At 39.4% G+C, this 72,089-nt stretch overlaps 1 protein-coding gene across 1 annotated transcript; it reads left to right on the top strand.

Annotated features, from left to right (window-relative positions):
- Window positions 1–13,365: 13,365 nt before the first annotated feature.
- LOC134203647 (monocarboxylate transporter 12-like) lies at window positions 13,366–56,669 on the top strand. The gene is made up of 8 exons (XM_062678530.1): window positions 13,366–13,535; window positions 23,278–23,437; window positions 24,553–24,694; window positions 27,627–27,767; window positions 36,372–36,539; window positions 36,612–36,973; window positions 45,523–45,987; window positions 54,296–56,669. The coding sequence occupies exons 1-8, from the start codon at window positions 13,388–13,390 to the stop codon at window positions 54,570–54,572; spliced, it is 1,863 nt and encodes a 620-aa protein (XP_062534514.1). The 5' UTR covers window positions 13,366–13,387; the 3' UTR covers window positions 54,573–56,669.
- Window positions 56,670–72,089: the final 15,420 nt, after the last annotated feature.

The raw sequence follows: 72,089 nt of genomic DNA, 5'->3' as shown, positions 1-72,089 counted from the left end.
TGCAATAACATCAAATTCAATCTTCTAAAAAACCTCCCAGATATCGCAAAAAAAAGATTACTTGACCTGTACAACTGTTTCATGGAGTACAACTTTGTGCCACCATAATGGAGACAGGTCAAAGTAATAGCTATTCAAAAGCCTGGGAAACCAGCGTCTAATCACAATTCATACCGACCGATTGCCATGCTATCATGCATGAGAAAATTATTGGAAAAAATGATCCTTTCAAGAGTCGACCATTGGGTCGAACAAAATGCATTACTCTCAAATACTCAGTTTGGTTTTCGAAAAGGTAAAGGAACAAACGGTTGTCTAGCGTTGCTCTCTTCAGATATTCAGCTGGCCTTTGCGCACAAGGAGCAATTGGCTTCAGTATTCTTGGATATTAAGGGCGCTTTTGATTCAGTTTTCATAGAAGTACCGTCAGACAATCTGCACAGTAGTGGATTACCCGTTATTTTGAATAATTTCTTGCATAATTGATGCACAATGCACAATGACAATTGTTTGGAAGAACAATGCACGCTCAGACAACTTGCAGATACAGTGGTCTCTCTAAGAGGTCCATGTGCAAGGTCTTGCAAGGACCATTGCAAAATACCCTAGATAATCTGACTGTTTGGGCCAGACATTTAGGGATCGAGTTTCGCCGCAAAAAGCTCAGTTGGTTGTGTTTACTAGGAAGCGGTACCCAGCTCAACTGAAACTAAAACTGTTGAATGATGACATCAACCAATCTTTATCTTCTAAATACATTGGGGTCATGTTTGATTTTAAATGTACTTGGAAACTCCGTTTTGAGGATTTGATACAAAAATTCCGGAGAAGGATCCATTTTCTACGTTCTATCTCCGGAACATGGTGGGGTGCTCACCCGGAAGACCTCATCAAACTCTATAGAAAAACAATTCTCTCCAGTGGCGTAGCCAGAAAATTGGTCTGGGGGGGGTTTTCCGAACATTTTTTTTTCGAAAAAAAAAATTTCTTCCGAAAATGTTGTCTCTGGGGGGGTTTTATACCCAAAACCACCCCCGTGGCTACGCCACTGATTCTCTCTGTTATAGAATATGGCTCTTTCTTATTTTGGAAACCAAAGTTCTTCTTTTGTTAAATATCCTGGCTGTGCATATGCACAGCACATGTTTCGAAATGGGAATTGATATGAAATTTGCGAAAAGAATCCACGCAAATTGTACATCACTTTGTCCATTTCGAAACATGTGCTATGTGCACCGTCAAGATATTTATCAAAAAAATGATTTTCGTACGGCCGAGTTGCCAAATAATATGTAATTAATTGTTTATTAGAATTAATTGTTGATGAAAAAACAAATAATCGTTGAATTGGACAAATGATTTAGAAATCTAAACATGTATCTGTGAATTTCCAATCAGAGGTTGGAATAAAATAAAATAATACAAACTTGTATCTTGACATGAGAAAAATATCGAAAAACCTTTTATGAGAAAATTGATTTTTGTGGATATTTTCATGAAATTCATAGATTTATTGTAGCTGAAGGGCTTAATCGGCTTAAAGCGAACCACGTAAAAAACTAGGATGCATAGTCATACACAATCAAGAGTCAAGTATCGAGATGCTAAGTGTAACAAAGGCCTCTTGATACGGGGTAGACCAAACCCGTTCTCTGTTACTTAAACGTTGTATCTACTTTTCGACTTACTCTTCTTCGGGCGAAGCGTACCACTCAGCAGCAGCATAGGAAAAGGCTCTAGAGAAATCAGTCAACGAAAAGTTTTCTACTGCAACCAATCCTATTCATCGCTGCGAAAGCAGCAAAAAAAAAGTATGCAGCATTGTAAATGTCAATGCGGATGTAGTTTATTTTTCACTGGGAAGTAATTTCATGGTTATAGCGTAGCGTGCCAAAGTTAAAAATGTTCCGTTTGAATTTAATTCGTACAAGTGTCGATGCCAGTGAAACTATTGTACAGCTTGTATCACAATGGAAAAAATCGCCTCGAAGGGATTTGATATAGTAGAGAGCTTTATGGAGGGATCCAAGTATCAACAAAGTTAAATGAATTCAGCTCATCCATTCTTACATGTGACTTTAATGATTTTCCAAATAACATAACTATATACTATATACGGTGTAAGATGACTTCATGTAATCATCCTTTAGGAAATTAGAATTCGAATTAACGCGATTTTTTTAAATCATGGAATTAATGCAATGGCTTTCATTTTTCTTATGTTATTTGTTTCATATTTCGATAGATCATGATCATCTAAAAAAAACATAGATATAAATACATACAACAAATAACGATTTAGCTGGCTAATGGTCGTTGGTTGCACGGTTCACATTTTTGTCTTTATTCTATTTATCTTGGGACATGTGTTACATTGTGATTGACTATTTGCATGGAAGATTCTCATGATAGCTCGGAAAAAGGCCGGGTACGTTCGCTAGTTCATAATAAAAAGCAGCTCCATTTCCGGATTGTTGACGACCTAGGGCTTGTCTTCGAAAACTTGGAAACGCTTCCTTCTGATGAAGATGGAGCACAATAATTAAACTTGCTGCAAAAATTCCTCTTCATGCAACAGAGCACAGCCAGCGGTGTGGAATTAAGGCATATTCCTGGCTGGCTGATGTGTCGAGATAAGCAAGCTATCCCGAAATGGATTTGAAAATAAATTATGCTTCATATTTGGAATGGGGCTTCAATGGCTGAGCTGATGCGTAGCATCGAACAATATCAGGATGTAGGTGGCTGAACTCGAATCATGGTCCGGACCAGGAGATTTTTGAATTGAAAATTTCTTTGACTTCTTTGATATACAAATGCAGAAATAATGGTTTGGTTTTTAAACGCAGTCAGTACATGTTGGGGTGTTTAATACATACTAACCTGCATTGTCGCAATGTCATCAATATGTAATGTCCATCCAGTAGGGGAACGGTTCGCCACTTCATCTCATAGCTCCTATTTCCATCCCATCAAAAACAAAGCAATGGTAAGGAATTTGGTTTGTTTATTATTTTTGTGATTTTTTTCAGCAGTGAGTACGCATGTTGACAAAAAGAAGCGTCAAATTTGGTGCCGTATTTCTTTGTTTAGCGATGAGATGGATATATGTACAGTGAGATGGAGATCGGAACATTTCCCCTACATCTTTTCCATTCCAAGAAAAGTCCAAATCCACACACTTGACTCATTTAACCGAAATCTCAACAGCAGAACTGTTCGGTAATTGTTTCACCAATTTTCTGTAATTTTTTACTTTGTTCTGTTAAAACTGTAAGAACCATCTTAAAATTAGCCAAACCATCTGTAAAATTATTTTACCAACAAGTCGTTTGTTGCAATCTGTGATCTATTTTAAGTGTGAAGAAGTTATTACATTCCTTGTCAAAATATTGATTAAATCGAATATATCCTATTTGTCGGGAAGCAATTGTTAGCTTCTCGAAATAAGAACTTCTGGATAGCACAAGCAGTAAAAATGAAGCAGTGAGATTCGCTCGGTTACTGTGGATTTGTGCTGAAAGACACAAAAAAAAGTATGAGGTAAAAGAGGCCCGCGGCCTGCGAAGAAAAGTTTGCTAATGATATACTTAACTCGATTAAATATTTCCCAGTTTCCCAGTGTCGCAATCTAATGAGATTTTCTGTTTGTTGTCCTTGATGTAAGGACAACGGTCATTAAACACAGTCAATAAATCCTAATTCACTTGTTATGGGAAACACTCCCCACTTACTCACCATCACGTTTGAGAATATCAGACATTCAGCATGAATAAAATACGAGGAAATTCTACCACTCATATTGCTATCTTGATGTACGTTCGTAGTTGAGTCTGCAACAGTAGGACCGCCGCGAAAATTAAAAAAAGTAGGCAAATATTTTTTATGTTGCAAATCCGGAGTTGGAGGATTGCTGCATAAAACATTAATATATCCAAAGCATACTCCACTTCACCGAGCTGAGCTGAACAGTGCCAGTGGTGGTAAAAAAATGCTGCACAAAGTGCGACATTATATGTTTTCATCGTCGTTCGTTGCGCTTGAGGCAATTTTGTATTATGATTCTCATACAAAGGAGAACCTTATATGAAATTAACCTTTCGGTACATGTCTTATACATAGGGACCCCAAATTAAATTCGTGCATTTTATGGATGTAAAGCGGATTCAGGGACATGAGCTCGAAGACTGTACGCAAAAAGTGAAACGCACAAAAATGTCCGATTTTCTGGGGTCAAAAGGCACCAGGGAATAAAATATACAAGGAATAAAATACAACATACTCCAATGCCCGCAACTTGCCCCCGCCCGTTTTTTTTTATATTTCATATTCTCATTGACGGTTTTCTCGGAACGAGTTAGTTTTTCATAACCTTCTCGATGAATAAATCGTTTTCATTTTACTGTATTTTTGCTTCTCACGAATTTTCCACGAACAACTGTGGGGTCTTGATTTTCATATCGTCGTTACGTGACACCATAAAAAAAAGTACATCGTAAACAAATTTTTGCTTCGGTACCTATTTTCTTAAGCATTTTAAAATGCATCTAAAGTCACATTTTTAGGATTTCTTCTTATTTTAACGAATATGTCTTCTTAGTACATAAATTCTTCCCTCCCCTCGGATATGTGATCTTGATGCGATGGGTGGGTTTACGCCATTAGCACTGAGATGGCAACCAAATACATATCCTGTCGTGGTGGTATCACAGGTTGACTATTTTTGTTTGGTGTCGCGTTACATATTTGGCATTGACGCACTAATTTAACGCAAGTGCATGTGATCCAACGGACATCGTGTCTTGGAGCCTTGAATGGTAGTGCAGTCAGGCAGAGGCGAGAAAGAGTGAATGAGCAAAATTGAGCGAGTTATTCAGATTTGACGAGTGAGTAAAAGTGGATTACTGAGTAAGAATGGTTGAGTGAGTAAGAATGGGCGAATGAATAAGAGTGGGTGAATGAGTAATAATTAGTGAGTGAGTGAGAGAGAGAGAGAGAGAGATCTTGTCTGTTTTCGGGAAATTGTGTTGACCTAAAGAAGACGTCATCTCTGTTCACCTTGTGCCGTGCAGACGCGTTACTTTTAAAAAGGCATTATTTTTTTTTGTGCCTTATCCCGGTATAAGCACGTTCATTTGAAGAAGGTATCATCTCCTCGGTCTGCCGGGCAAACGCGTTCAGTTAGAGAAGGCTTTATTTCCTCTGTGTGCCTTTTAGCGAGCAAACGCGTTCATCTAAAGAAGGTAATATTTACCCTGTGTGCCTTATACCGGTCAAACTCGTTTATTTAAAGATTGAAGGCATCATCTCCTCCGTTCGCTTTATACCGGGAAAACGCGTTCTATTGAACAAAAAGGCTCTCTTACTCCATTTCGTAGAATAGTACTTTTCCAGGTCAGGAATGACAGTTAAAGTTAATTAGAAGAAAAATCAAACTGTTGGTTAAACAGAATCTGTAATGCATTTATCTAAGTATCTCTATTTTTTTATTCTTTGCAAAGATTGTCATTTTGCGATTCATCGATATCTGTTGGTGTTAAACATAATAATAGAGTACTACAGATTCGAAACATTTTCGGGGTAATTGCCTTTCGGGGTAATGAATTTCGGAGTAGTGTCCCATTCAGAGTGATGGTTTTCGGGGTACTGACCCATTCGGGGAGGAGCCGTCTTGTATACAACCCCAATTTTTTCAAGCCCTGATATCTTTTATTTTGATACATTTTGACGTTGGACAACGTCTTAACCGGAGGTACTGGGTGTCAAATCAGAATCCAAAATTGGGGACGAAATCATGTAAGATTTTGAACGTTAATAGAGCCTTTATCTTTCGATGGATTTTCGAGATTTATGCATCAATCGACTCTGAAACTCTCTAGCAATTTGTCAGTTTCATTGATTCATGTTTATTTTTGATGAACTATTGAAAATTCAAGGGGCTCTCCTTACCCGTGCGGTAAGACGTGCAGCTACAAAGCAAGACCATGCTGAGGGTGATTGGGTTCGATTCCCATTGCCGGTCTATGCAATTTTCGGATTGGAAATTGTCTCGACTTCCCTGGGCATGAAAGTATCATCGTGTTAGCCTCATGATATACGAATGTAAAAATGTTAACTAGGCTTAGAAACCTCGCAGTTAATAACAGTGGAAGAGCTGAATGAACACTAAGCTGCGAGGCGGCTCTGTCCCAGTGTAGGGATGTAATGCTAGTAAGGAGAAGAAGGAGAAGAAGAAGAAAAACAACATCCTTGTCACACCCAGTAAAAATATCAGAACCAACCAATTCAGTTCATGTATCCCTAACACGGGCATCATAATGATGTAAGTTACGGGCCTTGTGACCCAACGATTCATCTTCTCTGAGGCCCATGTTTCATGCTCGCGCTTCGTTTCTGTACGATGATCCAAGTACAAAAAAAATCCGACAAGCAGGAAGGAAGGTTTTGCCCTTCGATAACCATAGGTCGTCCGGTAGTGCTGGCTGAAACATTGATTTCTTGCATATGTTTTGAACAATCAACTATCGTTTTTTGTAGATCTTCCAGCTACGTACCTTCTTCGGCAGAGTCTTTCGGCATCTTCCAGACTATATGCTAACGTATTGAGTCACGTGATTGATGATAAATTGAAGCCGCTAATTGCAAAAATGTAAAAAAGTACGTTTTCCCATACTATAATATCCATGTAAATTTAAAACGCAATGCGGCATGCGATGTGGTAACCAATCGAGCCCATATTTTTCACAGTTGATTGGGTTGACTCAGTTGACTCAGAAAAACTATGATCTCACTTGGTCGGACGAAGTTTGGGTTTTTCCATACAACTGCGTCCCACTCTAGTGCACAGTGTTACCACATTCACAGATTTATCTTAATTTCAAAGATTTTTCGACATTTTTTATCGAAGATATCTTTGAAAAAAGATCAAAGATTTTTGGAAACATCAAGGATTTTTCTAAAAATTTCTAAAGATTTTTTTTGTTTCACTATGCAGTTTCATTGTTCTAAATGAAGTTATTCTATGATGAAGTTATTCTATCAGTATACTCTGAACACAATCTTCACAGTTGCGAAACCAACATATTAACCTGTTAAACTATCAAACCATCAAAACAACATATGTTTTCACTTGTCATAACATTCCACTAAAAAGCTCAAAATAATTGTCTTAACATATGTTTGTTAGTATTATGAAATTATTACAATGATATTGAATATGGCAAATTGAAATGCAATTTATGAGTTTTGTTTATGAAATTGCTAACAAAAATACTACCATATACTTTTCAAAAAATTACATAGCACCAAAATGCGCAATTTGTATTCATTTGGAAATCAGATTTAAAAGCTTAGGTAGTTAACACTGAATACTTACATGCATTCTTCAGATGAGTTGTTTAAATATACAGATTTTCAAAATACTAAATGAACTAGCTTTTAAAGCAAATTGACTTGGTTTGAAGCTGTTTCCAATTAAGAAAAGTTGAGGGAGGGATGATTACCCTTCCAATCAGGGCATAAGTACTTTATGCTTGCATGCACAGCAAATATACTACAACATTGGAATTTAATACTAATGCTTGATTTTCATAATATTACTAAAAGTTATTGTTGATCATATATATTTGCACTTTGAAAGGATTCACTGATTTAATCCAAGATGTTTTATGCAGATCAAAGATTTTTAAGATTTTTTGTCCCAAAAACACAAATGGATTTAAAAAAATAGAACGATGGCGTCGGTAGCGGCAAACTATCGAGTGGCTATCGTCGGCATCAGCGTCACTGCAGTGAAATTTTCTTGTATGGTTCTGGGTCTGGTTTTGTTGCAGGACCAATAAATTGGTTCTTTTCAGGACCACCATTTTATGCAAGAGAAGGTTGTTGTGTGAAGAAAAATGTTTGAAGTGCAAACTAACCGCTTTGCGACGCCAGAAAGATTCCGTCCGTAGCAGAATCACGAACGCGCGTTGGAGGGAGATGCTACAAGTTTTTATTCGCATAGATGGCATCAGTGGCAGCCAAGTGAAAATTTTTCAAGATTCTGATTTTGTATTGTTACTGTTTGTGACTGGGAAGGTGAAATATTGAAAATCAATCGGTTATTTTAAGTATCACAATCAGTACTGCAATAGGTCGTGATCGTCATAAGGCAGAAAGCAGAGCGCCTTTTTCTATCTCAGGTGACCAAATAAAAGTATCATGAAATTCTATGTTAAATTTCGCATATAAAGTAGTCATGAAAGGATGTTCTGCTTTGTTTAAAAATTGAAATTTCTAACTTATTTTAATAGATTTATGCAAAGAATAATGACAAGTCGATAAATAAATCACATTCATTCTATCCAACGAATTGAAAGTGATGATAAACAATGTGAGTAACACAAAAACAAAGCAGATATTGCACACTTTCATGCCCTATCACGGAATAATTATTTTTTTAGATTTTTGTAGCATATGCCTTTCATCCATCGCGTTTCTATAGAGATTGAAAAGGGCAGGTATGTAAACATCGCGTGACATCTCTCATTGAAAATAAGTGGGTTGGGTTGTTTAGGGGTATATATGTTTTTACATATTCTGAATCTGCTTAAAAAACTGAGCCTAACCCCAATTTTTCAGAATTTTTGGAGCCCCGGAACTATTTTTAATTTCCATTTTAAATTTATATGGGACTAAAAATTTGTTCTTATGCTGCATGGGCCAACTGTCATTCTATGAATGTTAGTGTCATTCTATCTATATAAATGGCTTATTGTTTGCTGTATAAGAATGTAAATAAAAGGATTACAAACAAAATAAAAATATGTTGGAGATCAGCAAAGCATGCTCTTGTGTGTGTGTGAGTCATCCTCTACCCCTCACCCAGCTGGGGGTGTTGGTCAAGTAGTACTACGAATAATTTGATCAGATCTTATGCTCCGTTATGGTGCCCTTTTTGTTACAAAGGCTAGTATTACAAAAAGGAGCCACTTCTGAAGCAAGAAAGGTTTCTTCAGAAAGTGTAGGGAATATGATGTACTAGTTGTTCATAACAGGAACAGCAAAACTTCACAAGGACGCCCTTATTCGTAATAGCTACTCAGGGAATAGAAGGCCGAGAAGAGCCACCGTTGCCAACTAAAGCGTGAACCGGATACCTGGGACTCCCACAATATCCGCGGCAATAGCAGCAACGATGCCCTGTACGTATTTATTGTTAAATTTGATGAATTTATATATTTTAAAAGCAATGAAAGGAAGCAAAATAAAGAACTGGAACGTGCTCACCCGATTAGTTCGTCCACTATCAAAAAAGCTCCAGTAGTGCACCATATCCAGGAAGACAACATAATTTGCATGAATTTAGCACGTCTTGCCCTCTTTTGCTTATATCTGAACTGTAGCCGCAATGCTCGATTCTGGTTGGTATGGCGTCTGCAAAGATCCTCATGAGGTTTATATTTGTGGAAAATTCAAGGCTGCTGTTGTCGTCGACGCAGTTGAATTGGTTCATTTCAGCAAAGATTTTAGTGCCTTCACATCGAGTCTGACTGACGAAAGTCTCTAGAAGAAAATAAAAATTAAAGTTTATCGGTGATTTTAAGATATGCATTACTTTTCAAAAACCTCTAGTACACACTACAAAACCTTTAGGTTCTTCCAGTATTCTATTAATAAATAAAGGTTCTGGTGTTTTTTATGATCAAAATCCTAAATTAATCAAAAAGCATAACATGAACCATTGCTAATGTTACATTAGTAACGTAAATTCAAGAAATCGTGAGGAAATTTCATTCAAACTATATTCTCCCCAGAATTATTTTCTTTTTTATCATTTACGCTTACTCCACTTACTTAGTAACGAGGAAAAATATAGAAGAAAAAGTGATGAAATTAAATAGTAGGAGAAAACACAAACAATTGAATTAAAATGATACTTAATGGATCCAACAGATTAAGGAAGGTCTTGACGAATTGATCATCCAAAATACGCCGAACACCAACTGCCCAGTCAAGTCATTTGATACAGCTTTCTCACTGCGTTCACCTGGTCTTTGTTACCGATGAGAGGCTTCAATTTGCCGGCATCTGATTGCATCTCTATCAGCGGATTGCCAGCTAGTTCAACTTCACACACTTCACGCTTGGTATGACTACGACCGATAACCTAGGTCTTTTGATTTCACTCCGGGAGTTTAAAAAAAGGGATCAGCCGATTTTCATCCGAATATAGATAGAGAAGTCATATTTTTTCAAACCACCAAAAAAGACGTCAACTGCGTGGCACCTCCGCTTATGCTACGTGTTTTAGATTAGAAATTTAGCTAAATTATATGTCAGGAATACGTCGCAAGAGACTTACGATTGTGAGGTTTTATTTCATTGAATAAAATCTACCGAATCTACCAAAATACTACAAAATACAAATTAATAGTGAGAACCCTGAAAATGCAACAAAACACACCAAATATCGAACATTTCCACCGCTTCCACCTTCTCCCCATAGCATTCATTGACCATTCATACATGGATTTATTAGAATATGGAAAAATACTCCCTTTTGTATTCCGCGATATGAAATTTCACTCTTGTTAGCTTCTATTGCACTACTTGTCACTAAAACATGAATGTATTTAAAATCAAATCGAATGTCCTATTAACAAGGCACCAGCCGAAACTACGAAAAACCGCCGATTGTCCCCGAACTGAGAAAAAAAAAAAACACGGGAGCGAAAAATTGAACGTCATTTTTCGCGCGCGGCACACTCAGTTTTTTTCTGGAGATCAGCAAAGCATGCTCTTTATGTTAAACAACGGAAAACCTAATATTTTTCCTTGCTAAACAACTCAATTGCAGTACTGATCACATTTTTTTGGAAGCCAAGGTTTTGTCTTAACGAATTTTGTTTAAAGTGCAAATCATAGTCGCTTGGCGACAGCAGAAAGTTGCCGTCGGCAGTAGAATCATGAGTGCGCGTCAGTAGTAGAAGCTGCAAAAATGTATTCGCATGGATGAAACAAACCTGAAACAAGTAGCAGACTATCTACTAAATTTATAAGGTTAAAAAACTATTATTCTTCCATTTACTTCCACTATTCACTGGAAATGGAAGAATAATAGTTTTTTAACCTTGTAACATTTCTAAGACGCTCTAAAATAATTAATCATACTAAATTTATAATCTTGAAGGGAAATTCCCCTTGACTTTGTGACACTGGTGAGTGTTACGGTTACACAATATTTGCACTCATACCGATCAACAAAGAGGCAGTACTAATGGGGCTCCTTTATTAATTATAAGAAAACTGCTTTCCTGCTACTATACTCAAATTCGTTCATTTTTTTATTTTGTTTGTTGCATTATTTTCATCATTTCAAGTGGGTGACCGCTTGGCCCCTTCAATAGCAATGGTTGGAATTCAAATGTAATTCATAAAGTTTATCTAATAGTTTATCAGAATAGCCAAAATAATAATACTTTAGTTAACACTAAAATTAAAGCTATAATAAACTACAATGCATATTGTGTTACAATAATGTCCTTACGTTGTCCAAAGTCTACCTTGCGGTCGTGTCTTATACACAACCCTTCTAATTTTTTTTTTATCTATCTAACGCACTTTCAGACTTAGTTTTTCACCTCCATAATATGAATATGATTTACCTACCCAAAATACATTTTGTGCCGAGGGTGTTATGGGGCTTCTTCTCCTGTAGAATGTGCTTACTTATGGTTCGTATACACCCCGAGTGGTGTAAATTGCCAACTTGAAAGATCTCCATTCTGAGCGATGTTTAGCTATCACCTTAACCTGTTGTGAGATGTGGCCACCCCAGCCCACTTCCGTTTCCAAATTTCATTTGCTATCGGCCTCTGGTGACGAATTAAACACGTACCGCAGGCATCTCGTCATGAACACCTGTAGCCATTAAGTGTTCTCCACTGATATAGACCATATTTCACTAGCGTAGAGCAGTACAGATTTCACGTTGAAGTTGAATATTCGGATTTTCGAATTCAGCCAGAAAACGGCTATTTGCAGGTCCCTAAGATGTACAAAAACGTTGGTTTTGTTACATAAAGTTTCGTGCGGCCCGGGTTTCATGAGTCCACCATTTGTCGGGTTGTTCTTGTTGGGTCGGTTTGCAATGCAACCACTTCCTCTTCCAGCACTTCTATCACGTCGTTCTCCGAGACTTCAACGTTTGGCTGTTCTGCTACTGTTCTTTCGAATCCAATTACAACTCCGGAATAACTTTTCTTTCCGTTTTTCCGGTGTCCGGTGGAAATTTCTCCCTGGTAATTGTGGAGTTTATTCTGACTGTAGGCAAGCGGGAGCCACTTGCACTTCGGACACCTTATGCCAATTGTGGTTCGCATTGGGCCTACTTCGTTAGTTTCGAAGACATTTGTTTCATATAAATAGTAAACGGCAAGTGCTGTTTTACTGCCACACAATAATACTTTCTACTTTCTTGTATTCTGCACAACGTTCTTTCAACTAGTCCTCCGATAGCAGGGTGGCAGATCAAATACTCGAATGTATTGTACGTTGCTGCCACCATCTTCACTTCCACGGAATTCGCACTAGAATAGTGGAACTTGCGGGACTCCTTGTTCCTGACCAACAAATTTTTCATGGCATCTAATGAAACGAATTAAACAAACAGCGATCTATCCAATGCTGTCCTGTGCGCATTTGAAATCTTCTGGTCTGAGCCAAAACACTTTCACTTCTAGCAGGATCAATATTTAGAAACACTAGCCCATGGTGATCACACTATTCGTTTGTGTATTGCTAGTAGTTAGAAGAATTTAAAAATTTCTGTTTTTGTATATATTTTTCTATTTCCCTTTCCGCTAGTCTGTAAATTCACACCACGCCTCAAACCTCGAAAAAATTTTGCGCCGAATTTTGGGCCCATATCCATGTCCAATTCCCGAAAACATCATATATGTAAAAATACATGGGGAAAAATCCGCGGACCAAATTCCCGAGGTGTGAGCCTGCATTAAACCGGACAAATAATGGAAGCTCTAACCGCACGATAAGAGATTTTCGATGATCAACTTCAAATTTATTGGGGATTTAAATGTAAAGTTGAGTTTATTGTTTACTGGTACCGATATTCAATACCTAACAGCATTCTCCAAGCTCTTGAATAAAGATGTAATAAAATATACTGATCCTGCTGAGTATTTGAGATACCATATAAGTCTTATAGTCAATTCCAATACAATGTAGATAGATTATTTCTCTTCATCATGTCACACAACATTCCTGAAGCAATTTCTCCCCCATCTGAAAATTGATTAAAACTTCTTTTCCCATTTATTTTCCTTTCATTTCATCTGCCTTCAATAACTCGTGTATAGGATGGCTAGGAGCAGCCAGTTGGGCGATGTCACTTTTTGCAGCAACCATTGTGGTGGCATTATGCCGTCGGAAGTCAACACGCTTGACGGCCGTTCTCGGTGGGCTGGTGTGTGCGCTGGGCATACTGTTCACCTCGTTTGCCACCCAGATGCACCAGGTGGCGTTCAGTTATGGTAAGTTGACGTTTGTGTGAAAACAATTTCTGGATGGTAGGTTATAAATGGTGTATAAACAGGACAACAAATAGCACAAACCAATTGTGTTCAGACGATTTCAGACTTTGGGACCTCGGAATAATAACAAGGAAGAGGCTCCATTGAGGGAGGGTGTCTTTCAAAGAGTTATGATAAAAGTAAGAAGTTGGTGTCCTACCAGAGCACAATTTACGCTTTTCAAGTGAGAGCCAACAAATGAAGGAACAATAAATTGATGTCAGATGCACAACATGTGCACAAAGCCTAAAGTAAGTGAGGCTAGGGTTAAGGCTGGCATTTCCGTCTTTTCGCCATAGTCTTGAAAACCAATAAAAGAGGCACTTTTTTTTAAAACTTATCCATACCAAATCATAAGCTCAGGAAAAACGTTTTGCTGTAGGAGAGCTCTAGCAAACACACGTTGCTTTCATTGGTTTTAGGCCTTACGACGATGGATGCAAATACCTGCCGTGTCCCTACTCGCTCTGGTTTCTGGATCCGTAATTATACTCAATTCAACCCACTTATCATTCAATTGGCATCGTATAACAAGGTCTTACAGTTTTTCAATTTGTGTTATGTTTTTTTTTCTGGGTTATTAGACAGGTTTCCTCTGAATATCGCATTCCATGGCAGACTGAAGCAAACCTAGTGAAATGACCTTTTTGTAACCTCGGAATTGCTTTCGTATCTCAGCTTAGTTTGTCCCTCTCACCATTCAAGTATCTCAGGCAACGGAGTCGACTGGTGCCTTCATATAATTGATTGATTCAAATAAGTTTCTTTCAACCACTTTTCAGTTTGCTATCGTATCGCCATTGAACATCATTGGTATCAGTAATTCAAACGAATATAGCAATATTCCGCACAGTAAACTTTAATAAAAAAAAATCAATTATTAACAGCTTCATCATTAGCATTTAAAATCTGTTGCATTTTCATGAATCATGTAAAATATACGTATCTATTTAAAGAATAATTCTTTATTTAAAGAATAATTCTTTATTTAAAGAATTTATTTAAAAAATAATTTAAAGAATAATTATTCACTATTTAGTGAAGACGAATATCCTCAGTTAAATCGATAGGGGAAGATCCATTAACTACGTAATGCAAAAATTGACCATTTTTAACCTCCCCCCCCTTTGTGTCACATTTTGTATGAAGCATCTGAAAATTGTGTATGGATCGTCTGGATCGTCCTTCAAGCGTTTATGGATGTTTCCTAGGTGAAAATAGAGATAAAAGAATAATTGTATGTAAAAAGATCATTCAACCTTCAGTAAGAGCACATAAAACATGAATCTGTTACCGCATACTAGGTGAATTACTGTGCTCTCACCATCGCGATGAAGTTTCACCGTATGAAGCACAAAGAAACTAGGAAAATGCTAAGGGTAATAGGATTATGGCTTTATTGTTCAATATTTCGAAATATGGTTATTGAAATTGCGAATGAACACCGGCTAGACGGCAGACATAAGCATATAAAAAATGTGGAGGATAAAAGGAAATACAAGGAAGCTACAATCCATGGCTTTTAGTCGTCGTTGGTGAAGTTATCCTGCTTCTGAGGAAATAAAAAAAATGTCCTCATTCACTTCAAGAAAGAGCACAAAGTTTTTCCTACCAAGATGGTGACTTGTGCCATGGAAGCGGCCTGTTGACATGTTACCAGTTACGAAGTATGATTCCAGCATCTTTGAAGAATGTATTTTTTATACGTAGATGATTTTGTTTGATGATAATAATTCTCTTCAATGTAGTCATCGTACATGTAAGCTGCTTAGAAAGGATCCATAAATATCGTTGTACATAAGTAAACTGTGTATGAAGCATTTGCTGTGGGATTATTATGAATATTTTATTCGAGCGAAGGTTAACAAAGAGCATGAAGATATCTCTGTTCTTCAATAAAATTGACAATCTGATCAGTCGCTACCCACAGAAAAAATACGGAAATCCATCTTGTTCCATTGACAAAGACTGGGAATATGGTTCTATCACCAAGTTGATCTCTCTTGGGATACACTCATTCAATTATGTATCTTTAAATTAAACGAGATGGAGCCCTGCGCAACCGTATGAAAAACCAATAAAACTTTCATGGCAGCTGGAAGCAAATGCAATAAATCCCTATAATCTACACAGAGCCAAATTTATGGTTCTGAAAATTCCCCACTCGTAAACGCAGCCACAGATGTCCGGTCTTCTAAAAACATAACAACTCTTATGGGCAGCACAGCCCGCTGACTGTTTATCAAATGCCTACATATATGGCACATCCTAGCATAGCTTTGCCGAGTAGTGCGTGCGACAAACCACAACTAGACAATTTAATCCATAGATAACGTTAGCCGGCAGTAGAACAATGATGAAAGAGGGGCTTAAAACAAAGGTAACAGAATTATGTTTCTGACACATCAATTATTACTCTGCAAGGTTCAATATCGAGCTTATGAGCTCATCGTAATAAAATAGATTTCGAAGCACTCCTTGTCGAGTTAGATATTAAATTTATTAGTTAATTATACATCGAATTGCAAAAGGATGTTTTTCCTTATAAACTATTCCAGATCACGTGCAAATATAAAACGTCAGCATTTAAAAATAGAGTTTATGGACAATCACGGCAAACTAGAAAAATTGCTCGCGTTTTTTATGGTACAAATGTCAACTGATAAACGGAAGCATATCTGAAAATCATTTTTGGTGCATGATTTTCATTTTCGCTGTTGCAGTCGCTTTCTTTTGAATGTTTCGAAATTAGGTTCAAATGCGATTTATCTTAGGTGATTAACTAAATAATAGCTTTATGTTATTCCTATAGAATTGAAACTAACAACCTAGTGACCTTACAAGCGAACTTCAGAATAACATCATAGAGTACAAAAAATAGGTCTGGCTCAGCGGGCATCTAGAAGTGAGAAAGCAGTGTCCATCAAAATTATTTTCATGCGACCATCAAAACGCATTCCTTGGGATTATTGTGTATTCTCATTCGATTATCCATTGTTCACCAGATGTTAATTCAAAGGATCGCGTTAAAAGCTCTACTGTGTATCTAAGGAACATTACAGCAAAAAGCTTAGATCACTTCCTGAAGTAATTTTTTGCACAGCAAACTGAGCATGAATACTAAAATAACAAATTGATATGTACAGGGTGGGGGAAAAATATCAGTGTATACTATTTAAGTCATTACTTTATCATTAGCAAATTAAATAACAAAATATTTATGGACAAGGTAAATACATTACCACAGATTATAATACTCATATCAAAATCACACGCTTTTCAAAGTATAGGAAATTTATCGATTTAGTCCACAGATATAGCACAGCATATACATAATATTTGATAGATTAGTTTTTAAATGCTCCAATAGTGTGTGTATCTTAGTACAGACTCTAGCTTATAAATTGGTCAGACGGAGGAATCTATTTGATTGAGGTCAGTAGAGCTTGTAGACCATTTGGATGAATACCTTTGGAAAAGAGTTCGCAATTGAACGTGTTTTATATCGCACTCGGTTCCGGTTCCGTTCCCTTCTGTATTTGGCGGTCGGAATGTAAATCAGTTAGTTCGGAATCGAAGTCACTTATTCGCTTTCCGCATCGCGTTTCAAATTTGTATGGATATATGTATGGCAAAACGTACTTTTTTATATTTCGACTCTTAGAGGCTTCAATTTATCATCACCCACGTGACTCAACACGTTTTCAAATAGTCTGAAAGATGCCGAAAGACTTTATCAAAGAAGGCATGAAGCTGGAAGCTCCACAAAAAATGTTATAACGCTTCGAAAAGTAAATGCAAGAAATCAATTTTTCTGCCAGCACTACCGAGCAACTATAGGTGTCAGAGGGCAACACCCATCTTCCTTCTTGTCGAAATTTTTACTTTGTGAAATGATTCCAAATAACTCCCATTAACTCGAAAGTCCAATAACTTTGAAATAAAACTTTAACGTAATGTGCCACTTGGATTATGATGAACTGAAACCTCTAGAAATGAAAACACAAAAATACACGATTTCCCATACTAACTTTAAGCGCGATGGGAAAAGCGAGGAAACAACCAATCGTGTCCAAATTCTGCGCAATTGTTTGGTACCCAGAATGGTTAAAAAAAACCCTGATTAATCCACCTAGCGGTGATGGTGCCTTTCTCGTACATTATGAAAATAGTATTTTGGCCATTACTCTTGAGCCCATTGTCCGACCTGGCCAATTTTCAATTGGCAACAATGGCAGAGTATTCTGCGTCGAATGTAACTTGTTGCGAGTAAATCGGTTAAGGATAAGTGCTTGAAAAATGAGTGACATTTTTTTACTAAATTTTTCTATGGAAAAGTGGTATTTTGGCCATAACTTCCGAGCCCATAGTCCGATCTGACCAATTTTCAATAGGAAACAATGGTAGAGCATCTTGCGTCGAATGCAACTTGTTGCGAGTAAATTGGTTAAGGATAAGTGCCTGAAAAATGAGTGACATTTTTTTACTCATTTTTTCTATAAAAAAGTGGTATTTTTGCCATAACTTCCGAGCCCATGGTCCGATCTGACCAATTTTCAATAGAAAACAATGGTAGAATAGCCTGCGTCGAATGCAACCTGTTGCGAGTAAATCGGTTGAGGATAAGTACCTGAAAAATGAGTGACATTTTTTTTTGGGTGGGTGCGCACAGACACACACACACACACACACACACACACACACACACACACACACACACACACACACACACACATACACACAGACATCACCTCAATTCGTCGAGCTGAGTCGATCGGTGTATAACACTATGGGTCTCCGGGCAATCTACAAAAGTTTGTTTTTGGAGCGATCATATAGCCTTTACGTATACTTAGTATACGAGAAAGGCAAAAACATTGATTTAAAAAAAATGATCATGACGGGTATATTGTATGTTATAAATTAAAACATGCGTACTTAATAAGGCATAATATCAAAAACGGACCTGAAACTATCGGGCCTCTTGAAAGGAGGCTTCCGAGCCTCTTGAAAGGAGGCTTCCGAGCCTCTTGCCGAGCCTCTTGAAGGGAGGCTTCCGAGCCTCTTGAAAGGAGGCTTCCGAGCCTCTTGAAAGGAGGCTTCCGAGCCTCTTGAAAGGAGGCTTCCGAGCCTCTTGAAAGGAGGCTTCCGGGCCTGTTGAAAGGAGGCTTCTGAGCCTCTTGAAAGGAGGCTTCTGAGCCTCTTGAAAGGAGGCTTCTGAGCCTCTTGAAAGGAGGCTTCCGGGCCTCTTGAAAGGAGGCTTCCGGGCCTCTTGAAAGGAGGCTTCCGGGCCTCTTGAAAGGAGGCTTCCGGGCCTCTTGAAAGGAGGCTTCCGGGCCTCTTGAAAGGAGGCTTCCGGGCCTCTTGAAAGGAGGCTTCCTGGGCCTCTTGAAAGGAGGCTTCCGGGCCTCTTGAAAGGAGGGTTCCGGGCCTCTTGAAAGGAGGCTTCGGGCCTCTTGAAAGGAGGCTTCCGGGCCTCTTGAAAGGAGGCTTCCGGGCCTCTTGAAAGGAGGCTTCCGGGCCTCTTGAAAGGAGGCTTCCGGGCCTCTTGAAAGGAGGCGTCCGGGCCGCTTGAAAGGAGGCTTCCGGGCCTCTTGAAAGGAGGCTTCCGGGCCTCTTGAAAGGAGGCTTCCGGGCCTCTTGAAAGGAGGCTTCCGGGCCTCTTGAAAGGAGGCTTCCGGGCCTCTTGAAAGGAGGCTTCCGGGCCTCTTGAAAGGAGGCTTCCGGGCCTCTTGAAAGGAGGCTTCCGGGCCTCTTGAAAGGAGGCGTCGGGCCTCTTGAAAGGAGGCTTCCGGGCCTCTTGAAAGGAGGCTTCCGCCTCTTGAAAGGAGGCTTCGGGCCTTGTGAAAGGAGGCTTCCGGGCAACTTGAAGGGAGGCTTCCGGGCCTCTTGAAAGGAGGGTTCTGGGCCTCTTGAAAGGAGGCTTCCGGGCCTCTTGAAAGGAGGCTTCCGGGCCTCTTGAAAGGAGGCTTCCGGGCCTCTTGAAAGGAGGCTTCCGGGCCTCTTGAAAGGAGGCTTCCGGGCCTCTTGAAAGGAGGCTTCCTGGCCTCTTGAAAGGAGGCTTCCTGAGCCTCTTGAAAGGAGGCTCTGAGCCTCTTGAAAGGAGGCTTCTGAGCCTCTTGAAAGGAGGCTTGAGCCTCTTGAAAGGAGGCTTCCTGAGCTCTTGAAAGGAGGCCTGAGCCTCTTGAAAGGAGGCTTCCTGAGCCTCTTGAAAGAAGGCTTCCTGAGCCTCTTGAAAGGAGGCTTCTGAGCCTCTTGAAAGGAGGCTTCTGAGCCTCTTGAAAGGAGGCTTCCAGGCCTCTTGAAAGGAGGCTTCGAGCCTCTTGAAAGGAGGCTTCCGAGCCTCTTGAAAGGAGGCTTCTGAGCCTCTTGAAAGGAGGCTTCCAGGCCTCTTGAAAGGAGGCTTCCGGAGCCTCTTGAAAGGAGGCTTCTGAGCCTCTTGAAAGGAGGCCTGAGCCTCTTGAAAGGAGGCTTCTGAGCCTCTTGAAAGGAGGCTTCTGAGCCTCTTGAAAGGAGGCTTCTGAGCCTCTTGAAAGGAGGCTTCCTGAGCCTCTTGAAAGGAGGCTTCTGAGCCTCTTGAAAGGAGGCTCTGAGCCTCTTGAAAGGAGGCTTCCGAGCCTCTTGAAAGGAGGCTTCGAGCCTCTTGAAAGGAGGCTCTGAGCCTCTTGAAAGGAGGCTTCTGAGCCTCTTGAAAGGAGGCTTCTGAGCCTCTTGAAAGGAGGCTTCCGAGCCTCTTGAAAGGAGGCTCTGAGCCTCTTGAAAGGAGGCTCTGAGCCTCTTGAAAGGAGGCTGAGCCTCTTGAAAGGAGGCTTTGAGCCTCTTGAAAGGAGGCTCTGAGCTCTTGAAAGGAGGCTTCTGAGCCTCTTGAAAGGAGGCTTCGAGCCTCTTGAAAGGAGGCTTGAGCCCTCTTGAAAGGAGGCTTCTGAGCCTCTTGAAAGGAGGCTTCCGAGCCTCTTGAAAGGAGGCTCTGAGCCTCTTGAAAGGAGGCATGAGCCTCTTGAAAGGAGGCTTCTGAGCCTCTTGAAAGGAGGCTTCTGAGCCTCTTGAAAGGAGGCTTCCAGAGCCTTCTGAAAGGAGGCTTCTGAGCCTCTTGAAAGGAGGCTTCTGAGCCTCTTGAAAGGAGGCTTCTGAGCCTCTTGAAAGGAGGCTTCTGAGCCTCTTGAAAGGAGGCTTCTGAGCCTCTTGAAAGGAGGCTTCTGAGCCTCTTGAAAGGAGGCTTCTGAGCCTCTTGAAAGGAGGCTTCCAGGCCTCTTGAAAGGAGGCTCTGAGCCTCTTGAAAGGAGGCTTCTGAGCCTCTTGAAAGGAGGCTTGAGCCTCTTGAAAGGAGGCTCTGAGCCTCTTGAAAGGAGGCTTCTGAGCCTCTTGGAAAGGAGGCTCTGAGCCTCTTGAAAGGAGGCTTCTGAGCCTCTTGAAAGGAGGCTTCCGAGCCTCTTGAAAGGAGGCTTGAGCCTCTTGAAAGGAGGCTTCCGAGCCTCTTGAAAGGAGGCCTGAGCCTCTTGAAAGGAGGCTTCTGAGCCTCTTGAAAGGAGGCTTCTGAGCCTCTTGAAAGGAGGCTTCTGAGCCTCTTGAAAGGAGGCTTCTGAGCCTCTTGAAAGGAGGCCTGAGCCTCTTGAAAGGAGGCTTCTGAGCCTCTTGAAAGGAGGCTTCTGAGCCTCTTGAAAGGAGGCTTCCTGAGCCTCTTGGAAAGGAGGCTTCTGAGCCTCTTGAAAGGAGGCTTCTGAGCCTCTTGAAAGGAGGCTTCCAGCCTCTTGAAAGGAGGCTTCTGAGCCTCTTGAAAGGAGGCCTGAGCCTCTTGAAAGGAGGCTTGAGCCTCTTGAAAGGAGGCTTCCTGAGCCTCTTGAAAGGAGGCTCTGAGCCTCTTGAAAGGAGGCTTCTGAGCCTCTTGAAAGGAGGCATCCGAGCTCTTGAAAGGAGGCATCTGAGCCTCTTGAAAGGAGGCTTCCGAGCCTCTTGAAAGGAGGCATCTGAGCCTCTTGAAGGAGGCCTGAGCCTCTTGAAAGGAGGCTTCTGAGCCTCTTGAAAGGAGGCTTCTGAGCCTCTTGAAAGGAGGCTCTGAGCCTCTTGAAAGGAGGCTTCCTGAGCCTCTTGAAAGGAGGCTTCTGAGCCTCTTGAAAGGAGGCTTCTGAGCCTCTTGGAAAGGAGGCTTCTGAGCCTCTTGAAAGGAGGCTTCTGGAGCCTCTTGAAAGGAGGCTTCTGAGCCTCTTGAAAGGAGGCTTCTGAGCCTCTTGAAAGGAGGCTCTGAGCCTCTTGAAAGGAGGCTTCAGAGCCTCTTGAAAGGAGGCTTGAGCTCTTGAAAGGAGGCTTCCGAGCCTCTTGAAAGGAGGCTCTGAGCCTCTTGAAAGGAGGCTTCTGAGCCTTGAAAGGAGGCTTCTGAGCCTCTTGAAAGGAGGCTTCTGAGCCTCTTGAAAGGAGGCTTCCGAGCCTCTTGAAAGGAGGCTTCTGAGCCTCTTGAAAGGAGGCTTCCGAGCCTCTTGAAAGGAGGCTCTGAGCCTCTTGAAAGGAGGCTTGAGCCTCTTGAAAGGAGGCTTCCTGAGCCTCTTGAAAGGAGGCTCTGAGCCTCTTGAAAGGAGGCTTCTGAGCCTCTTGAAAGGAGGCTTCTGAGCTCTTGAAAGGAGGCTTCCGGAGCCTCTTGAAAGGAGGCTTCTGAGCCTCTGAAAGGAGGCTTCTGAGTTCTTGAAAGGAGGCTCTGAGCCTCTTGAAAGGAGGCTTGAGCCTCTTGAAAGGAGGCTCTGAGCCTCTTGAAAGGAGGCTTCTGAGCCTCTTGAAAGGAGGCCTGAGCCTCTTGAAAGGAGGCTCTGAGCCTCTTGAAAGGAGGCTTCTGAGCCTCTTGAAAGGAGGCTTCCGAGCCTCTTGAAAGGAGGCTTCCGAGCCTCTTGAAAGGAGGCTTCCGAGCCTCTTGAAAGGAGGCTTCCGAGCCTCTTGAAAGGAGGCTTCCGAGCCTCTTGAACGGAGGCTTCCGAGCCTCTTGAAAGGAGGCTTCCGAGCCTCTTGAAAGGAGGCTTCCGAGCCTCTTGAAAGGAGGCTTCCGAGCCTCTTGAAAGGAGGCTTCCGAGCCTCTTGAAAGGAGGCTTCCGAGCCAGATTTTGTATGCCGCGTCCTACGGGATCTCGTCCTTTTCAGCGGCTTTACTGTTTTTCATCTAATTTAGTGCCTTTTTTACCGCATCCATATCTTACACATTCATGGAAAAACGATTAACTATGATGTGTTCTGCCTTAGAACAAAATTTATATAACGTATTTTTTTTCATGGCAATCAATTCCATCTCTGTCTCAGAGCCAAGATTTGTTTTTTTTTTTCAGTACTTGCAAACTGTAAGCACTGAGTGCACTGAAGCATACACAACGTGTATTTCAATAAATGCCAAACATCTGTTCAACATTGCGAAATTTCTCCGGCTGCCAACATTGGAGAATCACGAAGGAAATCTGAGGGAAAAAAGGTTAAACACAATCATCAATCATTCACACGATTTGCCCTAAAACCCGGTCATCTTATAGCAGTGCATCCAAGGACGACGATGACTCCGACTCCGACACAGCTAATATTTAACGGAGCGTTTCCTTTATAACTCTACCCACCAAACCAATTTCTTACAAATGTTTTGCACTTGGTTTCCTTTCTCCGCATGTTTCTCCACCGTTACCCCATACCTGCCCGGGGGAATCAACCTCAACTGCTGCTCTATCGACACCGAACCCAGGAGTGATAGTGGGAGTTGGAGCCGCCATGGTTCGTGAGTCGGCAGCCGTTATGCTGGGCCATTACTTCAAGCGGCGGAGACAATTTGTCGAAATGATTACGATGTCGGGCGAAGGTGTCGGCGTGGCGCTGTTTTCTGTGATACTGAAAGAAGGAGTTGGGTAAGTGTTTAGTGTTTTGGGGTGAAGGAGTTTCGTCGTGATGTACAGGTTGACTGAATCCATGAGATTGGCATGGCTCATAAAATTTTTATGATAAAGGACTATTTGCTCGCAAATCTTTGCTATATTTTACAAGGAAATATAGATTTAATATTTGGCATTATTGCTTGAACCAGATCGCATAAAGGCTTTATACACACACCAACGGATGGCAGACTTTAATACAGGTCTGCATAAGTACCTTACAGAAACTGTGTAATATTTTGGCATATACAATTTCGGTAGATTTCAAAACAACCATTGTATTGAAGTTTTGTATTATTTTAATGCAGTATCTGTATGAATAGCACACATTTTTTGTGTGAAAACCTTACAAAATTGCATATTTCAAGGTTTCATACAATAAATGTTAATTTTTTTGGGTGTACATTAAATACTCCATTTCATAGAGCAACAAACATGTACTTTATAAATAAAAAATAATCATTTGTAAAGCTTCACTATAGACCAAACATTCCGGAAAAATCACTGCTGAACAGATTAACAAATACTTAAAGCGACTTAATAGTATTATATTACAGCATCTTTCTAGAACAGTGAACACAAAATATTTGCGTAAATTAATGCCGCAAAGAATACCCTGTTTACTCGATTAGTTCATTTAATGACCAATCACATAAGTTTCACATTTTTACGCCCACAGCGACCGAAATTCCCAAGCTCTGTGCATAAATTTATTCGCTAGTCCATGCCGTGTTGGTGACGCCCTCCGAGCAGAGACATAAATTATGCCGAAATATTGAAACGACATCATTTTCATTGGGGATGATTATATTTCACTTCCCCGGTGGTCAACGAGGAAAACTTTTTTTTCCGGCAGCGGACAGTTCCTGTGGAAACTTTTCCATTCTCTGATCCAGTTCACTGAATTGCCTCCCCATTGTCCACTTGGGCTGACAGTGCTACAGTTGCCTAAAAGCAAAGCCATTATTTTTTCCCTCTGCTCCAGTTGATAGCATAGTTGCTACGTGTCATCATCACGATCAACGGTTCACTAACTCACTGTCTTCTTCTCTTTTACCTCCGTCCAACAAAAAAAAAACATCCTCCCACAGGAAAATGGGCTGGCGCCTGGGCCTGCAAGCCGTCACCGGGCTGGTATCGTTTAGTTTCTTCATGGGTTTGCTGTACCGGCCGGCATCGCTCTATCATCCACAGCGACGGGCGATTCTGCATCTGAAAAACCAAAGGAAGAAGGTAATTAAGGTTGACAATAATTTCGTTCGTGAGTTGGAAAATTTATCGGTGGCACCAAGTCAGCAGCGGCGGTGAAGTTTCAATCGGCAGCCCGAATGTTGAGTTTTGGTAGTTAATGATGGTGTGTTCTACTAGTTGGTGGGCTGTTGGTTATTTATTGGAGTTTTTGATCGCTTTAAGTGATGTTTGTTGTTGTCTGTATTCCAGACCTAGAGCAACAACGAAAAAGTTGAGTCTTTTAGAGCAAAATACGCTCGATTCTGTTTTTACACGGATTTTTTTTACACGGCCGTTTGCAAAGTTGCTCCATTTTGCATGATTCGTCGAGAAATCATAAAACTTTTTTTACACGGATTTTCAAATTTTGAACTGAAAACTTTTTTTACACGGAACGCATCCCCCGTGTAAAAAATAATCGGGTGTACACTTAAAGTTATGTACAATTCTTAATATTTATATATTTATATAAACTATTGAGAAATCGACTGTATATTTTTATTTCGATTTTAAGGACGGCTACGCAGTCTTGAATTATTGAAACAAGATGTCGGATTAATATACATCTTGTTTCAATAATTCAAGACTGCGTAGCCGTCCTTAAAATCGATATATTTATATATGTTCTGTGTGTGTCCTGTGGGAGACCAGTGTGAGCTGCATTAGTTATATTTTCCTTCACGTTCTTTTATGCCAACACTAAATAAATATTTGTTTATTCACCAATCTTGATTTGAATGGACCTAGCCTGGAAACGAAGCTGGAAATAAAGTATTTGTAATTACAGTGATTTGTAAAAATATTTTTATTGCTTACCCAATATCCATACAAATGAACATAAATTCGCTTTGCGCCAGTTTTGAAATATCATTAAATGATTTTTTTTTGCAGAAGTCCTTTAAAATAAAAAGGATGCTAACAGAGGTATGGGTATCGAAGACCTCAGAAAACCTATATAATTGGCACGGCATTACAAAGCCTGGGGTAACGGGTTCAATTCCCAGTCCGATCGAACTTATGGTAATTTGTTTACTATTAAATGAGTGAATTTTATTTATAAAAGAAGTTTTTTTTAAGTCTTTCCGAATTGTGGGTGTTTCATAATTGGAGGGAGTATTTGATACAAACAGCACTTGTAAGCCTATTTTTTCCATGGAAAGAATTTTTTTTATTAGGATTCTATAATAATCATAGGACATGTGTGATATTATATTACACAATAAGTAGCCACCAAACAAGTAGTTAACATAATTGTTTGTTAAACTATGAAATCAACTGCAATATAGTTTTACCATTAAAATAATCGATGTTATCAGAATCATAATAGTTAATCGCTTTGTCGTACGAGTTCAGAAAATCTTCTACTCAGGGCATAGCAGTAGCACGAACAAATCACAACCGATGAAACTATTTTCGACCACACACCTTCATCATCCTTGTCATTTGCAATTGAAAACTGGAACCAATCGAACCAGCCACCAAACTGGAGCCGACATATATCTACGCTACCTCGGTATGCTCTCGTAGCGTGGCTCAAACCAGGCGATGAAGACAAAGTTTTCCACCCCAATAACTTTGGGTAAGCGATTTTCCGGCAGCAGCACTCAGGCACCATAAAGGTATAATCCAACCGGAATCACCGTGACGAAGGGTGAGAATAAACTCCGGAGTCAGCGGTCACGCTAGAACGATAATCATTTAATTTACGCGAAACGACTCTAATAGTTTCTACTCTTAAAGTACAGTACTAATAATAGTGTGACTTTGTGAAGTTTTGGGCAAATCTGAAAATTGTTGATATTTTCTTTTGCTTTCAGATGAGAAAACTTTAAAAATAATGTCCTCGTATCTTTGAAACACCTTTTACACGAGGCTAAATTTTTAAATTACTGCAAAAAATCGTCATGCGCTCTGTAATTGGTATTAACCCTAATTGATACAATTAACAGTATCTTAAAATTGGCCAACACTCAGACTCGTGTGACACACATTTGTGCTATAATCTAAGAACTTAAAAAAACGATCGGAACAAAATTCCTTACTACCCAAAAAAAAACATTATCCATCAAACGAAACTTTTTGCGAGAAAGAGGGTAATGTCCCGAGATAGACACATTGTTCAATCAGCAAAGGTTATTTGGAAACATTTCTTTCATATTATTGATCAATACCATGCTTTAGCCACTAGAACATATACAGTAAAAATGTTGAAACCATCAAATTTTGGTCAGCTGCAGATGAATCTTTGATAAGTGTTGGCCATTTAAGTTAATCTAACTAAGCCTCATTTGAAAAATTAGAAACATCACTCACTGGATTGGTGCAGTTTCTCGCCTTGTATTTGATCAATCCACTTGCCGATGCTGGTGTCTTTCCGTGCAATTTAATTTTAGTATTCTGGCGACCTGTTTACCACATATCCTGTTGTACACCTAACCAGCGGATGGCAGATTCCAATACAGTTCTGCAGTTAACCCGTGCAAAATCTGTATTAAATTTTGGGATTTTACAAGATTTTAATACAATCATTGTGTTGACCCCATACAATTTTGTTTTTTTTTGTAAGTTTGTATCTGCATAAAAAATCATGCATTATTTGTACTAAAACTTGCATATGTGTATATGCCCCGATTTTATACGAAAATTTGGTCGAAAAAAGGACCAATTGTTCAATGGTAATTTTGTTTGACAAATGTGTCTCAAACCCTGTGTAAGGCATGAAGCATATTTAGTCACCCATTAAAATTTTTACCACGTCGTATAGCGTTCTTCAACCCAACAACCTGCGCCAAAAGTATGTTCATCACTCATTTTGGCACGTTCATCCCCATCCAGCAGTATCCATTTCAAACAAGACGTAAAACGATCTCAAATTTTCCTGCTATATAAATATATTCATTGAATTTCTCATTTCATCCCCACTCCGCGCCTCCAGGTGAAAGAGAAGAAAACCCACGTTCGTACACCAAAGCCACCGTTCCTGGACTGGACCCCACTGAAGCTTGCCTCCGTCCGGATGCTCTCGATTTCGGCAGCTGTGGCCGCGTTCGGCATCTACTCGCCCGTCTTTTTTCTGGTAAGTCACTATTTGGCAGCTTCCTTCCGTGCAGCTCCGACACCTCAATCTATACAAAAATCCGGGGGATGAATTTGATGAGCAGAATGGAATGAAAGAAATGTGCCAATCTAGCAAAATACAAAAAGATTTCCGTGATTACACTCGATGTAACAATATGACGGTGCTTTGTGAATCAACGACGTCGGCCAAGACTTACGCTATCGACCGGATGTTGGCGAAAATCGAAAATGTGGTTTTTCGTGTCCCGCGTATTGGATCGTTTGCTGAATGGGGAAAAAACTGAAAAGGGGAGCCACGCCGTCAGTACTTTCATAAAGCGTGGTGTGGTATAATATGCATTTTTCGAGTTTTTCTAAAATTTACATCAAATCCACAAATATTTAAAAAGGTGTTATAGTAGAAGTTTGACTGTATAGCGTCTTTGAAAGCGTAACTATGCACATATTCAATATTAATCTGATGGCAATTGTTTTAATGTTGTAGGTCAATGCGATCTAACCTATTCTCCTCTGCACGGCAGCAGTTCACCTCGATGGAACCTTTTTCACCAGTACGGTGTCAAGTGTCTCTTGGAGGCCTGTTGACAAGCAGACGAGAACTCTCATAAGCGAATTGATTGATGAAATACCAGAATCTGGGGACTGGAGTGAAAATTAAACCTGCCTTGATTGAGAGGGACCTATGAAATGTGATTGAACAGTTTTTTGCTGCGTTGGTGATTGAGATGACGATAACGCTATGCGGTCGATGACGACCGTTCGCATGTAGGGTATCGGGAGGTAATCCCGGCAGGGTATTGCTATTATCAACTGGTTGCATCGTAAATTCTCGAGTGAGCACATACGATTACGAAGGAGTTTTGGCAAAATATAAATAAAATCTTGGCTTTCGAGTCTGCGCCGGGAATACCATCCGTAACCCTACTTGGTTTTTTTTATTTTAACTTTTGAATTCATTGTTAGTTAATAATTGAACATCATTCAGATGGGTGATGAAAATGGGTCACAGATTTTGGAGCCATTCTAGGAAGGGATACCTACTCAATAACTTTATGTATTGAAAAGGGATATTTGAAAAAAAAATCCTTGTGGCAATCCTAATTTCATCGTGCTGTTCGACCGTACTAACTTTAACTAGATAAAAAATGATACATTGATACCAGCGTGCCTTCAAAATCAAACTACTTTGGCGTTTGGTATATGTTGGGGCTCATTAAGAATCCAATCATTAAATTAAGCCTCATTTAATCAGGGAAAAATACATGTTAAATAAGTGGAAACAAGGGCTCAACATTTATTTGACGATTTTTGGAGCGGCTCCCTGTGAATTTCATTTAAAAAATTCCAAACCTCTTGATAGGAGACTTCCGAGCCTTATTAAAGGAGGCTTCCGAGCTTCTTGAACGGAGGCTTCCGAGCCTCTTGAAAGGAGGCTTCCGAGCGTTGCGTTGCGTTAGTAACGTAGTATTTCGTAGATTGCATACTGAAAGCTGTCATGTTATTAACTTTAACACTCTTAATCCTAATGATTATGGAGAGCAGTTGGGGAAGAAACAGCTGTCCAATCAGAAGGCAGAGTAGGAAAAGTATGAAAACTTCCATTGCCGGCCACGACCATCTTCTCCGTTATGAGGAAGGGTAGGATAATGATGATATGACACCTACTTAAAGAGGGACCAGGGACTCACCGACGCCCTCATAGGTATCAAGGAGTTGGTTGGAGAAGGAGAAGGGAATGGTCGTTTGGAATTCACCATAAGCGAGTGACACGACCGGTTTTTGATTTAATGTGTTAGGTGAATGTATGTAATGTGAGTGTCATTGTTTATACGGCATTTGAATATGTTACTGTACTGTCGTCGTAACGATATGACGGTGCCGTTGGGAGTGGCAAAGCTAAGAGGATTAATGCCACTCCTTGGTAATCCAGCATCCAGGGATGGGACATAGGTATTTCCTCCGTATATCCTGGTTTTTAAGATCCCCGCTTTTGAAAGGAGGCTTCCGAGCCTCTTGAAAGGAGGCTTCCGAGCCTCTTGAAAGGAGGCTTCCGAACCTCTTGAAAGGAGGCTTCCGAGCCTCCTGATACGCGGCTTCCGAGCCTCTGGCGAGAAGGCCTCCGAGCCTCTTGAAAGGAGGCTCTGAGCCTCTTGAAAGGAGGCTTCCGAGCCTCTTGAAAGGAGGCTTCCGAGCCTCTTGAAAGGAGGCTTCCAAGCCTCTTGAAAGTAGACTTCCGACCCTCTAGAAAGAATGCTTCCGAGCCTCTTGAAAGGAAGCTTCCGAGCCTCTTGAAAGGAGGCTTCCAAGCCTCTTGAAAGGAGGCTTCTGAGCCTCTTGAAAGGAGGCTTCCTGGAGCCTCTTGAAAGGAGGCTTCCAGCCTCTTGTACGGAGGTTTCCGAGCCTCTTGAAAGGAGGCTTCCGAGCCTCTTGAAAGGAGGCTGGAGGCCTCTTGAAAGGAGGCTTCCAGGCCTCTTGAAAGGAGGCTTCCTGAGCCTCTTGAAAGGAGGCTTCTGAGCCTCTTGAAAGGAGGCTTCTGAGCCTCTTGAAAGGAGGCTTCCGAGCCTCTTGAAAGGAGGCTTGAGCCTCTTGAAAGGAGGCTTCTGAGCCTCTTGAAAGGAGGCTTCCTGAGCCTCTTGAAAGGAGGCTTCCGAGCCTCTTGAAAGGAGGCTTCTGAGCCTCTTGAAAGGAGGCTTCCTGAGCCTCTGGAAAGGAGGCTTCCGGGCCTCTTGAAAGGAGGCTTCCGAGCCTCTTGAAAGGAGGCTTCCGAGCCTCTTGAAAGGAGGCTTCCGAGCCTCTTGAAAGGAGGCTTCCGAGCCTCTTGAAAGGAGGCTTCCGAGCCTCTTGAAAGGAGGCTTCTGAGAGTTGCATTGCGTTAGTAACGGAGTATTTCGTAGATTGCATACTGAAAGCTGTCATGTTATTAACTTTAACACTCTTAATCCGAATGCTTATGGAGAGCTGTTGGGGAAGAAACAGCTGTCCAATCAGAAGGCAGAGTAGGAAAAGCATGAAAACTTCCACTGCCGGCCACGCCCATCTTGTCCGTTACGAGGAAGGGTAGGATAATGATGATATGGCACCTACTTAAAGAGGGGCCAGCGACTCACCGACGCCCTCATAGGTATCAAGGAGTTGGTTGGAAAAGGAGAAGGGAATGGTCGTTTGGAATTCACCATAAGCGAGTGACACGACCGGTTTTTGATCTAATGTGTTAGGTGAATGTATGTAATGTGAGCGTCATTGTTTATATGGCATTTGAATATGTTACTGTACTGTCGTCGTAACGATGTGACGGTGCCGTTGGGAGTGGCAAAGCTAAGAGGGTTAATGCCACTCCTTGGTAATCCAGCATCCAGGGATGGGACATAGGTATTTCCTCCGTATGTCCTGGTTTTTAAGATCCCCGCTCTTGAAAGGAGGCTTCCGAGCCTCTTGAAAGGAGGCTTCCGAGCCTCTTGAAAGGAGTAATTACATGTCTCGTGGCCATGCAGTGGAATTGTCCTTTAGTATACGATATACTTTTTTTTACAATTCTACGCTTAATCAGCATTTTTTTTTTAAACAATTACTATTCGAAATAGTGCTGTTTTTTTTCTGTATATTTTGGACAAATGAACACCACATCAAATGCACCAGCTTATTGAACAGAAAACAATTTTTTTACCCACCACAGCCTGTTGGGGACCTTGTTGAATTCCACAACTTTTTTTCAGGGCCAGTCATTATTACAGGCGCAATCACTTAGATTGCTAGATTTAGATTCTAACCGTCCATGCCCGCGGTAGTTGATCTACTCTACTGCAGTGAAATATTTCTTTGCGGTGTAATTCCCCCCGAAACCGTATCATGGGTCATAAAGCCTCGAGATTTACATTTTTGGGGCGGTTTAACTTTTGCAATAGACAAGAGTACCACACAAAAGAAGATTTCCCTGGCGCTATTCCGATACCAATTTCCCCCCTTTTTCATTTGACATCTTATGGCCCGGTACTTCTTCCAGCCCTACAGACTAGACACATTCAAATTCATTTGGAACGATAGTGGATCTATTCTGCTGTGACGGAGAACTCATAACGCCTAATAAAACATTCGAAAATCAAGTCATTCTTTTTAGTACATTATATGGTGAGACAACGTGCTGGTAACTATCCCAATAAAATAATCGCAAAGCAATTAATCATCCCAATGCCTACCAAATCCAAAAACAATAAATAACTCAATGATAATTTATGTTATCGGAAACTAATATCAGGCATATCTCAAATTAATTTTTAGGCGACTCGTGTTTGCTCATACCTAATTTGAATTAAAATTTTAAAGTAGCTTCGAATTCCCCTCCACTTGTAAAAATATCAAACCGGGTGATTATTATTTCATACGACCCTCCAAAAATAGCGCTCTTCAAGGAAGATTTATTCCCTCGCGTAGCGTTCCACCATATCAAGTGGGAGCGAAAAAATGTTCAACGACTTTCGTCACTTGACCTGTTATGAGCGTAGAAACAGGATTATGTTCGTTATCGTCGTCATTTTCGCATCACACGTTCGTAACCTTTTTTTTTGTCGCATAATTCAACCACACAGGACCTACCGCTGGATTTTTCATCTGATACTTAAAGCGCATAATATAATTTCTGAATTCGTCCCAGTTTTAAACTCATTAGAAGATTATCACACTCGTGCGGCAGTCATCCACCGCATTCGCACTTGAAAATGGTTTTAAGCGGTTGTACACTGAAAAGCGTGCAACCGTGGGCGTAACCAGGAATACAGTTTATTTACTAGTTACTAGTTAAGAAGTCGTATTCGCAAATAGATTAGTTTGGCTCGACTATCTATTTCATCGTCATACGATGAGTTAGTACTCTTCAATTTAATTCCCCTTCTTGCACGAAATTCTATTACTGCAAAAAATGCAAGGTACAGAGGGCGGACTCGATTGTCCGGAGTGTTGAAAAAAATAATTCACTCCAGAGGATCGAAATTTTTTGTTGCTTAAAATATAACTTTTGTTCAAATAATGTTTATTCCAGTAAAATAAAAGCTAAGAAAATATCTCGTTGGTTCGTGCATGGGTTCTGACGGTTTTGACCACCGTTAGAGATGTGCGCCGATCCGCAAATCGTCGGCGGCAGCATTAAGTCAACGGCGGTGTGAAGCGCCGTGGTGATTTTTTCTATTGCGTTTGTTACCTAAAGATTTTTCAGATTATTTTCAAGACATTAACAGGATAATTTTTTATTTTCGCTGGAAAAATCTAATCCCTATAGCAAATTATTCCAAGCTTTTCGGATTTTTAACGGAAAATACTCTGTTGTTTCCATGGAGGTTTCTTAGAAATTTTCTTGGAAAACAGAGTTTTTTTCAAAAGCAAATTTTATAGAATTTCCAAATAAAAATTGGTATTTGTAATGGATTTTTTTTATTTTCACGGGAAATTGTTTCAAATTTTTGAGAGAAATGGTTCAGATATTTTTCGGAATTTCCACAGAAAATGTAACTTGCTGAACAAGTAATACGGACAAAAATGTTGAACAGGAGGGTTTGTGGCCTTTCGGTCCTTCTCGTCAATTGACGAAAGTCATTCGGTGGAGATCCTTTTTTTTATATGCCACTTGACCGAATAACATGTTAAGGCAACAGTTATCTAGCCAACAAACGGTTATAAGGTCAAAGACGGTTTGGCAGAAAAAGTCATTTGGCTGAAAGCCTCAGACGGGCGAAGTGGTCATATGAACCACGAACTGACAATTTGGCTGAAAAATTGTTTTCTCCAACAGATCATTTGTTCGAAAATGGCGTTTGGCCGAAAATGTCGTTAGGCCGAACGGACCAAAAGGCTGAAATTGTCATTTGCCTTATCGTCATATGGACAGAAAAATAACCTCATTCGGCTAAATGGCCCTTTCTGCTAAATCAGCATTTCGACCAAGCGATATTTTTGGTCCAGATGAATTATTCGGCCAAACGAATTTTTCGGTAATATGAGCAGTTCGGCCAAACAATACTTTCGGCCTTATAACCATTTCGGTCAAATAACATTTTCGGCCAGATGGCCCTTTTTGTCAAACGACTATTTCGTCCAAAACGTTATTTTGTGCTAAATGACCTATTACACCAGACTACTTTTTCGGCCAAATGACCTGTTCTGCCAAACGACATTATTGGCCATATGGCTATCTCTACCAAATGATTTTCGATCAGACGAGTTTCGGTCTAATGATTTGTTCGGCAATGAAATGTCCGAACAGCTTTGGGCTTTATAGCCTTTGACCAAACGGCCCTCTCCCTTGAAAATTTTGAAGAAATCTCGCTTAACTTTTCAAAAGGACCTAAGTAACATTTTTTTCATGAATTAATTTGAATAGCGCAATCAACAGAAAAACATGAAAGCTTTTGATTGCAGTACTCAAATTAATTCATGAAAAAAATGTTACTTAGGTCCGCAATCAACAGAACAACATGAAAGCTTTTGATTGCAGCACTCAAATTAATTCATGAAAAAAATGTTACTTAGGTCCTTTTAAAAAGTTAAGCGAGAAATGTCGGCAGCATGATGCCATAAATTGTTGGCGGTGGTGCACACCTCTAACACCCGTGTGCTCCTCCGGAAGATCTGGAAGGTCCCACAAAAAGGCAAATCTGCGAGTTTCATCGAAAAAGCTCCAGGATTCAGTATGGATTTGATGTTGAGGCCTAAACATGTTTACTATGACGCTCCGAAAGATCCGCAAAATGACAATTTTTAAATATCATTGCAAAGCACCATTTGCGATGACATTATTAGAATGGAAATTATTTCATTTCATTTATTCAAACTAAGGGCAGCGTGGTCTCTGTAGTGATCTTTTGGAATATCCGGATCATCCATTTTATCGTGAGGACAAGCACAATTTTTCTTACTATGAGTATGGACTGGTGTTGTAATTCATACATGGCCTACCTGTCGTGGCCATTTTTTCCATATAAATATTCCGGAGGAGCATTTGGTGGCATGAGTCCCAATACCAACGCCGTACTCAGAATGAACTTACAAATGTTTCTAAAAAAAATCGGTGCTTTGAAGTTCATGAATTTGCCATCTTTATGAATGTTTGATTTTGGATCCCTAAGAAAAGCGAGTAAGGCACTATCACCACTAGGTGGATTTAACTGGCTTTTTTAATATAAGTTTGGCACATATTGTTATCTTTGTATGATGGGTAAATATATGACTCCGGATAATCGAGATATTTTCTCCGGTTAATCGAGCCCCGGATAATCGAACTTCCGGTTAATCGATCCTCCGGAAAATCGAGTCCACCCTGTTTTATTAGTACCAGGTTTTGTGATGACTAATATAACTATATACACTAGGTTCACTTTTTACGAAGGCCACTTTTTACGCAGATTTTAGAATTTATGCTGTATTTTTTACGCGGATTTTCAATGACGAGCTCGGTGGTTTAGTGACTACCGCTTCTACCTTATAAGTAGGAGGTCGTGGGTTCAATTCCTGGCTCGTCCCTTTCCTACTTTGTACTGCTAACTTAGTTCTTTCTGTATTTCACGTTCTACCAAAACGATTCCTACTGGTATGACCTCCCACACTAACAAAATCAAAACCTACCGTGGCACCTATGAGAGGTCGTAGAGTTTTCTACATATTTCTTAAGTATGTGTCCAACTAACTATCCTTCCCCTCCCCAGCATTTGCAATGACGTGGCTAGGACAGGATGAAAATGATTCTACTCTCATACAATAGTCTAGTCTACCACCTACGAATTTGTGCGAATTGCTCAATGCTAATGCTAATGCTATTTTTCACGCGGATTTTTCAAAGTTTTTTGTGAGCTACCGTAATCAGACAAAGTGACGTACATATACGCCATTTTCCAAAAATGGTTTTAACAAGCAGGTACGCTGGGAACTGTTCCGTTTTCCATCTCAAAAAGTCCATCGCTTCTTTTTGCTGCGTGCGTGCTCACTGCTGAAAAAATCACAAAAATAAGAATAAAATCAAATTCCTTTCCATTGCTTTGTTTTTCATGGGATGAATATCGGAGCTATGAAATATAATCCGGGAGCTGTAACCCTATGTTGTAATTTGGCGCATACGTCACTTTTTCATATTACGGCAGTGTAATTATGGCTATACTCTTGTAAGAAAGGCAAATAATTATCAATTTCCATCGTAAGCATGATTATAGCTCATCATGGTATCAATAAAAAGTTTTTTTTTTAACTTCAAGAAAAATAATTAAAACAAATACAACTATGTAATAAGTAAAAAGTAAAACATATCCATAGGCTATTATCAATATTTTTACTATTTCTCCCATGAAACGTTTTCGACGCATATAATTTTAATTGTAGTCAAAATCGTTTTACGAAGTCACATAGAATGTCATTTAGTTGTAGAATCCTGATAAACATGCAATAACATAGCATTCTAGGATTATTCACGCCAGATGACAATGTTGGTACTGGGTTCTACCTACGCCAATGTCAAGTGGTGCTACTTGAGGGTGGCACATTAGATCCAACTGCAAACTAATAACAAATTCCATTTTGCTTCCTACTAAGTCATTTGCATTTCTCCATTTATGTTCTCTGCTTTCAGTCGCTGCACGGATTCACCGAAGGATACGACATGCAGGACTTGGTTCTACTGCAAACCTTCCTGGGGCTTTCGATAGCGCTCGGCGTCGTGTTTAGTGGTTCATCCATCAACAAAACACTGGAGATCTCCTTCAAGAAAATTCGAATATCTCGTCAATATGTCTGTCAGGTATGCACTGATTCGGAATCAGGGGGGAAAGATGCACTGATTTGAAATGCTAAATTTTCCATCCACCCACAGGGCTGTGTTACGCTTATTTCTCTATCCCTACTAGTGCTCTCGGCTGTTGCCGACTACCGGGGCTTATGCTTTTCGGCATGGGCCTACGGTCTAGGGCTTGGTGGCTACCGATACACCCTCAAAATGCTGGCCATCGAGCGGATACGGGGAAAGTATTTCTCCAAGGCATGGGGATTTATCAAAAGTGCTGAATCACTGCCGGTGCTGTTCGGAGTTCCGTTGTGTGCTTTCCTGAACGATTCATCGCACCGGTACGGCCGAGCCGGGTACTACGTCTGTGCAGCTAGTGCGGCCATTTCGGCTATCATCTTGTTTTTCGTCGGCCATCCGGACGGAAAGAATATGAAGTACTCGACCAATGGGTAAGTGTGATTAGGGGGAGGGAGTGTGACTTGATTTATGTGATGGGACATGCCTTTAGTGTGGAGCATGCATAAAGACTTCGCAATAACAAACTCAGGGCATCAGGCGGAAATATGTTTTCAATCAAAATCATATCTTTGTATTTCTGAAGCGTGTTGGAAATAAACAATAGGGGGATGCAGGCACACATTATTTTCTATTTTAAGGATTGTTATGTTATGTTAAAATAGAACATTATTTAGAACATTTACAGAGTGCAAGTTTGTTCGTGTTTTGTATTGGACGCAGAACGATCGCGCGAGAGTTCGTGATTGTTCATGTTTCGTAGTGGACGCAGAATTTAAGTCCGGGATATTTTGTTCTGTACTAATCAATCCGGGGTACTCAAATTTATAAGGAGCGCGATCGACCATGATTTGGATGTACAGAACGGTGTCGAGACTCGCGTTATTTTGTTCTGCTGTGTGAGGTCGAGAATCTAATCAATTGGAGCGTGATCGAACATGATTTGAATGAGCAGAACGGTCTCGAGACTCGCGTTATTTTTTTCTGCTTTGTGCGGTAATACTAACTACACATTGCACCCAGCATTCCGTTTATCAAAACGAACCTTGTTACCGCGCTACCCCAAGTGGAAGTGCAGACGACTCGTCGGTTTCTATTGAAGCGAGTATGCCTTCAACATACTCCTACCCATTCCTTATTTGACTTGCATTCGGACACGGCCGGCGCCGGTATTGCCCAATTTTTGATCACCAGTTTTTACACAATGAAGGTGACATCAGACCCAAATATCATCTGTAGGTTCTCTGTGTAATTACAGCTGGCCTGGCAATAACGGAGTAGCAACCGTGGGCGTTCAATCATGCACAATAGGATATTACAGTCAAACCTCCATGAGTCGATATTGAAGGGACCATCGACTTATGGAAATATCGAGATGGGGAATAGCAAATCTTTGGAAAGCCGTTTGAAGGGGCCATCACAGTAACCCATAAAATATTTTTTAATATGGCATAATTTGCTTCCTTGAGTCGATATCGAGTCATAGAACATCGACCATGGAGGTTTGACTGTATTTAGAACATTTACATGGAATGCTTTAATTTATCATCAAGGATGGTTCATTTGGTCGTAGTTTGACTTATCTGTCAATACCTCTTTCCAGTAGAAAATTTTCAAAAAGCTCTATAGGGAAATATTAATTTAAAAAAAATCAGTATCTCTGAAACACCCATCACGTGTAAGTATTTAGTCTCCTCTTTCATGTCGTTGGTGAATTAAAATGTTGTGTGGGAGGATCCAGAACAATTTTTTTTTCGGTATTTTTAGTGCAAACTCCATATAAATCTTCTTTCACCACCAAAAATGTATGGATATATGACCCCCGGTAGAACATTTTATAATTTCACTTACCTGAAAAAGGAAAGCCTATGCTATCGTGTAGTGGGTGTTTCAAATATATTGATTTTTTTGATAATAAGCCTCACTTTAACGATGTTTTAGGACTTCGTCTAATACTTCAAGGCATGAAAGCTAATAGGACATGCACATTAGAGTGATTCAAATTTTGACTTTTTCGCTCCCCTGTGCTTAAACGATTGTTTTTGCTATTTTAATAGCCCTCCTAAATTTTTAGCTGATTTGGTTGTAATTTGGTTGTGCACGTGCCGTCTGAAGGTTATATGAAATTACTATGAGAATTGCCACTTATGTAAAGGATCGTTTCGTGAAGCGCCCCAGAATTTATTTGAATATATTAAACGCAAAGCCATCATAGAATAGATCCTACGCTGAAAGTCAGTTGTTGTTGCGAAGCAATCTGACTTTTTTGAGCAAAATTATAAAGAAAACAGAAATGCTCATTATTGATATTGATGTTATTCTTTTACGTGTTAAATTAAATTTACCGCAATTCAGTATTTCCCTAATAACTTTTGTTGCCAGCATCAAATCGTTTAGCAACAACGACGATATTTTCTCTTGCTAAATTTCCTATGTTGCTAACGTATTCATACATTTTTTAATGAGTTTATTGGGCAATGATGGGAAACGGTTTTTCACAAAAGTTACTGTTTTCATAGTAATTTTCATACAAGCTTCAAACTGCTTGTGCTCAGTCAAATTACATCCAAATAAGCTAAAAATACGATTATTGAAATGGCAAATGTCATCGTTTAAGCATAGGGGAGCAAAAAAGTCAAAATTTGAATCACTCTAATGCACATAGGACTGCATAACATAAGACCGCAAATTCGTAAGACTGAAAAAGTAAAAATCTAGTAAAAAGCTGAAAACTTGAAAGGCTGAAAAAATCAGCCTCATGCGTCTTCTTGTTGTCTTTCATTTTTGAAAAATTGTTCCTTCTTCTTTCTTTCTTCTTCTTCTTCTTCCTTCTCCCCTCTTTCTTCTTTTTTCAATCTTTTTTCTTTCTTCTTTCTTGTTTCTTTTTTTGTTTCTTCTTTCTGCTTTCTTATTTCTTCTTTTTTCAATCTTTTTTCTTTCTTTTTTCTTTTTCCTTTTTTTGTTTCTTCTTTTTGCTTTCTTATTTCTTCTTTTTTCTTCTTCTTTTTTTCTTCTTTTTTTCTTCTTTCTTCATTCTCTTTATTCCTTTTTTCATTCTTGTTTTTTTCTTTCATTTTTCTTCTTTCTTCTTTCTTTTTTCAACTTTCTTCAATCCTCTTTTTTATCTTTTTCTTTTTTCTTCTTTCTTATTTTTTTCTTCTTTATTCTTTCTTTTCTCTTCTTCTTATTTTTTTCTTCTTATTTTTTCTTCTTCTTCTTATTTCTTATTTTTTCATTATTATTGTTTATTTTTCTTCTTCTGTCTTCATTCTTTATTTTTTTCTTCTTCGCACTTCTTTCTTTTTCTTTCCTCTATCTTCTTGTTTCTTTCTTCTTTTTTTCTTCTTTTTTCTTTCTTCTCCTTTCTTCTCCTCTCCTTCTTCGTTCTTCTTTCATCTTCCTTCTTCTTTTTCCCTTTTCCTTCTTTCTTCTTTCTTCTTCCATCTTCTTTTTTTCTTTTCTCTTCTTCTCTCATCCTTATTATTTTTCCTTTCTTTGTTCTTCATCTTTCTGTCCCTATTCTTCATATTTTATTCTCCTACCTACTTCCTCCCTTTTTCTTTTAACTTGCCTCTTCCTTCTTCCTTATTTCTTCTTTCCGCTCCTTTCTTCGTTCTATTTCTCTATTTTCTTCTTCTTACTTTTATTTCTCTCTTCCTTCTTCCATCTTTATTATTTATTCTTTATTCCCCTCAACTTGTAGGTACTGTACCCTTTCCTTACCACGACTTTTTTTTAAAGATTTCAATAGGTAGGAATCACCTTTCAGGAATCACCATAACAATTTTTTTTCAGAAAACGAAAAAAAAGTTTTTGATTGTTAATCAATAGTTACTTGTTTGCTTTCAATATTTTGACGTTGGCTTTCTCAGTCTAATTTAATTAAGACGGCTAGTTTAGCATAGCCCGACGTTTCGGTCCCGTGTATTGGACCTTTTTCAAGGGATAACTAGAAACATTAAGCATTATACAAACATGTGAAGAAACTTACATTAAACATTTGATATTAAAAATTAATTAGAAGACAATATTCACTGCACATAGACAGAACGCATACACAACTTGACGGTATTAAACGGTGGTACTAGAGACACAAACGAACACACTCAATCTTGATGTAATATAAGCAAACACAGCCCTTGTACAACACATGATAGACACATAACACACATTTGATCTAGAAGGCACCAAAATAGTTGATCGCACATTACGACCAACTGCCTTGCCAGTGTTAGAGATGTGCCACATCCAAAACACGCCACATACGGTAAATTATCGTGCAGACGTTGACAACCTCAACACCACATACGCTGGTATTCTACACACAGTGAAGACAATACTTATGTGTAGAAAAAAAATCCCGCCGTACTACCCGTAATACTATCACTGATACCATCGACCAAACCCAACAATCGCCATGATGGATATAACTCCATCTGTCTTCAATTTTTAAACCCACCGTTTAGCACCGTCAAGTTGTGTATACGTTGTGTCTATGTGCAGTGAATATTGTCTTCTAATTAATTTTTAATATCAAATGTTTAATGTAAGTTTCTTCACATGTTTGTATAATGCTAAGTAATGTTCTGATGATCGTCAATTTTAAAAATGTAATATTAGACAACTACAAGAAGCTCCAACTACCCAGTTAAGACATTCATTCCGTATGTAACGAGAGTCGGCCGACAGCGTATGTTTAAACAAATGTTCATGTTAATGTGTCCATGTTATAAAATGTTTAATGTTTCTAGTTATCCCTTGAAAAAGGTCCAATACACGAGACCGAAACGTCGGCTATGCCAAACTAGCCGTCTTAATTAAATTAGATTGAGAAAGCCAACATCAAACTATCCATTCTACCAGTCGCAATATCCTACAATTATTTTCAATAGTTTCACTATTTTTACACCAAATTGATTATATACGCAGGCTAAAGAAATCATAATACTGTGCTAAACATTGCTTTTTGTTGTTGGAACAATTCGGTGAAAGTTGGAAAATGCAAAATTTAACCCGTATGTTACCGACAGGGTACCCGGGTACCTTTTCGTTTTCAAGTGAATTTTTTTTAGGGTTCTAAACATCGCAGGAAATTGAAACTCCGTGACATCTTCAAACTCGGCAAAATTAAGGTTTGGGTGGTACGAACATGAAAATCCAGTAAGGGGGGGCCTGGGGAGGGGCTTCTGAATATTTTTACCCCGTAACGTACCGACAGGGTACCCACGTTTTGGTATGACCATAACTTCGTCAGTTTTCAACCGATTTGGACGATTCCGTTTGCTATGGATTAAGAAATTCATCCTCTATCCGGTCCATGTCATATAAGTCCGATCCGGATTACATGGTTACCGAAGTTCCGGAAAAAAAAAATGGAAAAGTTGATCTTATAGAATCCAAATGATGATTTCTTGTATCCTGAGTTACCAGTTTCGCTCGAGGATTATGACTTCCCATTGTATTAAGACCACGTGATCATGTGGACTCGAAACGGACATCCCGGAATAGGTTCCCGTGGGCCCTATAGTGGCCGTAAATTCATTCCTGGCAATATGGGTATCAAAATTCTTGAAATTGTTTCGGGAACATGTTATTCATATAGTTGAAAACATAGGATGGATATGAACCGGAACGGTCATTCTGGAACAGGTTCCCGGAGGGCCCGTAGTGGCCAAAAACTCATTTAGAATAAACCCTAGCAATATGGGTATCAAAATTCTTGGAATTGTTCCGCAAACATAATTTCCATGTAGTTGAGACCATAGGATGGATATGAACCGGAACGGTCATTCTGGAACAGGTTCCCGGAGGGCCCGTAGTGGCCAAAAACTCATTTAGAATAAACACTAGCAGTATGGGTATCAAAATTCTTGGAATTGTTCTGGAAACATGTTTTCCATGTAGTTAAGACCATAGGATGGATATCAGCCGGAAAGGTCATTCTGGAATGGGTTCCCCGAGGGTCCGCAGGGGCCAAACACTCATTTAGAATAAACCCTGGCAATATGGGTATCTAAATTTTTGGAATTGTTTCGAAAGCATGTTTTCCATGTACTTGAGACCATAGATTGGATATGACCCGGAACGGTCATTCTGGAACAGGTTCCCGGAGGGGAGGGCCTAAAGTGATCATTAATTCATTTGGTAGAATCTCTGACAATATGGGTATCAATATTCTTGGAATTGTTCCGGAAACATGTTTTCCATGTAGTTGAGACCATAGGATGGATATCAACCGGAATGGTCATTTTGGAACAGGTTCCCGGAGGGCCTACAGTGACCATAAATTCATTTGGTAGAATCCCTGGCAATATGGGTATCAAAATTCTTGTAATTGTTCCGGAAACACGTTTCCATGTAGTTGAGACCATAGGATGGATATCAACCGGAACGGTCATTCTGGAACAAGTTCCCGGAAGGCCAGCAGGGGCCAAAAACTCATTTAGAATAAACCCTGACAATATGGGTATCAAAATTCTTAAAATTTTTCCTGAAACATGTTATTCATAAAGTTGAAACCATAGGATGGATATCAACCGGAACGGTCATGCTAGAACAAGTTCCCGAAAGGCCTTTAGTGGCCACAAACTCATTTAGAAGACACCCTGGCATCAAAGTTCTTGAAATATTTTCGGAAACATGTTTTTCCAAGAAGATGGGACTGATGTTGGGTCATCAGGCTGAATGGCTGATAGGCCGAATGGTTATTGGGTAGAATGAGAAGTGAGGAGTGAATAGTGAGAAGTGAGCAGTGAGAAATTGAAAGTAAAAAGTGAAAAGTGAAATGAGGGAAATGAGAAGAGAGAAGTGAAAAGTTACACAGTGTTGACCCGATTTTGTCACTCCCCGATTTTATCTACCTCTGACTTTATCACATATGACCCGATTTCATCACGTTCCGCTTTTGTCACGTTTTTGACCCATTTTGCATCCATAAATTTTTTTTGAAAATTTCAGCCGTTCTTTTTATTTTTGTAAATTATTCAGCAAACACCAATGATACTTACAGCGTCTGTGGTTCATTATAAATCATTTCTGAGTACCTGTCAAGAATTTTTAAGTCTTTTTGACAAGAAATAATGGGAAAAGAAGAGAGCAAGTGTTTCTTCTAAATGAGGGTCCCCTTAGGAAACCTGTGTGAGAATGACCGGTCCATTGTCAAACCATCTTATGGCCTAATAACCCAAAAGATCATGCTTCCGAGACAATTTCATGAATTTTGATACCCACATTGCCTGGGCTTCTTCAAAATGAGTTTGTGTCCACTTTAGGCCCCACGGGAACCTGTTCCAGGATGACCGGTCCGTTGTCAAACCATCCAATGGTCCAATTACTTATCGGATCATGCTTCCGATACAATTTCATGAATTTTGATATCCATATTGCCAGGGTTTCTTCAAAACGAGTTTGTGGCCACTTCAGGCCCCACGGGAACCTGTTCCAGGATGACCGGTCCGTTGTCAAACCATCCAATGGTCCAATTACTTATCAGATCATGCTTCCGAAACAATTTCATGAATTTTGATACCCATATTGCCAGGGTTTCTTCAGAATGAGTTTGTGGCCACTTTAGTTCCCACGGGAACCTGTTCCAGGATGACCGGTCCGTTGTCAATCCATCATATGGTCCAATTACTTATCGGATCATGCTTCCGAAACAATTTCATGAGTTTTGATACCCATATTGCCAGGGTTTCTTCAGAATAAGTTTGTGGCCACTTTAGGCCCGACGGGAACCTGTTTCCGGAATAACCGTTCCGGAATTTATTCATAAAATGGTCCTGTAACGTAGTTAAGTTATATTCTTTAAATTTTCAACGAAGTTTATTAGTCATCACGCAAGAAATCTTCATTTGGTTGAATATATATCTTCAATTCACACATATTTTGGGACTTGGCCCAGTTAATCCGGAATTCCGGTTACCAGGTAATCCGAATCGGTTCTCTGTAACATGTAACGAATAGCGGGTAAGTTCCTGCATCCGTAGCAACCAAAATCGTCTAAATCGGTGAAAAACTGACTATGTTATGATCATTTTAAGTCCGTGGGTACCCGGGTACCCTGTCGGTAACGTAAGGGTGTTTTTTTGTCGGTAACAAAAGGGTTAAAGAAGCTCTACAGCTACCATGGGAAGGAAAGGGTTAAGCCTTCTGGATCGTTTCAGCCTTCTGATAATTTCAGCCTCTTGATACTTTCAGTCTTCCGAGATTTCTATCTGTGGAGTTCAGCCTTATTAGTATTCAGGGGTCGTACAGACTGTACACTTAACGCCTAGCTTAGCCAGCGGACAGAAATATTTCGCTTAAAGAAAAAAATCTCTTTGCCAGGGCTGGAATCGAACCCACACTCCACAACCCATGCTGGCTGATGTTTCAATCACTCCACCACGAAGTTAGCGTAACTTGCACTTTATCTCCTTATCTAGTGGATAGTTAAACAACGAAATTATTCAAAAATAATCTCAATCATAGAAATTATTTTGAAATTAATCTTCTATAACAAGTGGATACCTACTCTCAATCCAGTTTAGGATGTTTTTGAATGGGAAACATTCTCGACTATATTGGCATATTCAGCATATCCATCGCCACACAAGATACATATTTATCAGTATCGTTTTATAACAAGGAAAAAATCAATCAGTAAAGTGCAACATATTTCCAAAACTTTCACATAGAACATCAATTCACGTGGGCATGACAAATTATAACGTGATCGGCTTGCCTACATGCTTGTAAACCATTTGTACAAGAATACAGTAAAATGCCAGGGTACTGAATATTATCGCAAATATAATTACCGCAATTTTCCAATCCGAGGTAGATTCATCTCGGCTTTGAGTATTCAACTATCCTCGATAAATTTACCGAAGTACAATTGCATATTCCAGGAACTAATTATTCAAACTCGCTACTAATCAACAATCGATAAATTGCATAAACGATAACAAGCGCAACTAAACTTTATCATATTTCCTCCCAGCTCAATCACGTCCCGTTGCACTGTTCCCACTTCATCGAGTGACTGTCAGCATATGCTGAATCGAAGCTTTTCATCGCAGCGTTTCAACAATCAATGGTATCCGAACACCCACAGTACGAATCTGTCCAGCGGTTTCCAGCAAGCGTCGACATACGGTGGCACTGGGGGCAGGCAACCGCAGCAACGTTGTCTCTCCAGCCAATTCATGAACGGTGGCCCAGGCATGTCCCTCGGAAATGGTACCAGTGCGCCGACAAATGCGGCCAATTACAACTATCACAGCCCATACTGCCAAAGTGCCGGCCAGTCACATCACCACCACGGCCGCCTGCACAAGAGTCTTTCATTTGCCTTCCAAACACCAATCGTAGCCAATGAGGACCGAGCTCAGCAGCACACGTTCCCGCAGCAGCCTTGCAGTCGGTATGCTTCCGATTACCCACCGCCTAGCCGATGCTACTCCAGGTGAGCTTTCCTCTCAATGGATTAGACGTACAAACTATGGACATTTAGCAAACGATACTCCCGACATTTAGATAAAAACCCAATTTAAACGATGGTCATGCCAATCGTAGGTTAACTGCAACTGTTGATTTTGAATTTTCAATCTCCAATGTCAATTAAATGGACTTTGATTGGCCCAGTGGCTTCTGGTTGGCTCCGGAGCCTGGACAGATGCACGTTGTAAATAAATACAGTTACAGTAGTATAAAGGTATTCTAAATGCTTTAAAATCTAGACATCATGGTCCTGCTTCAATACTCTGATGGGTATCAATTATAGCACTTCCAATCTACAAATTTAAATAAATATCATTTTTAGAATATGGTACATCTTTTTTGGGGTAATAAAAGATCAACCTAACTTATCAATTTTCATGAACACAAATCAGTTATAGCTTCAAAATTATTGCGTTTCAAACACAACAAACTTGACTGCAGCTTTAAAACATCATCCCATTTTCAACGTTTACTTTCAAAAGTCCGGATTTTTGCAAGGTCAATAGCAATATGGCTTTGTTGTTTCCAAAGTACGAGACCATCGTAGGCTTATCGTAGGCAGCAGACACTCTTTTATCTGTTCCGAGAATCAGCAATGGTTATTATTTTGTTTCAGTGGGGGGTACAAAAATTGCCAATATTAGCGTTATGCATAAATCCCGACGGTCAAAATAAAGTACAGTCTAGATACTGCAAAGCAATTATTGAGAATCAACTGATTTGTAAATTGTTCACAAACAAGTTTAAAACGATAGAATGTGGGAAGTACAGCGATTCAATCATATTCTGAGAATGAAATAGCCGATGGACTGCAAAGCATGAACTAGTGTTATAAAAACCCTGAGCGGAGATTATGCCTTTCTCGCGCATTTTAAATGGTTGAATTGCAGATCAGAAAAGTTAAAAATATACCTGATAGAAAGGATAGGTCCTAGTTTTTACACTCGTTTATACGCATTGTAGGATTTTCCGTTGAAATTAGAATTTCGACCATAACTTTTGAGCTTATAGTCTGATCTGTCCAATTTTCAAAAGTAAACATTGGGACAAGATTTCGCGCCGAATGCGACCAATTCGATTGAGGATGAGTGTTTTAAAAATTAGTTATATTTGTCTGCGCACACACTCGTATACACAGACATCCCCTCAATTCGTCTAACTAAGTCGATCGGTATATAACACTATGGGTCTTCACTAAAAGTTTGTTTTTGGAGCAAACATATAGCCTTTACGTATACTCGGTATACGAAAAAGGCTTGCTTATTGCTAACGACTTCTATACTTTTCTGGCTCCTCACTAGTTACCAAATTAAGCTTTACGAAATTATTTTGCAATTAATGAGATGAGAATTTTGAATGGTAATATGCGGTATATTGCTTAAACATGTGCATTTATGCGTTGATGTAAACATGAACGAATTATAAAGCTCTCAGTCCCTTTGTTTGGCACAAAAACAACCCAACCAGGAAATAGGAAGTAAATGGAAGTGGAGCGTGGAAAATCTATACATGCACAACCAGAAAAAAACGTCCAGCCCTACCGTGCGGTTTTTCACCGAAGGACAAACAAAGCACCAAGCCTGCTAATGATGACCAAATTATGCAAAAACGCTTCCCATTCAGTTGCCCGAAGTTTTTGAAACGCAGCGCCAGTGATCTACCCTATAAGCCTGCGAAAAACGTGTTGAGCTTTTGAAAGCAACTAGGACACGGCCGTTCCACTGGCAGTTGATTAGCTAAAACTATTATTACGCTGAACATTATTATGATAACCGAAAAGTTGTTGAAGGTGGAAATATGGAAGAAAACGGAAGTTTTTTAAAAAACCCAGATTAATCCACCTAGCGGTGATGATGCCTTTCTCGTGCGGTAAAAAAATAGTATTTGGGGCGAGATTTTGGGCATTACTTCTGAGCCCATTGTCCGATCCGGCCAATTTTCAATAGGAAATAATGAGACAAGATTCTGCGTCGAATGCAACCTGTTGCGAGGAAATCGGTTGAGGGTTAGTGCATTAAAAGTGAGCTAGACTTTTTTACGCGCTTTTTTATGAGAAAAAGTATTTTGGCCATAACTACCAAGCCCATTGTCCGATCCATTCAATTTTTAATAGGAAACAATAAGGAAGGATACTGCGTCGAATGCAGCCTGTTGTGAGGGAATCCGTTTAGACTAAGTGCATTGAACGTGAGCTAGACTTTTTCACGCGCTTTTTTTATGAGAAAAAGTATTTTGGCTATAACTTCCAAGCCCATAGTCCGATCCAGCCAATTTTCAATAGGAAACAATGAGGAAGTATACTGCGTCGGTTGAGAGTAAGTGCGAAAAAGTGAGCTAAACTTTTTGCTCTTTTGGTGCGCACACACACACACATACACACACGCACACGCACACACACACAGACATCACCTCAATTCGTCGAGATGAGTTGATTGGTATATAACACTAAGGGTCTCCGAACCTTCTATAAAAAGTTTGTTTTTCGAGCGAACATATAGCCTTTACGTATACTTTGTATACGAGAAAGGCAAAAATGAAAGCAGTAGAAATGTTTAAATTTAAAAGACTTCGACTATGGCATCACATTTATTTATTTATTTTCTGCAACACTTCCATTATTTTCTGCAACACTTCCTTCATGCCTATAAGCAGGAGGTCGTGGTATCATTTGCACAGGTCTTCCACGAAAGGCTGAATCACATAAGGTTAAAAACTCATAAGGCTGAACACGAAAGGCTGAAAAAGTAAAAATCTCACATAAGGATGAAATAACAAAAGGGTAACATAGAAAGGAACAAGACTTTATTGTTATTGGTTCTTGATTCTTGCCAAAATTACTTTCTAGTTTTTTGACGTAGGACTACGTCTGTGTTTTCTATATTGGGGTACACTTTACGATTGCGAAAATCGGGGACCGTCACGAAAATATGATAGGCTTTAAACTTTAATATCTAAGCCGTTTCTCGATGGATTTTCAATTTTTTGGACCATTCGATCAAGGATGAGTCAACGCTTCTTTGAGTTTATTTGAAAATACTGGTTTCCAACTATTTATTATCGATAATTGATAAAAAGTTTAGAAATAGGTAAACTAACCAATCACATACATGCATCACTAGCACAGACATCAAAAATCAATCACTTGCGGGTTTTGATCTAATCCTCAGTTTGAACAAGATTTTACGCAGAGCAAACGCATCAAAGCGATCGCAGCGGAGCGGACACAGCATCACGGAGGCGCTAATAACATTTTCAAAGAAAATCCATCGCATTGGTGGTGTTGCTCGCTGTGTTGCTGCAGATCATTCAACCTCAACGAACCAGAATTTCATATGAAGAAAAGGTTGACCATAAAAATAGCACTGTGGCGATCCCGCACCGCCAGTGCCGATGCTGAAATTTTATTACAAATTGTGGTGTCAGTTAGTTGGAAAGGAACCAACATTTTATCAGGACCAACATTTTATGGGAAGAAAGAGTTAATTGCGAAAATGGACTGTTTCGGTGGCATCGGGTTTGGTATGGTAGCTTGGTTGCTGTTAGTGATTCCATCCATTAAAATTCACTGCATCATCTCCCTCCGACGCGCTATCAAATTCGTTATTTACGATTGAGTTTTGCACTTTGAAGAAAGTTCATATCGGATTGTCGGATCAACCTTCTTTTGCATAAAGACCTTTTTGGAGGACACCATCCTCAAAAATGGCCGAAATAAAGAATAAATAAGCAGAATCAGAAGTGGCGTGAAACCAAACGCAAATATATTTATTTGCAACGTTTGGTTTTCGCCCGCGATGTAAGCGTACGCGGCAAATTAAGGATTGTGATGTCCCCGACTGAAAGCCAGTCGAGTGGCTTTAGCGGCCGATGAGTCATGTTAATTCCACGGTTAGAGAATCAAAGTCCATCCAGCTGGGAACAACTATTCGTCTTCTTGATTCAGTTGACCTCCGAGCAGTTTGCTCAATGTTAATAAAACGACACAATTTATTATGGCAAATACCATCAATTTCGAATAGCTACGTAGTCCTACGTCACCTTTGCGTACAACCCGATTGGGCTGCACTTTTGAGTTTTATTCTTTATTTTTCTCTCTTCTCCCTTCTTCTTTTTGCTACTTTATTCTTCCTTCTTTCTTCCTAATTCCTTCTCCCTTTTTTCTTCTTCCTACTTTCTTATTCAATTTTTTCCTTTCTTTCTTCTTTAACCCTTCCTAGTTCTTTCTTTCTGTTTCTTTCTTGCTTCTTCGTTCTACCATTCTTCTTAGTTCTTCCTCCATAGATCTTCCTCTTTAATTCCTCTCTCCTTGTTCCTATTTCCTTCTTCCTTCTTTCGCCTTCTTTGTTCCTTCTTGCTTCTTTTTCTGGTTTCTTCTTCCTTCATTTTTCTTTGTTCTTCGTCTTCCTTCATTCATTCCTTTTGCTTTCTTTTTTCTTCCTTATTCCTTTTCCTTGTTTTTTTTTCTTCTTTCTTCCTTCATTCATTACCTTGTTTTTCCTACCTTTCTGTCTTCTTTCCTCCACCTTCTTCCTCTTCCAAGTTGCTTCTTCCTTTTTCCTTATTCCTTTTCTCTGTTCTTCCTTCATTCTACCTTCTTCGTTCTTCTTACTTACTACTTTCAACCTTTTACCCTTTTCTTTCATTCTTCCTTCTTCTCTGTGCAATTTTCATTCTTTATTCTTTATTCTTTATTCTTTATTCTTTATTCTTTATTCTTTATTCTTTATTCTTTATTATTTATTCTTTATTATTTATTCTTTATTCTTTATTCTTTATTCTTTATTCTTTATTCTTTATTCTTTATTCTTTATTCTTTATTCTTTATTCTTTATTCTTTATTCTTTATTCTTTATTCTTTATTCTTTATTCTTTATTCTTTATTCTTTATTCTTTATTCTTTATTCTTTATTCTTTATTCTTTATTCTTTATTCTTTATTCTTTATTCTTTATTCTTTATTCTTTATTCTTTATTCTTTATTCTTTATTCTTTATTCTTTATTCTTTATTCTTTATTCTTTATTCTTTATTCTTTATTCTTTATTCTTTATTCTTTATTCTTTATTCTTTATTCTTTATTCTTTATTCTTTATTCTTTATTCTTTATTCTTTATTCTTTATTCTTTATTCTTTATTCTTTATTCTTTTATTCTTTATTCTTTATTCTTTTATTCTTTATTCTTTATTCTTTATTCTTTTATTCTTTATTCTTTATTCTTTATTCTTTATTCTTTATTCTTTATTCTTTATTCTTTTATTCTTTATTCTTTATTCTTTATTCTTTATTCTTTTATTCTTTATTCTTTATTCTTTATTCTTTATTCTTTATTCTTTATTCTTTATTCTTTATTCTTTATTCTTTATTCTTTATTCTTTATTCTTTATTCTTTTATTCTTTATTCTTTATTCTTTATTCTTTATTCTTTATTCTTTATTCTTTATTCTTTATTCTTTTATTCTTTATTCTTTATTCTTTATTCTTTATTCTTTATTCTTTATTCTTTATTCTTTATTCTTTTATTCTTTATTCTTTATTCTTTATTCTTTATTCTTTATTCTTTATTCTTTATTCTTTATTCTTTATTCTTTATTCTTTATTCTTTATTCTTTATTCTTTTATTCTTTATTCTTTATTCTTTATTCTTTTATTCTTTATTCTTTATTCTTTATTCTTTATTCTTTATTCTTTATTCTTTATTCTTTTATTCTTTTATTCTTTATTCTTTATTCTTTATTCTTTTATTCTTTATTCTTTATTCTTTATTCTTTATTCTTTATTCTTTATTCTTTATTCTTTTATTCTTTATTCTTTATTCTTTATTCTTTTATTCTTTATTCTTTATTCTTTATTCTTTATTCTTTTATTCTTTATTCTTTATTCTTTATTCTTTTATTCTTTATTCTTTATTCTTTATTCTTTATTCTTTTATTCTTTATTCTTTATTCTTTATTCTTTATTCTTTATTCTTTTATTCTTTATTCTTTATTCTTTTATTCTTTATTCTTTATTCTTTTATTCTTTATTCTTTATTCTTATTCTTTATTCTTTATTCTTTTATTCTTTATTCTTTATTCTTTATTCTTTATTCTTTTATTCTTTATTCTTTATTCTTTTATTCTTTATTCTTTATTCTTTATTCTTTATTCTTTTATTCTTTATTCTTTATTCTTTATTCTTTATTCTTTATTCTTTATTCTTTATTCTTTTATTCTTTATTCTTTATTCTTTATTCTTTATTCTTTTATTCTTTATTCTTTATTCTTTATTCTTTATTCTTTATTCTTTATTCTTTTATTCTTTATTCTTTATTCTTTATTCTTTATTCTTTATTCTTTTATTCTTTATTCTTTATTCTTTTATTCTTTATTCTTTATTCTTTATTCTTTTATTCTTTTATTCTTTATTCTTTATTCTTTATTCTTTATTCTTTATTCTTTTATTCTTTATTCTTTATTCTTTATTCTTTATTCTTTATTCTTTATTCTTTTATTCTTTATTCTTTATTCTTTATTCTTTATTCTTTATTCTTTATTCTTTATTCTTTATTCTTTATTCTTTATTCTTTTATTCTTTATTCTTTATTCTTTATTCTTTATTCTTTATTCTTTATTCTTTTATTCTTTATTCTTTATTCTTTATTCTTTATTCTTTATTCTTTTATTCTTTATTCTTTATTCTTTTATTCTTTATTCTTTATTCTTTATTCTTTATTCTTTATTCTTTATTCTTTATTCTTTATTCTTTTATTCTTTATTCTTTATTCTTTATTCTTTATTCTTTATTCTTTATTCTTTATTCTTTATTCTTTATTCTTTATTCTTTATTCTTTATTCTTTTATTCTTTATTCTTTATTCTTTTATTCTTTATTCTTTATTCTTTTATTCTTTATTCTTTTATTCTTTTATTCTTTATTCTTTATTCTTTATTCTTTTATTCTTTATTCTTTATTCTTTATTCTTTATTCTTTATTCTTTATTCTTTTATTCTTTATTCTTTATTCTTTATTCTTTATTCTTTATTCTTTTATTCTTTATTCTTTATTCTTTTATTCTTTATTCTTTATTCTTTATTCTTTTATTCTTTATTCTTTATTCTTTATTCTTTATTCTTTATTCTTTATTCTTTATTCTTTATTCTTTATTCTTTATTCTTTTATTCTTTATTCTTTATTCTTTATTCTTTATTCTTTATTCTTTATTCTTTATTCTTTATTCTTTATTCTTTATTCTTTATTCTTTATTCTTTATTCTTTATTCTTTATTCTTTTATTCTTTATTCTTTATTCTTTATTCTTTATTCTTTTATTCTTTATTCTTTATTCTTTATTCTTTATTCTTTATTCTTTATTCTTTATTCTTTTATTCTTTATTCTTTATTCTTTATTCTTTTATTCTTTATTCTTTATTCTTTATTCTTTATTCTTTATTCTTTATTCTTTATTCTTTATTCTTTATTCTTTATTCTTTTATTCTTTTATTCTTTATTCTTTATTCTTTATTCTTTATTCTTTATTCTTTATTCTTTATTCTTTTATTCTTTATTCTTTATTCTTTATTCTTTTATTCTTTATTCTTTATTCTTTATTCTTTATTCTTTTATTCTTTTATTCTTTATTCTTTATTCTTTATTCTTTATTCTTTATTCTTTATTCTTTATTCTTTATTCTTTATTCTTTATTCTTTATTCTTTATTCTTTATTCTTTATTCTTTATTCTTTATTCTTTATTCTTTATTCTTTATTCTTTATTCTTTACTCTTTATTCTTTATTCTTAATTATTAATTATTGATTCTTAATTCTTAATTTTTAATTTTTAATTCTTAATTCTTTATTCTTTATTCTTTATTCTTTATTCTTTATTCTTTATTCTTTATTCTTTATTCTTTATTCTTTATTCTTTATTCTTTATTCTTTATTCTTTATTCTTTATTCTTGTGTTTCACGTTCTACCGAAACGATTCTTTTTTCATCACCGTTTAACGAAAGATTATCCTTCGTTTATAACCTCACCACCCAATTTAGTCGAGCTCCCGTAAGCTTTTATAAAATCCAAGTGCTTTCGCTGCACCATACATAGCATGAACTAGCATTTTACCACTTGCTTGCAACGCGTTGTATGTATTGCATACCCAAAGGCGACTAATGATACAAATTGTGTTTTGTACAACTATCTCTGCCCTACGCATGACATGAAATTGTACCATCCTAATAAGAAAACTATATTGCACACGATGCCCTCAGTTACTAACAATCTCGTTTACACTTCATCCACAGATGCGAAGTACACAACCCATCCCAGCGGGGAACACCGTCGCATCATCGTACCCCATCGGTGACTGCAGTCCATCAACCTGCATCGACCGGATACAGCAACGGACTGCAGAACAATCCCTCTCGAAGTCGTAGTGTTCCGGAGGGGCTGGCCAACAGCCACCGGGGTGCGGGCGACTGTCACTGGAATCACTGCCACTGGACCACCGCCAACGGGGTCAACTTTTGCCGGTCGACTCGGCCGATCCAGGTGGTGGAACAGATCACAACATCCGTTTGACTAAAGTTTAAAATAATGCGTTTTTTCCTGTGCATCTCGATCCATCTGCTGGAGGGATTGTTTTCCTAATTAGCTGCACCAGTAGGTAGGAGCAGCTCACCGTCTGATTGTGCTCTAACTGTTGGAGGTGAACAGTATCGACTGACACTAGTTTACACGCCGTGTGGAAATGTACTTCAAAGTTTGAAAATTCTGTGAACCGATGGGTATTCTACATACTTTTTTTTTCTGTTCGGAAAGTTTCACCACTGTGAGATTCTATAGTTTAAGTTGTAATTGGTATCTAGTGCTGAACTACAGTTTTGTTTCGGAGAATGTTTGCGCTAAAACAGCAACACTTTTAGGTCATAATATAAGTTAATATAATTTTCCAAAGATAACTGCCACATTAATGATACATTCATTTTAACTAGGCTTTTTCACATATGGTTACTGCTCCATGTTCCTATGTTCATCACATTAGAAACACATCAATGAATAGGAATTTGATTTATATCTTATTTTTGTGATTTCTTTCAGCAGTTGAAATTGGTGCTGCATTTCTTTCTTTTGCAATGAGATGGATGATATGATGTTAGGTGAGATAGAAATGGAAACAGTTCCCTTATTTGAATGAAATATTGTATTAGTGCTCTACGATGGGAGATAAAAAAAATTGAATAGAAATATCGGAGTTTTTTTCATATCCCGGTACTTTTATGCATGCCCACCTAAACGCAACAATTCTTACAAAAGCGCAAAATGAAAATGTGTCGGCCTTATTATAAAATTCCATATGCAGTCAGCGCCAAAATTAAAAATACATCTATTGGTATTAAATATTAACTAAGTTTTAAAGGGGAATAAATTTACTATGTGATTTCTATTAATTATTACTTTATTTTGAAATTTTGATTATCACAGTTTGACGAGTCTTTCAACTAATTCAAGAGCTTAAATTTCGAAATGTGTTGTATGTTGGACTTTTCACACTATGCTTATTCTATCGACACAGTGGTACATTACACTACATTATTTATATTATTTACAGCCACTCATTTCAATATTTAGCTTCTGCAATGAGTTATTAACAAATGATTACAACTTTTAACTTTCACTAAATGATCTGAACCATCTTTGCGGGTCGCTGAATTTGATTCAGCTTAACACTAGCATCGGTATTGCTCTGTTCAACGGATTCTGAAGACGACCACGTAAAATATAAATTATCATCATTAAAAAGCACGTTCATCGATCCATAAATCACTAACCAGGCATGGTCCTATTATTTGATAAAGGCTGACTGAACCGGAAAATTGCGCAAACATTTTAATTCCTACGTAAACCTAATCGAAATAGATGTGATCAGTACACTAAAATAATAATCAATTGCAGATGCCAAAGTGCTCGCAAATTTTCGACCGGAACGAACATGGTCATAATTACCGGGCGCAAATAAAATCCAACTTTCAACGAGGCGCACGTAAGTTTCATTGAACTGGTATTTAAAGCATTTAGTCTGACTCGATCTAAACACGAAAAAGAGAAAAATGCGAGGACAGGAAAAAGCGTCATTCTAAATAAATCGTGTATATAATACATTTTTGAAAGTAATAGCTCAAATAATCCGTCGAAAAGGATACCGCACTTTTTCATCACCGTCGAACGAGAGCCATGCGGGAACGGGAATATCCAATCGGGCTCAATCGTCATGTGCACAGGAACAAAACGGAAATATGTCGTCATTACTGGTAGGTATTTAAACAATTTCAATCTCGAATAAACTTCAAAGTGTGAACTCAAAAGCAGGTTTTGTAGCGTTCGTGTAGGTTATTGTGAGTATTGTTTTGTTAAGTTTTTTTTTAAATCCTAGAACATAGTATACAGAAAACATAAACATTCTACAGAGAAAAATTCTACGCCAAAGCGTGACTGTTTATCACGACAAGATAATCGTTTTTTTAGACATTAAGTGGTTGTTTTAAGGGATGAAGTGGATCAGAAGGGAATCAAATGCAGGAATTGAATTTGGTACATATGAATTGCGTTTGGGAAACAAGCTGTGACTACAATGAGGAAATGCTAAGAAAGGATGTTTTATTGAATAAAAATTTTAATTTGTTTTGATCTATTTTGATACGGATTTTTCTTCATAATAATACATTCCGAAAATCATTTGAATGCTGTATGATTTGTCTTCTATGCTACATAAAATATAACAATTATTATTATAAATGAACGCCATATGGGGGACCAATTACTAATTCATTGAACGGACATTTGGCCTAATTTTCCACTATGAAAATGAAAGCGTCAATTAGGGGGCTTATGTCATTAGCATTAAACATATGCGGTATTTCGAAAAATTTCGTTTCAGGTGGTTCGTAACAAAATTCAACGGAATTTCGCGGAATTTGAGCATGGCGAAATCAGATTTATTGATTTCGTTTCGTTTCGTAAAACTACAAAAAATTTGCTTTGAAAAACTAGCTCATAACGAAATTTAACGGAATTCCGCGTACACAGTTCCTTTAGTGGCGGTAAAATTAATTTTGGTTCCCATAGTGGTGCTATCCATTGGTCTCTTATGAGATTCGCCACTATTGGTACAGTTGCACCACTATAGTTGCAAGGGATTCAATTTTGTTAAGGAAATTCATTGTTTTGAATAGTTTTTCAAGCGAAATCTTAATATAAGTTGCATTTTACAGGATATTTAAAGCACGACGCATCAACTGAAACTATCGTAAAGTGTATAAATATGATAAATCTCATTAAAAACCCCACTACCTCCACTATTGGTGCTACCTCCACTAAGGGTACGGTTACCCTAGACTTAAATCATACAGTCTCGTAGGTCGTGTATTATTTAATTTTTTTTTGCAGCGCCGCTGAACAAAATCATAAAGCTGTTTTCAAAACTTGATGTTATACATTTTTTTCTATCAACGCCTACTACAAAATCCCGTTCTGAGTCGACAAAAATGTATTCAGTTTCCTTCTATAAAACGTCTTCGGTATTTTGTTCGAAATGTTCAACGGAAAACGAAAAATATCTTTAACTATTCTATCCAATTTTTCAAGGGATCCGACTCAATATTTAAGACGTCAGGGTCAGAGTGTGAATGTAATCAGATATGAATCAGATCAGTACAACTTTGTCAAAGAGGCAAAGTCGTGGCGTGGATTCCCGAGGCCTTTATGAAGTATTTTTATCCTTCACCTCTTATGCCTCAAACCAGATTTAAGCGCTTGACTAAGCACCGCTCAAGGGTTAGGAAATCCCTAAGTAAAACATTAAACGAAGCACATGATTTTGTGTTGGATTGATTTGAACCACGGTTTTCGTCTTCGAGTTTTCAAAATAACTTCGTTTGCAGTAAATATTTAGTCGCTTACCAAGGTGGCTTCACATGAATTACCTTTTCAACAAACCAAAGATTCCTTTCTCGTGGCGCTCACAAAGATACAGGCATGAAGACATGTCTTCAATTTAAGACATTTGAATCCCTGTGAAGACCTTTATTTCGCGCAGACATTTTTAAGACTTTTTCAAACCTTTGAAGACTAATCTATTTATTTGGAAATACTTGGAGACAATCAATAAGCCAGCGAGAGAAAAATAATTTTATTTCTTAGTTATAAATTCTGCGACTTCTGTATGGTCGGGTTCAGCCAAATCACACCAAGCGTCGGTGAAAAATTTACTATTTTTGCCAAGGTTTTCATGTAATAGATTCACTTGGTCAAAAATCGCATCGGACATCGTTCAACGCCATAGCTGAGGATCCCTTACAACAAGTGTACGCTTGACTTAACATGAATTGCTTTCCGTTTGTTCTTTGCGAACAAAATATCAGAAGTTAGTCAAAAAGCCGCTTGGTGCTGTTTGGCTGAATCCCAACCATATGTAAATTATGCAAAAAAATTCAAAAGTTATAATAGTCTTTGTCTGGGGCTTAGAATTTCAAACATAAAAATACATTCACACTAGCTGGCTGAAAATGCAACGCATTTTAAACTTCATACGCACTTAACTTGGAGTTAGGCGCTGGTTAAAAAATTCCCGATGGCGTGTATGTAAAAAGGTATTTCGATCATTACATTGGAACGCAATGGCCGATATAATTTACGGCAAAAATATATTGAACTCTTCTAAGCCTTGATTTAATCTATTCAATCGTTGAGCTAGAACCTGATCTTTTTCTAAATTCCTTACGAATTCATTTGATCCTTTCGGTATGTCCATGTGACTTTCCTCTTAATATTCGACGGGAAACTCTTTGAATTTTCTGTGAGTCTTTTTCCGATGAAAATTATGAGGAATTTCTTGTCTACATTCAATAGAATTGAAATTGGAAATTCAGTACAAAATTTATATTTGATAACTTCCGTAGAAAAACATAAAGAAAATTCATCTTGATTTCCACAATTCCCACAATAAATCCCTTTTAATTTCCACAAGAAAATTGTCTCAATTAATTTTCATAAAAAATTCTTACGAATGTCAATAAGAAATTGAAATTATGCTGGTGTTAAATGGATATTTCTCATAATTTTCAAGGTAAATTTCTACAGGAAAATCTACCTATTCAGAGGAAACTTGCCACACACTTTTGTTAAATTTTTCCTTGAATTCCTTTGATTATTCTTCTAGAAATATCTTTGAACATTCTTCCAGTATTTTCTCTGCGAATTCCTCTATGAATTTCTTCAAAAAATCGTCCTGGTATTCTTTCTGTAATCCCTCCAGGAAATTATCCGGAAGTTTCAGGGGTTTTTCCGAAAAATCCTCCAGGAATTCATTTGGAAGATCCTCCAGAAGTTTGTCCAGAACTACTTCGGTAGTTCCTTCACGAATTCCTCCAGTAGTTCTTCCAGGATTTTTTTCGAACGTTTTCCCGGGATTGCGGCGGAAGCTCCACAAGGGATCCCTCCGGAAGTTCTTCCTCTGGAAGATCCTTTAAGAAAGTTGCCGAGAGTCACAAGAATGCCTCCGGAAGTATACTATGAAATTTATCTTGTATTTCCTCCAGGATTGCTTTCGGAAATTTCTGCAGCAATACATCAGGAAGCTCCTCCAAGAATTCATCCAGAACTACTTCCAAGAATTTCTGCAGAAGTTTCTTAAGAAACTCCCCGGAAATTGCTTCAGTAATTCCTTAGGAATATACTTCAAAAATTCATCAGGAAAATCCTTCAGGTATTCCTCCAGAAAAAAACATCCGGAATTCACCCTGAGGTTTCTACAGGAATTGCTTCTTAAATTCCTCCAAGAATTCCTCCGGAAGTTTCTTCAGTAAATCCTTTGGATGTTTCAACAGGAATTCCTCGGGAAATTTCTTCAGGAGGCTTCCAGAAGTAATTAGAAGCAGCTCAAAGAAGTTATCCAGTACCATACCAGCCAGTAAATTTATTGTTTTAAAATCATTTTAGTACAGGAAGATATCCAGTGCCATACCAGCCAGTAAGCATATGATCACACTGGCTGGAGTGAAAATATCCTTGGAATTCCCTCAGAGTTTTCTCAGACTACCCAGTGAAGTTTTCCTAAAGAGATTTTCGACGGCTAATAGGTGCGAGGTGGGCAGCAGAGGCAAGAATTGATTAATTCGAATAATTTTCATTAATATCCAGTGACCTCGACCTCACTGACTGGACTGGCGTTGCATCCCATCAACTCGGAATTTCCCTCAGAGCTTTCCCAGAGCACCCAATGAAGTTTTCCTGAAGAGATTTTCCACGGCTAATATGTGTGAGGTGGGCAGCCGATGCAAGAATTGATTTATTTGAATAATTTTCTTTGATATCCAGTGACCGCGACCTCACTGGCTGGACTGGCGTTGCATCCAATCAACTCGGAATTTCCCTCAGAGTTTTCCCAGAGCCCCCAGTGAAGTTTTCCTGAAGAGATTTTCCACGGCTAATATGTGTGAGGGGGGCGGCCGATGCAAGAATTGATTTATTTGAATAATTTTCTTTGATATCCAGTGACCGCGACCTCACTGGCTGGACTGGCGTTGCATCCAATCAACTCGGAATTTCCCTCAGAGTTTTCCCAGAGCCCCCAGTGAAGTTTTCCTGGAGAGATTTTCCACGGCTAATAGGTGTGAGGTGGGCAGCCGAGGCAAGAATTGATTAATTCGAATAATTTTCATAGACATCCAGTGACCTCGACCTCACTGGCTGGACTGGCGTTGCATCCAATCAACTCGGAATTTCCCGCAGAGTTTTCCCAGAGCCCCCAGTGAAGTTTTCCTGAAGAGATTTTCCACGGCTAATATGTGAGAGGTGGGCAGCCGATGCAAGAATTGATTAATTTGAATAATTTTCTTTGATATCCAGTGACCTCGACCTCACTGGCTGGACTGGCGTTGCATCCAATCAACTCGGAATTTCCCTCAGAGTTTTCCCAGAGCCCCCAGTGAAGTTTTCCTGAAGAGATTTTCCACGGCTAGTAGGTGTGAGATGAGCAGCCGAGGCAAGAATTGATTAATTCGAATAATTTTCTTTGATATCCAGTGACATCGACCTCACTGGCTGGACTGGCGTTGCATCCAATCAACTCGGAATTTCCCTCAGAGTTTTCCCAGAGCCCCCAGTGAAGTTTTCCTGAAGAGATTTTCCACGGCTAATATGTGTGAGGTGGGCAGCCGATGCAAGAATTGATTAATTTGAATAATTTTCTTTGATATCCAGTGACATCGACCTCACTGGCTGGACTGGCGTTGCATCCAATCAACTCGGAATTTCCCTCAGAGTTTTCCCAGAGCCCCCAGTTAAGTTTTCCTGAAGAGATTTTCCACGGCTATTAGGTGCGAGATGGGCAGCCGAGGCAAGAATTGATTAATTCGAATAATTTTCATTGATATCCAGTGACATCGACCTCACTGGCTGGACTGGCGTTGCATCCAATCAACTCGAATTTCCCTCAGAGTTTTCCCAGAGCCCCCAGTGAAGTTTTCCTGAAGAGATTTTCCACGGCTAAAATGTGTGAGGTGGGCAGCCGATGCAAGAATTGATTAATTTGAATAATTTTCTTTGATATCCAGTGACCACGACCTCACTGGCTGGCCTGGCGTTGCATCCAATCAACTCGGAATTTCCCTCAGAGTTTTCCCAGAGCCCCCAGTTAAGTTTTCCTGAAGAGATTTTCCACGGCTAATAGGTGCGAGATGGGCAGCCGAGGCAAGAATTGATTAATTCGAATAATTTTCTTTGATATCCAGTGACATCGACCTCACTGGCTGGACTGGCGTTGCATCCAATCAACTCGAATTTCCTCAGAGTTTTCCCAGAGCCCCCAGTCAAGTTTTCCTGAAGAGATTTTCCACGGCTAAAATGTGTGAGGTGGGCAGCCGATGCAAGAATTGATTAATTTGAATAATTTTCTTTGATATCCAGTGACCTCGACCTCACTGGCTGGACTGGCGTTGTATCCAATCAACTCGGAATTTCCCTCAGAGTTTTCCCAGAGCCCCAGTGAAGTTTTCCTGGAGAGATTTTCCACGGCTAATAGGTGTGAGGTGGGCAGCCGAGGCAAGAATTGATTAATTCGAATAATTTTCATAGACATCCAGTGACCTCGACCTCACTGGCTGGACTGGCGTTGCATCCAATCAACTCGGAATTTCCGCAGAGTTTTCCCAGAGCCTCCAGTGAAGTTTTCCTGAAGAGATTTTCCACGGCTAATATGTGTGAGGTGGGCAGCCGATGCAAGAATTGATTAATTTGAATAATTTTCTTTGATATCCAGTGACCTCGTCCTCCCTGGCTGGACTGGCGTTGCATCCCATCAACTCGGAATTTCCCTCAGTGTTTTCCCAGAGCCCCCAGTGAAGTTTTCCTGAAGAGATTTTCCACGGCTAATAGGTGCGAGATGGGCAGCTGAGGCAAGAATTGATTAATTCGAATAATTTTCTTTGATATCCAGTGACATCGACCTCACTGGCTGGACTGGCGTTGCATCCAATCAACTCGGAATTTCCCTCAGAGTTTTACCAGAGCCCCAGTGAAGTTTTCCTGAAGAGATTTTCCACGGCTAATATGTGTGAGGTGGGCAGCCGATGCAAGAATTGATTAATTCGAATAATTTTCTTTGATATCCAGTGACATCGACCTCACTGGCTGGACTGGCGTTGCATCCAATCAACTCGGAATTTCCTCAGAGTTTTCCCAGAGCCCCAGTGAAGTTTTCCTGAAGAGATTTTCCACGGCTAATATGTGTGAGGTGGGCAGCCGATGCAAGAATTGATTAATTTGAATAATTTTCTTTGATATCCAGTGACATCGACCTCACTGGCTGGACTGGCGTTGCATCCAATCAACTCGGAATTTCCCTCAGAGTTTTCCCAGAGCCCCCAGTTAAGTTTTCCTGAAGAGATTTTCCACGGCTAATAGGTGCGAGATGGGCAGCCGAGGCAAGAATTGATTAATTCTAATAATTTTCTTTGATATCCAGTGACATCGACCTCACTGGCTGGACTGGCGTTGCATCCAATCAACTCGGAATTTCCCTCAGAGTTTTCCCAGAGCCCCCAGTGAAGTTTTCCTGAAGAGATTTTCCACGGCTAAAATGTGTGAGGTGGGCAGCCGATGCAAGAATTGATTAATTTGAATAATTTTCTTTGATATCCAGTGACCACGACCTCACTGGCTGGACTGGCGTTGCATCCAATCAACTCGGAATTTCCTCAGAGTTTTCCCAGAGCCCCCAGTTAAGTTTTCCTGAAGAGATTTTCCACGGCTAATAGGTGCGAGATGGGCAGCCGAGGCAAGAATTGATTAATTCGAATAATTTTCTTTGATATCCAGTGACATCGACCTCACTGGCTGGACTGGCGTTGCATCCAATCATCTCGGAATTTCCCTCAGAGTTTTCCCAGAGCCCCCAGTGAAGTTTTCCTGAAGAGATTTTCCACGGCTAAAATGTGAGGTGGGCAGCCGATGCAAGAATTGATTAATTTGAATAATTTTCTTTGATATCCAGTGACCTCGACCTCACTGGCTGGACTGGCGTTGTATCCAATCAACTCGGAATTTCCCTCAGAGTTTTCCCAGAGCCCCAGTGAAGTTTTCCTGGAGAGATTTTCCACGGCTAATAGGTGTGAGGTGGGCAGCCGAGGCAAGAATTGATTAATTCGAATAATTTTCATAGACATCCAGTGACCTCGACCTCACTGGCTGGACTGGCGTTGCATCCAATCAACTCGGAATTTTCCGCAGAGTTTTCCCAGAGCCTCCAGTGAAGTTTTCCTGAAGAGATTTTCCACGGCTAATATGTGTGAGGTGGGCAGCCGATGCAAGAATTGATTAATTCGAATAATTTTCTTTGATATCCAGTGACCTCGACCTCACTGGCTGGACTGGCGTTGCATCCAATCAACTCGGAATTTCCCTCAGAGTTTTCCCAGAGCCCCCAGTGAAGTTTTCCTGAAGAGATTTTCCACGGCTAATAGGTGTGAGATGGGCAGCCGAGGCAAGAATTGATTAATTCGAATAATTTTCTTTGATATCCAGTGACATCGACCTCACTGGCTGGAGTGGCGTTGCATCCAATCAACTCGGAATTTCCCTCAGAGTTTTCCCAGAGCCCCCAGTGAAGTTTTCCTGAAGAGATTTTCCACGGCTAATATGTGTGAGGTGGGCAGCCGATGCAAGAATTGATTAATTCGAATAATTTTCTTTGATAACCGGTGACGTCGACCTCACTGGCTGGACTGGCGTTGCATCCAATCAACTCGGAATTTCCCTCAGAGTTTTCCCAGAGCCCCCAGTGAAGTTTTCCTGAAGAGATTTTCCACGGCTAATATGTGTGAGGTGGGCAGCCGATGCAAGAATTGATTAATTTGAATAATTTTCTTTGATATCCAGTGACATCGACCTCACTGGCTGGACTGGCGTTGCATCCAATCAACTCGGAATTTCCTCAGAGTTTTCCCAGAGCCCCAGTGAAGTTTTCCTGAAGAGATTTTCCACGGCTAATGTGTGTGAGGTGGGCAGCAAAAGCAAGAATTGATTAATTTGAATAATTTTCTTTGATATCCAGTGACCTCGACCTCACTGGCTGGACTGGCGTTGCATCCAATCAACTCGGAATTTCCTCAGAGTTTTCCCAGAGCCCCAGTGAAGTTTTCCTGAAGAGATTTTCCACGGCTAATAGGTGCGAGATGGGCAGCCGCGGCAAAAATTATTATTTCGCAATATTTTCATTAATATCCAGTGACCTCGACCTCACTGGCTGGACTGGCGTTGCATCCAATCAACCCGGAATTTCCCTCAGAGTTTTCCCAGAGACCCCAGTGAAGTTTTCCTGAAGAGGTTTTCCACGGCTAATAGGTGCGAGGTGGGCAGCCGCGGCAAAAAATTATTATTTCGCAATATTTTCATTAATATCCAGTGACCTCGACCTCACTGGCTGGACTGGCGTTGCATCCAATCAACTCGGAATTTCCCTCAGAGTTTTCCCAGAGCCCCCAGTGAAGTTTTCCTGGAGAGATTTTCCACGGCTAATAGGTGTGAGGTGGGCGGCCGAGGCAAGAATTGATTAATTCGAATAATTTTCATTAATATCCAGTGATCTCGACCTCACTGGCTGGACTGGCGTTGCATCCAATCAACTCGGAATTTCCCTCAGAGTTTTCCCAGAGACCCCAGTGAAGTTTTCCTGAAGAGGTTTTCCACGGCTAATAGGTGCGAGGTGGGCAGCCGCGGCAAAAATTATTATTTCGCAATATTTTCATTAATATCCAGTGACCTCGACCTCACTGGCTGGACTGGCGTTGCATCCAATCAACTCGGAATTTCCCTCAGAGTTTTCCCAGAGCCCCAGTGAAGTTTTCCTGAGAGATTTTCCACGGCTAATAGGTGTGAGGTGGGCGGCCGAGGCAAGAATTGATTAATTCGAATAATTTTCATTAATATCCAGTGATCTCGACCTCACTGGCTGGACTGGCGTTGCATCCAATCAACTCGGAATTTCCCTCAGAGTTTTCCCAGGACCGCCAGTGAAGCTTTCCTGGAGAGGTTTTCCACGGCTAATATGTGCGTGGTGGGCAGCCGCGGCAAAAATTATTATTTCGCAATATTTTCATTAATATCCAGTGACCTCGACCTCACTGGCTGGACTGGCGTTGCATCCAATCAACTTGGCGTTTCCCCCAGAGTCTTCCCTCACGCCCCAGCGTAGTGTTCCTGGCGAGGTTTTCCACGGCTAATAGGTGCGAGGTGGGCAGCCGCGGCAAAAATTATTATTTCGAAATATTTTCATTAATATCCAGTGACCTCGACCTCACTGGCTGGACTGGCGATGCATCCAATCAACTCGGAATTTCCTCAGAGTTTTCCCAGAGACCCCAGTGAAGTTTTCCTGAAGAGGTTTTCCACGGCTAATAGGTGCGAGGTGGGCAGCCGCGGCAAAAAATTATTATTTCGCAATATTTTCATTAATATCCAGTGACCACGACCTCACTGGCTGGACTGGCGTTGCATCCAATCAACTCGGAATTTCCCTCAGAGTTTTCCCAGAGCCCCCAGTGAAGTTTTCCTGAAGAGATTCTCCACGGCTAATAGGTGCGAGATGGGCAGCCGCGGCAAAAAATTATTATTTCGCAATATTTTCATTAATATCCAGTGACCTCGACCTCACTGGCTGGACTGGCGTTGCATCCAATCAACCCGGAATTTCCCTCAGAGTTTTCCCAGAGCCTCCAGTGAAGTTTTCCTGAAGAGGTTTTCCACGGCAAATAGGTGCGAGGTGGGCAGCCGAGGCAAAAAAATATTAATTTGCAATATTTTCATTAATATCCAGTAGACTGGCCCAGATTACTATGGGGAGAAAAAAATGTTGTGGAATTCCACGGGGCACCCCCCAGAATTGTGTCTTTGGGTGAGAAAATCAATCTCTGAAAATTTCAGCTCAATCGCTTGTTGCATAAGCTGGCGCATTTGATTTGAAGTTTGTATGGGGATTTCAGCCAAAATGTATAGGAAAATACACCTCCGTCACTCATTCGATATGGAAATTGGTTCAGATTGCTCGATTGACCTCAGAATTGCAAAAACGGCAGTTGGTATGCTACAGAACAATTTCACAGAATTGCATGATGATTAAATGAACTTTGATATAATTTTCGGCTGATTTATTAGGAGCTGATTTGTGTATTTTTGGGTTTTTTGGTCGAATCGCATCAGCCGAAACCTATATACAAGTTCATTTAATCATCATACAATGTTCTGTGCAATTGTTCTGTAGCATACCAACTGCCGTATTTGCAATTCTGAGGTCAATCGAGCAATCAGAACCAATTTCCAGATCGAATAAGTGACGGAGGTGTATTTTCCTATACATTTTGGCTGAAATCCCCATACAAACTTCAAATCAAATGCGCCAGCTTATGCAACAAGCGATTGAGCTGAAATTTTCAGAGATTGATTTTCTCATCCAAAGACACAATCCTGGGGAGTGCCCCGTGGAATTAGACAACTTTTTGTTTCCTGGGCCAGTCTAATATCCAGTGACCTCGACCTCACTGGCTGGACTGGCGTTGCATCCAATCAACTCGGAATTTCCCTCAAAGTTTTCCCAGAGCCCCCAGCGAAGTTTTCCTGAAGAGGTTTTCCACGGCTAGTAGGTGCGAGGTGGGCAGCCGAGGCAAGAATTGATTAATTCGAATAATTTTCCTTAATATCCAGTGACCTCGACCTCACTGGCTGGACTGGCGTTGCATCCAATCAACTCGGAATTTCCCTCAGAGTTTTCCCAGAGACCCCAGTGAAGTTTTCCTGAAGAGGTTTTCCACGGCTAATAGGTGCGAGGTGGGCAGCCGCGGCAAAAAATTATTATTTCGCAATATTTTCATTAATATCCAGTGACCTCGACCTCACTGGCTGGACTGGCGTTGCATCCAATCAACTCGGAATTTCCCTCAGAGTTTTCCCAGAGACCCCAGTGAAGTTTTCCTGAAGAGGTTTTCCGCGGCTAATAGGTGCGAGGTGGGCAGCCGCGGCAAAAATTATTATTTCGCAATATTTTCATTATTATCCAGTGTCCTCGACCTCACTGGCTGGTCTGGCGTTGCATCCAATCAACTCGGAATTTCCCTCAGAGTTTTCCCAGAGCCCCCAGTGAAGTTTTCCTGAAGAGATTTTCCACGGCTAATATGTGAGGTGGGCAGCCGATGCAAGAATTGATTAATTTGAATAATTTTCTTTGATATCCAGTGACCGCGACCTCACTGGCTGGACTGGCGTTGCATCCAATCAACTCGGAATTTTCCTCAGAGTTTTCCCAGAGCCCCAGTGAAGTTTTCCTGAAGAGATTTTCCACGGCTAATAGGTGCGAGGTGGGCAGCCGAGGCAAGAATTGATTAATTCGAATAATTTTCATAGACATCCAGTGACCTCGACCTCACTGGCTGGACTGGCGTTGCATCCAATCAACTCGGAATTTCCTCAGAGTTTTCCCAGAGCCCCAGTGAAGTTTTCCTGAAGAGATTTTCCACGGCTAATAGGTGTGAGGTGGGCAGCCGAGGCAAGAATTGATTAATTCGAATAATTTTCATTGACATCCAGTGACCTCGACCTCACTGGCTGGACTGGCGTTGCATCCAATCAACTCGGAATTTCCCTCAGAGTTTTCCCAGAGCCCCCAGTGAAGTTTTCCTGAAGAGATTTTCCACGGCTAATATGTGAGGTGGGCAGCCGATGCAAGAATTGATTAATTTGAATAATTTTCTTTGATATCCAGTGACATCGACCTCACTGGCTGGACTGGCGTTGCATCCAATCAACTCGGAATTTTCCTCAGAGTTTTCCCAGAGCCCCAGTGAAGTTTTCCTGAAGAGATTTTCCACGGCTAATATGTGTGAGGTGGGCAGCCGAGGCAAGAATTGATTAATTCGAATAATTTTCTTTGATATCCAGTGACCTCGACCTCACTGGCTGGACTGGCGTTGCATCCAATCAACTCGGAATTTCCCTCAGAGTTTTCCCAGAGCCCCCAGTGAAGTTTTCCTGAAGAGATTTTCCACGGCTAATGTGTGTGAGGTGGGCAGCAAAAGCAAGAATTGATTAATTTGAATAATTTTCATTAATATCCAGTGACCTCGACCTCACTGGCTGGACTGGCGTTGCATCCAATCAACTCGGAATTTCCTCAGAGTTTTCCCAGAGCCCCCAGTGAAGTTTTCCTGGAGAGATTTTCCACGGCTAATAGGTGTGAGGTGGGCAGCCGAGGCAAGAATTGATTAATTCGTATAATTTTCATTGACATCCAGTGACCTCGACCTCACTGGCTGGACTGGCGTTGCATCCAATCAACTCGGAATTTCCCTGCAGAGTTTTCCCAGAGCCCCCAGTGAAGTTTTCCTGAAGAGATTTTCCACGGCTAATATGTGTGAGGTGGGCAGCCGATGCAAGAATTGATTAATTTGAATAATTTTCTTTGATATCCAGTGACATCGACCTCACTGGCTGGACTGGCGTTGCATCCAATCAACTCGGAATTTTCCTCAGAGTTTTCCCAGAGCCCCAGTGAAGTTTTTTCCTGAAGAGATTTTCCACGGCTAATATGTGCGAGGTGGGCAGCCGATGCAAGAATTGATTAATTTGAATAATTTTGATTAATATCCAGTGACCTCGACCTCACTGGCTGGACTGGCGTTGCATCCAATCAACTCGGAATTTCCCTCAGAGTTTTCCCAGAGCCCCCAGTGAAGTTTTCCTGGAGAGATTTTCCACGGCTAATAGGTGCGAGGCGGGCAGCCGAGGCAAGAATTGATTAATTCGAATAATTTTCATTGATATCCAGTGACCTCGACCTCACTGGCTGGACTGGCGTTGCATCCAATCAACTCGGAATTTCCCTCAGAGTTTTCCCAGAGCCCCCAGTGAAGTTTTCCTGGAGAGATTTTCCACGGCTAATAGGTGTGAGGTGGGCAGCCGAGGCAAGAATTGATTAATTCGAATAATTTTCATTGACATCCAGTGACCTCGACCTCACTGGCTGGACTGGCGTTGCATCCAATCAACTCGGAATTTCCCTCAGAGTTTTCCCAGAGCCCCCAGTGAAGTTTTCCTGAAGAGATTTTCCACGGCTAATATGTGTGAGGTGGGCAGCCGATGCAAGAATTGATTAATTTGAATAATTTTCTTTGATATCCAGTGACATCGACCTCACTGGCTGGCCCGGCGTTGCATCCAATCAACTCGGAATTTCCCTCAGAGTTTTCCCAGAGCCCCCAGTGAAGTTTTCCTGAAGAGATTTTCCACGGCTAATATGTGTGAGGTGGGCAGCAGATGCAAGAATTGATTAATTTGAATAATTGTCTTTGATATCCAGTGACACCGACTTCACTGGCTGGACTGGCGTTGCATCCAATCAACTCGGAATTTCCCTCAGAGTTTTCCCAGAGCCCCCAGTGAAGTTTTCCTGAAGAGATTTTCCACGGCTAATGTGTGTGAGGTGGGCAGCAAAAGCAAGAATTGATTAATTTGAATAATTTTCATTAATATCCAGTGACCTCGACCTCACTGGCTGGACTGGCGTTGCATCCAATCAACTCGGAATTTCCTCAGAGTTTTCCCAGAGCCCCCAGTGAAGTTTTCCTGGAGAGATTTTCCACGGCTAATAGGTGTGAGGTGGGCAGCCGAGGCAAGAATTGATTAATTCGTATAATTTTCATTGACATCCAGTGACCTCGACCTCACTGGCTGGACTGGCGTTGCATCCAATCAACTCGGAATTTCCCGCAGAGTTTTCCCAGAGCCCCCAGTGAAGTTTTCCTGAAGAGATTTTCCACGGCTAATATGTGTGAGGTGGGCAGCCGATGCAAGAATTGATTAATTTGAATAATTTTCTTTGATATCCAGTGGCATCGACCTCACTGGCGGGACTGGCGTTGCATCCAATCAACTCGGAATTTTCCTCAGAGTTTTCCCAGAGCCCCCAGTGAAGTTTTCCTGAAGAGATTTTCCACGGCTAATATGTGTGAGGTGGGCAGCCGATGCAAGAATTGATTAATTTGAATAATTTTCTTTGATATCCAGTGACCGCGACCTCACTGGCTGGACTGGCGTTGCATCCAATCAACTCGGAATTTCCCTCAGAGTTTTCCCAGAGACCCCAGTGAAGTTTTCCTGAAGAGGTTTTCCACGGCTAATAGGTGCGAGGTGGGCAGCCGCGGCAAAAATTATTATTTCGCAATATTTTCATTAATATCCAGTGACCTCGACCTCACTGGCTGGACTGGCGTTGCATCCAATCAACTCGGAATTTCCCTCAGAGTTTTCCCAGAGCCCCAGTGAAGTTTTCCTGGAGAGATTTTACACGGCTAATAGGTGTGAGGTGGGCAGCCGATGCAAGAATTGATTAATTTGAATAATTTTCTTTGATATCCAGTGACCACGACCTCACTGGCTGGACTGGCGTTGCATCAAAATAACTCGGAATTTCCCTCAGAGTTTTCCCAGAGCCCCCTGTGAAGTTTTCCTGAAGAGATTTTCCACGGCTAATTGGTGCGAGATGGGCAGCCGCGGCAAAAAATTATTATTTCGCAATATTTTCATTAATATCCAGAGACCGCGACCTCACTGGCTGGACTGGCGTTGCATCCAATCAACTCGGAATTTCCCTCAGAGTTTTCCCAGAGACCCCAGTGAAGTTTTCCTGAAGAGGTTTTCCACGGCTAATAGGTGCGAGGTGGGCAGCCGAGGCAAAAAATGATTAATTCGCAATATTTTCATTAATATCCAGTGACCCCGACCCCACTGGCTGGACTGGCGTTGCATCCAATCAACCCGGAATTTCCCTCAAAGTTTTCCCAGAACCCCCAGCGAAGTTTTCCTGAAGAGGTTTTCCACGGCTAATAGGTGCGAGGTGGGCAGCCGAGGCAAGAATTGATTAATTCGAATAATTTTCATTAATATCCAGTGACCTCGACCTCACTGGCTGGACTGGCGTTGCATCCAATCAACTCGGAATTTCCTCAGAGTTTTCCCAGAGACCCCAGTGAAGTTTTCCTGAAGAGGTTTTCCACGGCTAATAGGTGCGAGGTGGGCAGCCGCGGCAAAAATTATTATTTCGCAATATTTTCATTAATATCCAGTGACCTCGACCTCACTGGCTGGACTGGCGTTGCATCCAATCAACTCGGAATTTCCTCAGAGTTTTCCCAGAGACCCCAGTGAAGTTTTCCTGAAGAGGTTTTCCACGGCTAATAGGTGCGAGGTGGGCAGCCGCGGCAAAAAATTATTATTTCGCAATAATTTTCATTATTATCCAGTGACCTCGACCTCACTGGCTGGACTGGCGTTGCATCCAATCAACTCGGAATTTCCCTCAGAGTTTTCCCAGAGCCCCCAGTGAAGTTTTCCTGAAGAGATTTTCCACGGCTAATATGTGTGAGGTGGGCAGCCGATGCAAGAATTGATTAATTTGAATAATTTTCTTTGATATCCAGTGCCCGCGACCTCACTGGCTGGACTGGCGTTGCATGCAATCAACTCGGAATTTTCCTCAGAGTTTTCCCAGAGCCCCCA

This window comes from Armigeres subalbatus, unplaced genomic scaffold, assembly GCF_024139115.2.
Source record: "Armigeres subalbatus isolate Guangzhou_Male unplaced genomic scaffold, GZ_Asu_2 Contig2036, whole genome shotgun sequence".
Taxonomy (NCBI): domain Eukaryota; kingdom Metazoa; phylum Arthropoda; class Insecta; order Diptera; family Culicidae; genus Armigeres; species Armigeres subalbatus.
The sequence above is the reverse complement of the archived record's forward strand: the minus strand, read 5'-3'. Positions and strand labels throughout refer to the sequence as shown.

Excerpts from the sequence above, each read along its gene's own strand:
- LOC134203647 (XM_062678530.1), top strand. The coding sequence starts at position 13,388 with ATGTCACTTTTTGCAGCAACCATTGTGGTGGCATTATGCCGTCGGAAG. Across the intron at positions 13,536-23,277 it reads CCAGGTGGCGTTCAGTTATG|GAGTGATAGTGGGAGTTGGA; the intron begins GTAAGTTGACGT and ends CACCGAACCCAG. Across the intron at positions 45,988-54,295 it reads CCTAGCCGATGCTACTCCAG|ATGCGAAGTACACAACCCAT; the intron begins GTGAGCTTTCCT and ends CTTCATCCACAG.